Source organism: Ambystoma mexicanum, chromosome 7q (assembly GCF_040938575.1).
Source record: "Ambystoma mexicanum isolate Mex_15411 chromosome 7q, UKY_AmexF1_1, whole genome shotgun sequence".
Lineage (NCBI taxonomy): Eukaryota > Metazoa > Chordata > Amphibia > Caudata > Ambystomatidae > Ambystoma > Ambystoma mexicanum.
In genome coordinates, this window is record NC_090941.1 from 730,394,911 (window position 1) to 730,466,999 (window position 72,089).

Here is a 72,089-nt window from a genome sequence, read left to right on the forward strand (position 1 = left end):
GTCAGAGCCTTGATAGGAATTACTTCTTACTGTAGGCAGTGGATCCCAAACTTTTCACTAGTGATTAAACCAATGTTGCCGTTGACAAAGAAGGGCATTTCTTTGCCATTGCCGTGGAACTTGGAACACCAGAAAGCTTTTGATTTGCTCAAGACCGCACTGTGTTCAGCACCGGTTTTGGGCACACCAAATTACGAAAAGGCCTTCGAGTTATATGTGCATGAACGCGATGGATGTGCTTTGGCTGTGTTAACGCAGCAACATGGGGGGAAGAATAGGTCGTGCGGTTACTTTTCCTCCACCCTTGATTCTGTTGCATGCACTTTGCCGAGATGTCTGAGAGCTGTCGCTGCTGCTGCTGCGTCCATAAAACAGAGCGAGGGTATGGTCCTAGGCCATGCTTTAACCTTGTTGGTACCTCACTCTGTAGACGTTGTATTAAATAGAACACAAACACAACATCTCACTTCTGCACGATTAACCGGATATGAATTGGTCTTGTTTGCACTGCATATCAAAATTAAGAGATGTTGTGTACTGAATACGGCTGAATTATTACCTCTTCCGCAAGATATTGCTTGCAGTGACAAAATGTCACATGACTGCCTTTATACCACAGAATAAGAAACTAAAAGCAGGATTGATTTGAAAGATACACCTTTGAACGATAATCAAGGGGAGCTGTTTTGCATGGCTCCTTTTTCAAACTTCCGGATGGTACATCCACTGCTGCTTATGCCATCACTACACTAAGCACGATTGTGAAAACCAAAAGAATTTCGCATAAAAGTCCGCGCAGGCTGCAGAGATTATTGTATTGACTGGAGCTTGTGAACTTTCTGAAGGGCTTAAAGTAAACATATATACTGGTAGTCAGTATGCTTTTGGGGTAGTTCACAACTTCGGTAGACTTTGGGCAGAAAGAGGTTTCTTGATCTCACATGGAACGAAGATCCAATATGGCACCTTGATAGTTCAGCTACTCTCAGCGCTTGCACTTCCCACTCAGCTAGCAATTATGAAGTGCGCGGCACATCAGAAAATCATAGACGATGTAGGAATAGAGAACGCTTTTGCTGACCAGATAGCCAAACAGACTGCTACTGATCTCCATTCAGATATGCACACTACAAGGGAAGCCACACATGTCTGTACTATAGACGAAGGAATTGATTCCATAAAGACTATCCAAGCAGATGCCACTCTAGAGGAAACTAAGCAATGGGCTGAGGGCTTGGCGAGGTTGGATGATGATGGTTGCTGGGTGGATAACTGAGAGGGAAAATGGTTGTTGCCAGATGCGTACATCACTATGATGGTTTCAATGGCTCATGGTCCCTCTCACATATGCTCTAGGAAAATTTGCAAAATGTTACAATCTGTCTGGGTAAATGTCAACATCCCGAAAACCGCTGAGCGTTTTGTCCAGAGTTGTATGGTTTGTCTACAGCACAATGTGGGGAAGGGCACATTGACACTAAGGGGTAGTTTTGGTCCACCTTCTGTCCCTTTTGAGGTAATTCACTTTGACTTTATTGAAATGGAGTGTTGCAATAATCTCAAATATGTTCTGGTAGTTATTTGCGCTTTTAGTAAATGGGTCGAAGCCTTTCCTGTAAAAGATGCCACAGCAATGACGACAGCGAAAACCATGATTAAGGAATAATTTCCTAGGTTTGGTTTGCCGAGGGTCATCTGGTCGGACAATGGTCCACATTTTATCACTGCTGTTATTCTGCAAATATGGGCAGGATTACAGATCGATAAACCGTTCCATTCGGCCAGACATGCTCAGAGTGCTGGATTGGTAGAATGGCACAATGGAATCTTGAAGAACAAACTTGCTTAGACATGTGCCGGCACCAATTTCAAATGGCCGGACGCCTTACCGATAGTGTCACTCTCTATGCGCACGACCCCGCAGACTAGGATTTGGCTCTCCCTGTGCGAGGTGGTGATGGGGAGGCCAGCTAACATTTGGAATCTTCGTAAGCCTAGGGCCTTGAGGGATATAGAGCACATACTTCTTTCTGAATACTGTGAACGGTTAACTCAAACTCTGTATTTGATTCATCAATGGGTGCGAGAAGCCCTCCCAGCCAAATACGAGGGGCCAGGTCACAGCATCCGACCTGGTGACTGGGTGCTGACTAAATCATTTGAGAGAGCATCCTGTCTCGCACCGCGTTGGAGAGGGCCCCACCAAGTCCTATTGGCCACACAGACTGCCGTACGAGTAGAGGGGAAGCGCCACTGGATCCACACCTCACATGTCAAGAGGATACCTTTCCCTTTGCCACACGACGGAGAAGACAAGGAGAAACTTACTTGCTCTGTTCCCAGTGATCATTCAGCATTGAGCAGCACTGAGGGTGTTTCGGAGACACTCCCTGAGTCCGCGGGGCCTGGGGAAACTGCTGCTTTGTCTCCACACTCTTCTACAGATCCTTTTGCACCTTTGTCTGGTTCTGCTGCAAATTCATCACTTCCATCAGGAAGCAACGACACACTTTTCGCAGATCACACGGTACCAGGAGTCTCAAGGCACAATCTGCGTACACGGCACTAATCTCACTGCACAAATACGACTGTGCCCACAGGGGAACAACTGCAGAGCTTGTCCTCAGTCATTTTCTGCACTGAAGGAAAGTAGGTGGCTGGGGATTGGGAAAGACTAAGAAATCACGTGATCAGGAGATCACCAGCGAACGGACTACAGAGATTTTCGCAGGAATTTATCGGAGAAGAGCTTCAAGGAACAATGCCTGTTATCAACCCTACTCATGCGGCACAAACAATTGCGTGTGTGGTCAACAATGACAATGGACGATAAAATACAGGGTCTCTTAAGATGTGTTGGCTTCTTGTAATTGTGTTAACAGGTTTCATAGTATTAACTGCCTTAGGATTTTGGTATGCGGAAGAAGTACGCCCGCTTGAAACCTTCTTGCCTACTGAGAATTTTCCTACTGTATCTACACCTTTTGTGCACCTGCACACTCTATCTCCTAGGGACTCTCAACATCGACAAAATTATCATAATAATACATTACTGCTAATAATGAATGCAACTCATGCCATTTTGAACAGAACAAACTGCTGGATTTGCTCTCATTTACTGCAACATGGGGGAAAAGGGTTGGGCTGGTATATTCATCCTTTGCCTTTAACTACTGCATGTTATGCTTCTCTACGGGCACTATTTTTTGGCCGATGGAATGACAGCATCTCAGGGAACTTTGATGGAACGAATTTGAACGAATTTGAACACCGAGTCCTAACGCCTCTGGGATGCTCACTCTTTGCAAATAGGAGCAAGCTTAATGTCGCTTCTATTAGGTCTTCTGATAGACTGTACTGACCTTTTCAATCTCTAATTTCTTTTAAGATGGCTCCTATAGGTAATAGGGATGCCACGCCACCTTCCTACACTGTTAACCATAGCCCCAACTCAGTTTCTTTCTGCATACAAAGGAATGGTACTCAGTCAATGGGCGATTTCAAGGGTTGCACTAGTGTTGCAAACTTGACCAGTGAGGACAGACCTTTCTATGTAGGCGAACCTGTCTAATTTGTTTGCGGTAATGAAGCTTATCCATGGCTACCTAGGAATTGGCAGGGAACTTGCTATTTGGGAATTCTGCTACCAGGGGTATATGTAGCGAGTACCATTGAAATCTCTAGGGCTCGTCCTAGACGGGACGAGAATGGCGATACTCCGTCACAAGTTCTGGGCGACGTAGCAAAATCCATTGTACCTTTTTGGGGGCAGATCCTGAATTCGAGGATATCAGGAGACTAGCAAGAGTACTGGAGAAAACCATCAACCGGACCACTGACATACTCTATCACATGACCCTAGAGCAAAAGGCAATCAGATTAGTGGCACTACATAACCGGATGGTATAAGACGTCATCTTGGCTGAGCGTGGTGGAGTATGCAAATTAGTGGGGTCCGCTTGCTGTGTTTTTGTCCCAGATTCCTCCCTGACCATCTTTAAGGCAATACAAAATCTGCACGTCCTGAGTTTAGAAGTACATGTTCCCAAGGGAAATTGGGTTCTTAGTACTTGGTTCTGGGACTTCTTACGATCTTGGGGATGGAAGCTTCTCTCGGTCTTATTGATAATTCTGGGTATTCTGTTGTTCTGCTGTTGTTGTATACAATGTCTTCCTGCCATATGTTCAATGTTAGGGCGATGTTGTGCACAGACTATGGGAACATTAGGACCAAAACTACACGCACCGGGAAGAATGACCAACGAATTTGTGATGAAGGAAATTTCCGCCGCAGATCCTTTGGCGATCAATATATCTGATGAATGTGATTCAGGATGTATGGACATTGAAACGTGGAGTTACTCGTGAAGCGACTCATTTTTAGTTTAGCACTTGGCTTGGGCCAAAAGGAGGGTTTGTTAAACGGAAATCAGATAGTGCCTCCTTTTGATTTATATTGGCCTAAACCTAGTCGCTCTATGGGGAAAACTGTGTTGCAAAGTTCCGATTTTGGATCGACTTCGCTGCCATTTTAGAATCATCTGCCATTATTATTTCTGTTTGTATATTCTCAGTTCTAAAATGGTGGACTGTGTTTTCAGCTTTCAACCAAGCCTCCTGACCTTTGAGTTCTGTTAATGTTTAGGCTGTCCAAGAGCCGACTTTTTAGACTGGGTAAAGAGACCTTGCACTCCATATGAACTGTCATCTAAGTATTGTCTGCCCACGCAATACTCATCCTTGTATAAACATTGGGACAATGTAAAGCAAACCTTGAGCGTGGACACAGGCCGAATGTAATTGTGAGGAGACAACAAACAGTGCTTGCTGCAGGATTTGAGAACATACATTGTCATTGTGTCTTCATGGAAATGCAAACCTATGTAATCCTTTGCATATTATTGTATAAGCCGTATGTGAACTAGGCACGAACTCTAGTCCACAAATTATTAACATGTAGAGAGGCTGGACATTATTACTCAGAATTGTATAAAAGCACAAATGTTTCTAATGTCCAGCACTCTCTCTCCTCTCTCTGACGGACTGGTACTCATTGCAGGGTGTTGAGAGCCAGATAGCTGTCTGTGTTTCTTTGTAACTGTACAGAATAAAGATCTGTGAATCTTTCTAGCCTGTGATTGGTGTATTTCCTTTTTTAGTACTCAGCCTCGATATTTTCTTGTTTTTACAGGACCATCAAGAGAAAAGAGGGATGCACTTGTGTACCTCTATTGAGAGTGCAGTGCATTGCAAAGGTCTCTGATTTAGAGGTCAAGACAGAAGACATCCAAGGCCGAGGAGAGCTCTATGCCTGAACCATCCCCAGGGAACAGTGGCAGTGACTGCTACTGGACCATGTCCTCTCCCTACTAACTGCACAGAAGCCAGGCTCCTGTTAACTGCAGGTGAAGGACCCCCTGTAGGAGTCAACCGAGCATCCTGGAGTAGGAGTGCAACAGAAGGACTCATCTTGTCTTGGAGCCCCTGGATTGGGACTCCCGGCAACCCAGAAGTCTAAGGACAGCTGCAATCCTGTATCACTGCTTCATGCTACCTTCAAGCCTCTTCGCCCACATTTGACGCCCGACACTCTAAGCAAACTTCAAACTGTTTGCTGCATCTTGAGTCATCCTGATGCCAGCTCCACCCCTTTCCATTGACCATCTCAATCAACCTGACTGCAGGCTTGACCTTTGTGGAGGCAACCAACTTGACCTGCTGGAATGCATTGAACTTACCATCATTGATGCCGACTAGAAACAGAAAATGCCATCATATCACCAGTGAGTTGACCACTGCATTAGCCATTGTGAGGCATTTTCTGGCCAGCTCGAATGCACTATGGAACTGACTCAACACCAACTGCCAGTGGAATCCCATTGACTCACATTGGCTTAACATTGGCATGAGAACAGCTAAAGTCCCAAGAAGCCTGGCTCAATGCTGTGGAGTGTCCAAAGACAAGAATAAGGTACTGTGAAGTGGCCCTGTCCCCCTGGTCCACTTTTCAGACTATAGTGACTTTTAAAACCCCCTTCCTTGCATTGTTCTTTTAAGACATTCTTGAACATTGACATTGTGCCAATTAAGTGCCCGATCACTCCAACCCAAAGTTCCATTCTAAAACAATCTGAATGTCCTGTGTTTTTTTGGAGGGGTGGGTCTTTGCCAGTGTTTCTAGTTAGTTGATTACATTTTATTGTTTGATTAAAGTCTATATTTTTATAGAACCTTGACTGGACAGACTTGTTTCTGGAAGAATTGTACTTACATTGTATGGGTTGCTATTGTTATCAGCTCACATCCCTCCTGAAGATATAGCCTGCCCTTGACCTGTGCGACCACAGAAGGTGGAGAACCTTTTTGGGCTGTGCCTGTTTCACCTTTACGACTGAGATCACTGCTCGGTTTGTAGTAGTGTGGGGCTGAGTAGGCAGTTTAGCCACTGCTCATTCCTGTACTCCTGCAGAAGAGTAGTCAATTTGTCACACTGGTGGGCAGCAGGGGGATTTCACTCTGACTGCACCTATAGCTTAGTCATCTAAAGTAAAATAATGTGTTTTCAATGTTAGAAGCACTGACAGGCATGTTTAAACTGTCACACAATTGAGTTAGCAAAGCAAAATAGTTGATGGCGGCAAGGTTTAGAATTAATCTAAACCTCTGCCATTGCTCTGGGCAACCCTCCAGACAACTGTTCTTTGCCTGCCAAGCCATTACAAATGGGGAAAGACCATATGCAAATTAGGGTTGGTCCCACCCCAAAAAGGGCAGTCCTGCTCGAACTTCTTGGTCACATCCCTTCTGCACGCGACCACAATCATCCCCAGACATATTTCAGCCTCCTTGAGCCTCATCAGTGCGGAGTAGCTTGTGTTTCTAGGCCCAGCAGACACAGGACCCAAGTCTGGGCATACCCATCCCACTCAGAGTTAGACATTGGCTTCCTGGGGCTTTGGCTTCAAGAAGAAGCAGGAGGTCTGACGAAATTATACAAATGTATTGATTTTTGTACTTTTCAATTTACATTTAAATCCCATCTTTTTGCATCAGGCTGATCTAAGTTGTGCTTTATGGTCTCTGACATGACAGTGGGTCACTAGTGCAGCCGACCCCTTGAATAAGTATTAACAATCCAGTCCTGCACAGTTACCACAGCTTTCTATCAAGTCATCTGGACTTGACCCACTCCGCTTATCAAGCACTGGGGATGTTGAACAAGTTTAAATGGCGCTATTGGTGTACAAAACATTATTTAGGAAGTTGGTGGCAGACACTGAGTGATCAGGAACTGAGAAATGGGAGGTTCAATCTTCTTCCTTGAGAAGATTTGCAATAAACTCTCTGATTTTACCAGAAAGCATAAAAGAAGCAGAAACTATGCAGATAGGTTATGCGGGAATCTCCTTGTTGATTCGGAAAGACAGTGATGACTCTCACAAGGCCTGGGTATGTACTGCGGAGAAAGATGCCACCTAAGTGAAGTCTGGCCTATTGCCTCTCCTAAGCATTTGGAAACATCCTCTCAACCTTGAGAAGAGACCAACCAGTGGAAGGAGTATTCGATTATCCTCTGGTCTTGGGCCTTGTCACCATACAGACCATCCCTCTTGACATTATGCTAGCACAACATCTGGATTGTATTTATTTTGATTTAATCAAAGCATCCCCATTTCAGCTAATCTCAAGTTACAGAACCCATTTATTAACTGGGCAGCAGAGTCATTTTTCCTGTGCTCGAAATACTGTGTGTCACACTCCATGAGATCTACTATCCAGGTAGCCGCCAACCCAAGGAAATAAAAAACTGCCATTCTCAGACACCAGAAATTGGAGCAATAGCCAAATTAAATGTTGTACCTCAAAAATCTGCACAGTTCGTCAAGACCTTCTGAGATCCAGTAGAGAACAAACTGCACCCTCACAGACCCGAAGACTGCGCTATGGATCTACAACCAGGATCCTCTGTTCCGTTGGTCAGGGTGTTTAATTTTTCAGTTCCAGAAAAGGATGCCCTTAAGGAATATCTCTGAGTAAATTTGAAGAACGGTTTGATAACAGAGTCCAAGTGTCCAGCTTGGGCATCCTATTCTTCATACCCAAAAAGATCCCTATAGAACTCAAACCTTGTTTGAACTACAGAGTTCTTAAACAGGTGACTGTTTGTTTAGATATATATCCTATACCCTTGATTTTCAACATTCTTGATGCCACCAAAAGGGCCAGGATCTTCACAAAACTTGATGCACTACGAGCACAGATCATTATAACCTACTGCCCTTAGAATTAGTTGAATGCAGACAGAGCAGGCAAGCTTGGTGGGTGTATTTGTTGTGCCTTGCAACATCATGCTCATCTACTTACCTGGTAAAGACAATATGGTGGCTGATTTCCTGTCCCGCAAAGACACGAATACCATAAGACCATATTCTCCAGATAGGAAGTTACCAAATAAGTAGTTCATATCTGCTGTGTCTAAATATCTCCAGGATGTAAAGAAAGCTGGTCAAAAGTCCAATAAATGGGAACAACGTTATTCTCTGTGAGCTAGTAATTGCTTCTATTTCCGAGATCAGCCCCTGTATGTGTCCAGGAATGACTTGCTGTTAGGCATCCTCCTGTTTTATCACCATGGTCTCCTTGCAGGACATAGATGCAGCTCGCTATCTTGGATACAGTTAAGAGTTTCTGTGGGTGGCCAAACCTATCCATCGGTATCTGGGATTACGTAGACACTTGTGTAACTTACCTGCAGGCTAACGCGTCAGTCTTATGGAAAGCTGCTTTAACTTAGAATGCTTACACCCAGCAACTTTATTGTTGACTTACCTCCTTCTTAAGGATTTACTGCCATCGTGGGCACCATAGATTCCTTCACTAAGTTTGTGGATTTGCCACACCTGTGCCAAGCACTGCTGGCTCCTGAAATGGCTAATGTTTTCTTGTTGGATATGTTTAAACTATATAGGTACCATCAACCATTATTTTGGGCACACGGCCACAGTACATATGCCAGTTCTGGGGCCAGCTCTGTACATCACTGGATACTCAGAGAGCTCTAATTTCTGGGTTCCACGCTCAAACTAACAGTCAGACAGAAAGAGTGAACCAAACCGTTGAGCAAACCAGTTTTTCGTCTGCATCCCATGACAACTGGGATTAACTACTACCTACAGCACAATTTGCTTACGACAGCTACATTCACTTGGACACTAAATTCAGACATTTTTACTGTTTGTATGATTTTCACCCTCAGGTCTTTCCAACCTCCTCCCTTTCTGAATCTACTATGCCTTCTGTGGACCACTTGCTCCAGACTCTCAAGGAGAATCACAAGAGGAACTTGGAAAACTTAAAGACATCATGCCTGACCACTAATAAATATACACACCTCAAGCATCACAATGAACCTAGGATTGATTTGTGTGATTTGGTTATCTTCACGTCATCTGCCCATCCAACGGGTGCCTTTGAAGATGTCTCCAAAATATTTTACACCATTCTAGGTGGAACAACGGAATGATCCTTTCACATTTTGGCTTCGGTTACCACCCTTGTGGCTAAATGATCATAATAGAATCCGGCTCTACCGAGACGATATCACCAAGCAGGTTGGCCAACTTTGTCAATAATGGCTTGCCACTCGTTTTAAGCGCACTTAATGGGAGTGTCTGTGGTGCTGTTATCAACAGAGTCGGCCTGCCCATGTTATATCACCACTAGCACACACGATTAGAAGACACAAGTGCTGAAGCTTTTTTTGTAAAAGAAAATCAACGAAAAATAGAACTTCCCTTCGGCAACATCTTTGCAAAAGTCAATTTTAAATGTTAATTAAACTGACTTAAATAACACGGAAAACAGAGTTGCGAGGAAGAGGTGGCAAGGATGAGTAGGTGAGCTTTATTTTCATTATTTTTCAAAATTAAGTCTTTAGCAATCATGTCTTCAACCATGGGTGCTAATAGGGTAATCAGTGGATGCAGGCAGAGTATTGGGGCAAAGGTGTCCAATGCAGCGGTGCACCACTACTATGCTCCTGGGCCATGGATAATGTATTGGCTGATAAGACACTTGTTTGGAACAGCTGAGAACTCCATAAAAGCAATCTAATATGCTGATTGGGAATAATGAAACCTGAAACTGCTGCACTAACTGGCCATGATGGAATAGGATCTTCCTGTACTGACTGGATATAATGGAAGCTGACTCTGCTATGTTAACTGGCAACACATCTAGCAATGGTGTAAGTACCTGGGGATTCGATGGCAATGGCGTGAGCACCTGCAGTTCTGATGGCAATACCAGACACTGGTTTGTGGACCTTGGCTTTTGATGGTAAAGATTGAAAAAGAGGTGATGACCTTAGATTGAGAGCACAATACCTAGTATATGATACCAATGCCTCCAATAATATGCAAATATAATGCAAATTGTAGTTTCTGTGCACAAGATGCAAGTTCCTTCTGATAAACTGGTCACTTTATTATGCACCATTTTATTAATAAGAGCATCTGACATTAGGACTTTAGGCCTTAACGGCAGGCCATATTCCCCTAACAGTGTTTGCTTTCCCCAAAAAACAATGGGCCTCATTATGACCCCGGCGGTAGCCGTGCTGGTAAAAATGGCACAGCTGTCGCCAGAGTTATGTTTTTTTCCGGCGCCTGGCTTTTGAGAATTACTGGGGCATTACTGCTAATTGTACGACATAAAGTTCGGATTTTATTAAGGCATAGATGTGAGGATTATCCCACCAACTATACTTCTTTATTGGGAACCCCCCATGTACATTTCACTCATCATGAAATATGGAACACTGATTCACAGCAAGTGAAGGTACCTGACTGCCTCCCAACAGTTCTAAGAATTTATACATTACAAAAAATCGCACACCCAGTTAGAGCCACTAAATGTAATACCCTGTCACTGAACAATCTTAAATTGCAACTACCTTTTTGTCTCATGACAATCTTGGCAAGTGCGATGTTCTCTTGTGTGTCATAACCAGTTGCCAATCCCGTGTACAACAGAAGATACTTGCCTTCTGCCAAACAACATAAATTAGAAAGTTTATTTGCAACTAATATTTTGTCTCATCAAAAAAAGACGGGTGCACTCAGTTACAGCCACTGAATGCACTTTTCTTCATCTACACAATCCTAAGATTTTTCTTCACAATTGCTATTTTGTTTTTGTCACAAAAAGCCATCACACTCAGTGGCACACTAAATTTCAGACACTGATTGCCCTCTCCTTCTTGCAAGCAATTCTGCGATTTTGTTTTGTCGCAACTTCTACTTAAACTGTTAAACTAATCACAAAAGATGGCATCCTCAGTACAGCCATTGTATTTACTCTCCTGCCACTAAAGGATTATGAGATTCTCAACGACTGTTTTGCCTCATCACTAATCTTTGCATCTATCATTTTCTCTCATCGTCACAACAAGTTGGCGCACCCTGTACAACCAATGAATGTACTCACCTGCCCCCTAACACTTCTAAGATTTTTTTCTTTTCAGCTACTGTTTTTCCCACCGCAAATCATGGAACGTTCATCCAACTAATGCAACAAGTGAATTTTTCTTCACAATTATTATTTTGTGTTACCACAAAAGGTTGACACACTGAATTACAGCCACTGAACATAATCTCCTGCCTTTCTCCAAACAATTGTTGGGGTTTCTACTCATTCCATTGTGTCGATATTTCCAGGCTAAGAGGTAGGACTTGGTGGTCAGGGTGTGGGAGGGGACTGATAGTTTGAAGGCACTGCTGTATGATAGTCTGGAAGTCGCGGTTGGTTTGATAGTGCTGGTTTAGAGAGGTATGTAACTATGTGGAAAACATGTGCTTTCCTTAATGGTTTATTCAGGTTCCTGAGGGGCAACCTGGCGTTACTATGGAACAGCCCACGCTATAGTGGGCTAGGTCAGGAGCTGGCCATGTGTTCTTCCTGAAATGAAAAGTCTTTGTCAATCCTCAACCACCTTTTGAATGATTCTCTAGGCGGAGACAGAGGCACCTTCCTTCGCTCTTTCATTAGGCCCCTGGATCGCCCCATTAGAGGCCTGTCCCAATATTGGCGAGGCTCTGCTGAGCTTAATTTATTGTTTCTCTACATCTGTTTTAAATTGGGTCTTAGTCCAGACTTTTGGGGTTAATGCACATAACGGGAACACTTGCGTAAGAACTGTGCCCCAAATTAATCACTGACTCTGCTTTTAGAAAGTTCAAGTGGGTAACCACTCCCTACTACGAGCCGTCTCTGATTTAAGCATCAGTTCCTTTGCAGTAAAGCCTCACAAATACATTAGTCAAGAGTTCCTCCAGTCAATAAGAACGTTCGGTTCACCCATTGCCTTCATATTGTCTCAAAAGCCATGCAGAATGTGTAAATATGAAGAGATGAAACACAAAGTTAATGTTCAGTGACCACTTATGAGGTCAATTTTGAGGATTTTAGTTTAGGGCAGAAGTCTACTTTATCTGGCCAGACCATTGGATGTAGCAATTCAGAGTTTAATTAGAATCACAGTTAGTTTATTTTACATTGCCTAGGTTAGGTGGAGAGTTAGTAGCATGAGTCAAATGCCCTATTAAACTGGAGCACAGAGGTTTTGAATTTTTTTTAAAGTAAAATTATACTGTCAGGAGCTAGAAGTACACTCTTATTGAGGTTCCAGAGGTGTCTGGCATTTGATCTTGAAAGGAGATTTCATGAGAGTGAAGAGAGTTTCATATCCTCCAAGCTTTACATAGATACCTTCCAGCTAAAGCAGGGCTATGCAGTGGGAGACAGGGGTTCAAACTAGTAAGTGAAGGTAACAGTTTTCATTGTGCTTTGTCTTTCTTCCCATGTGCGCATAACTGAGCATGAAGGTATATCCGAAGCAGACTCTTTAATCTGTGCCATTATATCCCAGTCCTAGTTTCTCCCTCCAGGGTTGTTCACAATACACTAATGTTAAGACTCTGTTCTGAGCTGTAACTAGTGGCATCAGCAGCTCCAGTGGAACCATTAGGGCCTGGCATTAGTCCCTGACAAGATATGTCATGTTCATGTTAAGTATGGAAGGTGTTTATTGGGATTCTCTCTTCCTAAATACTAGTCAGTAATAGTCACACAAAGACTGTCTATCATATTTTATTTTTCTTCCTCAAGTAACTATTATGTTATACTAACAAAAGTACCCTTTCTCCGATCGGGTTCTGTAAAGTGAATGATCCTGTAGGTCGATGTTCCGCCTTACCCTACATGATGCAGTTTGTTGCGGTGTAAATATCTCAGAAATAGTGCATCCTAGGGCCTTGAAATGTGATATTTGAGATCTTACAGGGACCTCAAGTTTTGTTCCTCATTTCGGGACTGGTTGAGAAACAACATCTTTTCTTTCCCTTCCCGGTAAACATGGTTTAAAGCTTCATTGGCAGGCACCATCTTGCAAATATCCTCTGGAAAAGTAATTTCACCTGATGCAGCAAACATTTGGAAACTTCTGGAATGCTACCTGTTTTCACCTTTGCCTCTCAGGTCCATTCACTTCTCATAAATGTTTTGTTTACCTTCCCGGCGAAAGTGGTTTACGGCTTTGTCAGCAGACCACAAACCCACAAACAAATTGTAACATTTGCTGATAACAGGTATCTATGCAAAATTTGGTGCAGATTGGTGAAGCGGTGTGGAATGTTATGAGAAACAACGCTTCGCTAAGCCACAAACCCACAAACAAATTTGGGCTTTTGCTGAAATCCAAGGAAAGGGGTCTGGTCTCCAAATGTCATGTAGCCAGTAATGTCTGCAGGGTCCTAACAGATATAACTATGCAAAATGTAGTACAGATTGGTGAGCCGGTGTGGAATTGTATACAGAACAACGCTTCGTGCCAGAAACCCACAAACCCATGTACAACGTTTGACTTTTATATATATAGCTTATGTTATTGGGATTTATACCTTACATTGCTATCATTTGCTGTCATTTATATGTTCCCCGGGTTCTTACGCAGATCTAAAAGGGAAAATGGGGAGGGGAAAAGGAGCGGGATGCAAGGGAAAAGACAAGTGTTAAGCTTAACTGTTTTCGTATGTGTAGAACCAGGGGAAGCTTGGCTCTTTGTGGATGTGTTTTGCAGGTAGTTGGTGATTTGTGCACCAGAAGGATTTTGGTTCCAGATGGGAGACCTTAAGTGCCTGACTTGTCATGATGCTCGAATGGTGGGTGAGGTTTGCAAGTTGATGAAAGAGTTGTGACTGTTTTGCTGTGGGCACAGGGTGTTTTCTATCTTTTTGTGTTGGTGTGGTTTGTGAGGATGTGGTGATTGAGGGTTGTTGAGCATGAGGTTGTTAGTAAGTTGTATTCTTCTTGGCAGTTTGCAAAGTTTATTTTAACATGCTAGGGCTGTCTTCCCTTGTCTTGGCTAAGCAGAGGTTTTTGAATGAGGTTTCTCATCTTTATTCTGGTTTTGGGTAGCATTTCTAAAATATTGGCCAACGGCCTTGAGCAAATGCCATTTGAGTTTTCATACAGGTTTGTCCCTTGCTGTCCATTTGTTATTTGTTTCTTGGTATTCTTGGTGGGATTTTTGTGGATTTGGGGATTGTTTGGCTGTTGTTGTGCACGTGTTAGGTTGTTTAATGGTGAAGATGCAGTGGATGAAGCGGATGCAGTAGATGTAACGGATGAAGCGGAAAAAAGGGATGATCGGATAAAGTGGATGGATCTGATGAAGTGGATGGATCGGATGCAGTGGATGGAATGGACGAAGTGGATGGAACGATAAAGTGGATGGAACGGACAAAGTGGATGGAACGGATGAAGTGGATGGAACGGATGGAGTGCATGGAACGGATGGAGTGCATGCATGCAGTGCATGCATGGAGTGGATGGAGTGCATGGAACAATGGAATGGATCGAGTGGATGGAACGGATCAAGTGGATGGAATGAATGGAGTGGATGGAGTGAATGGAGCGGATGGAGTGGATGGAACGGATGGAACGGATGGAGTGGATGAAATGGATGGAGTGGATGGAACTGATGGAACGGCTCGAGCAGATGTAACTGATGAAGCGAGTAAAACACATGAAACAGTTCGAATGAATAAAAAGGATAGAACAGATGGAACACACTAAACAGATGGGAAGGATGAAATGGATCAACAGATTGGATTGAGTAGTCATTGTAGATGAACGATCGATTGATGGAATGGATGGAAAAACTAGTAAACTAAATGATGAACCAGACGAAATGTATGAACAGACGAAACCGAGTGAACGCACAAAGTGAATAAAATGGATAGAATAGATGGTACAGATGAGCACTCAATCTCAAGTGCCTTACTGAAAACCACCATATCACACCACCACGCTTACTCTTTCTTATACACCACCACTCAATTAGAACACAGCGATACTATGACACATTCGGTATAGCTGTTCTCATACTAACACCGGCTACATACTCCACATCACCCTAATTAAACACAGCTAGCACACACGGCTATCTTATGCGTCTCCTCAGGCCTAACGCAGCCAGAATTCAGTCTGGGTGTCCACCTCCAGAATTTAACACATACAACTGACCGCCCCACCACCTCACCTACCGCTATGAAGCAGCTATCATGCAACTCCCACACTGGCTGCACACATATCCCGTACATCCACGCACCTTATGACTCTCTCTCTCTATCTCTCTCTCTCTCTCTCTCTCTCTCTCTCTCTCTCTCTACTGACTTGAACTACGGTTCCCGAGGGCGTTCAACCTACCAGCGCCTTGAGATCATACCAATGAGCCATAAGGCGCTATATAAATGCAAAGTAACATAACATAACATAAGCTGTTCCTGTGTGGCATGTTACCCCGAGGTAATTAGAGTTACTGTGATATTGGTTATTTTTCTGGAGGGACGCTTGTTGGGTGGGTGCCACAGTGTCTGACGTTGACTCTTTTATGGTTGTGTGATGTTGTTTATTTTGACACTCGCTCCACTGTGATTTGTCCTCTACCCCACTTTTCAAAAAAAGTCCAGTTTGTAACATTGTTCTCAATGCAATGTGGTCTTCTGTTTTACCTGATTCCTTTGGGGAAGGAGTTCCACAATGTATCTATGAGTGTGGACAAAGCTGCACCTACGTATTTGTTTTTTTGTAGCACAGCATGCCATGTCTCTGCTAGATCTGAGGATCCTTCTGGGTAGGTAAGGAGCAATTTAAATTGAAGGTATTACGCTCCATAACCTTGTAGAGCTCTGCGTTTGATGGAGAGTACCGATAGCCAGTGAAGGCTTCTCAGTGCTGGAGGGATGTGTTCCCTCCGGTCTAGTCCTAGTGGAAGTCTTTCCACAGCATTTTGGATGCATTGCAATTTCTTGGTGAGCTGGTCTGACACGGCTAGGTACAAGCTGTTTGCATAGCCATTTCTTGAAGATTCTCCAAGTGAGCAGAGGACCTGTGAAGGGATGATGTAGGCTGATGCAATATTGAGATTAGGAAGAGTTTTAGCATGTGAGACAGTCAGGTGTGGTGCATTGAGAAGCGAGGGATTCACTGGCATGCCTCTACCATGTTGGCACCAATATGACAGCAATAGCTGGCAAAATGTGTGATAACGTTGCAATATTATTACAATATGTGCCAAATGATATGTGTACTTGGGTACATGATGGAAGTAGCTGCCAGTTGGTGTAACTGGGATGTTCTGTGATAGCCATACCTAACAAATGGTGTACTTGGCTAAAATTGCTAGAGAATGGTGTGGATACTGGGTGCTTGTTGCTAATCCCTGAACAAATGATTTGCAATTTGCAATAGCTAGCCAAAAGTGTAAAACCTTGGTGTACAAAAACAATATCCAGCATGTTGTTGTTATACCTAATATATGATGCGGGTACCTCAACATTTAATGGAAAAACATGGAACATGATGGCAGCAAATACGCATTGAGACTAATAGAGATACCCGTTAGCTCAGTGGGTAGAGCATGGTACTTTCAATGCGAAAGGCGGTACTTTCAAGGATGTCATCAGGTAAAACTACTCGTAAAGTAAAGTTGTTTCGACCGAATCACCCCATCCTACGCAAACTACATTGGCTTATTCTCTAAGTCAGAATACTGTTCAAGACTGCATGTATTACTTGCAAAGCAGTCATGAGTAGCACACCAGCATACCTGGTGGCTAAGCTCCACATATATGGTGGCACAGGCTCCTCGTGCAGCAAATCAACCAACCTGCTCAAATCAAAACTCATCTCCAAACAGCCCTTCTCTTGTCATGCATCCACCCTCTGGAACTCGATCCTGGTATCAGCTTGGAATGCCCCACCATTCTTCAATTGAATTGACATACAATTCAATCAACGTACAAACTCAACTCACAGTACTGTGCTACTCTTAAAAGACGGTAGCCCAAACGCCGGCTACCCACACCCTGTACAGAGCTCCACTGCTCTCGATCTAGGATTGCACTTTAAACTATTTTTTAAAAAGTTTGAAAATGGTGTCGGTACAACATGGCAACACAAAACATGTTTTCACTATTCAAATCTCAAAACCAGTTGCTTTGTCAATGCGTGTTTTAATGTATTTGTTAGCTAGCCTCACAGAGACGCATGACACCAGTGAAATAAATATACTTTGAAAAAAAGCTATGCAAGGTTATCAATAACGGAAGGTATTTCTATTTGAGATCTATATATTACTTCACAATGGAAATTGTTTCAAATATTGATTTGATTTCTCAATTAAACCCTTTTCCTGTCTTTCTGACTGGATACTAATTATAAAAGGGACTTTGCTCTGTGCTAACTGCGTCTACCTGGTAGTTTTTGAACGATTAATCTTTGTCATTGTTACAGTATTACAGGGAAAACAGCAGGCAGTTTCTTGCCATCGGGTCCGCTTGTGAGATTCCAAACAAAACTCATTGAATTCTTTTTGTTGGGGGGTTACCACCCCAAACCCTGCCATCCCCTTTAATTTTATTTATATTCCCGTACACCCACACCCAAATGATATATTTTTCAAACCCCTCAAAAAAATTAGATGAGAAAAAAAATCGTGGTAAAAAACCCCAGTAAAAAAACATCCCGTGATGAAAGGACGTCGTACTGTTCTGTGAAGCACAACAGCCCCTTCCAAGCAGTTTTCCGGTTGGTGGACAGGTTTAAGGAAGAACTCTCGAGTCTGAGGCCCTCATTACAAGTTTGGAGGCAGCCATGCCCTTAATAAGGCCCTTATTATAGCCCTCACCAAGTGAGCCCATTATCTGTGCCAGCTCTCTCCACTCCGCAGATGGCCTTCTCACCTCCCATGCTCTTTCCCTTTCACCCCACAACACACACTGTATCTGTGACACAGTTTGCCTTTTTTTATTTTTATTATTTAGTTTTTTATTTGTACTTGGTTTACATGAAACGTTTGCAAAAAGAGACATATACAAGAAAGAACATCATCTACATTTCCAGTAGGTTACGAATTAGTCACACTTAAATCCATCATAAAATTACATTATATACATTTCATTCATTTCTAAAAACATCACTTCCATGTACATTATTTAGCTATCATATTTGTCCAATTCTATTTCAATAGTTTTTAGTAAGCGGACAAGAGCAAAGATCAACGGCTTGTATCTCCCTGTCATCAGTCTATTCCAAAGATATTCAATGGCAGTATCATAATCAACATTTACAAATTTCATTAATGATAATGTTCTAACCACTTTAAAATGTGCACATTCTAACACCAAATGTTTTAAGGTGTCATAGGATTCAACGCATCCCGGAAAGTGACATTTTGAGGCCAATTCATGGAATTAATGTGCGCTGAAATTTTTGGCACAAGCGTGCGAAACCCACGCACAGTGATTCATGGAAGTCCGTGCGCGTGGAAATCCCAGGATGTGCGCCAAGATTCTGCGTGGCGCACGCTGGCGCACACGTCTCCAAACAGCGTGCGCTACGCACACAGCAAAATATGCACATAGCGCGGCGCACACAACAAAAGTAGGAGGAACAGGGGTCGTGACACGCGGAATGGGGAACAACTCGTGAAAATGTGGGCGTCACGGGGAAGTACAGGAGGCAATGCGCGGAACGCCCACACGCACGTTCAAAACACGTATTCATGGAATCGAACGGGGCTAACGCATGCGCCAAAAAAGACGCGCTAATCCGGAAACACGTACGCCAGCAGAAAGCAGGCGTATGTGGACCCGCGCAGCATAAAAGTGCACGCAAACAACAAACAAGCTCAGACGCCAGGATGAATATACCGTTCCTAGCAGCAGTGGTCGTGGGATACCGCAGAAGGAGGAGGAGGATAGTCAGGCCCAGAATTTTTACACCAAGAACCAGCCTTTTTGGGATGCCTGATGACCAGGTGTATGGGAGGTACAGGTTTCCTACTCACATAATACTCGACCTGGTGAGTGAGTGGGAGGATGACCTCACATCACCCACCTTGTGCTCCCAAGCACTCAGCCCCCTGGAGAAGGTCCTCAATGTACTGCACTTCTTGGCCACTGGATCATTTCAGCGGACAACTGCTATAGTGGGGGGGAGAGGGTGTCACAGGCCACGCAGTCACGCTGCTGCACCAGGTCTTGGCCATCATGACTGAACGCCCATCAGTCCGCAGGCACATATACCTGCCCAGAACACCTGCAGAAAGGCAAGCTGCCGTCCAGGATTTCTACGGGGTGGCACATTTCCCCAAAGTCCTAGGTGCCATTGATTGCACCCATGTGGCTCTACGACCCCCTAGGGCATCAGAGCACATCTATAGAAACCGCAAGCACTGGCATTCCATCAATGTCCAGGTAGTATGTGATGTCAAGGGAATCATCACCTCAGTATATGCCAACTATCCAGGGTCCACCCACGACAGTTTTATTTACAGAATGTCAACCCTAAACCGGGACCTAGAAGCTGGGCGGCATGGCGATACATGGCTGCTCGGTGAGTATAAATGCCACAGCGCATGCATGCATGTCAGATACTGAGTAATGTCACAACCCCATTAATGATACCCATCACCACCTCCCCAGGGGACAGTGCCCACATGATGACGCCAATTCGGAACCCCACCTTGCCACCCGAGGTAAGATACAACACAGCCCACATTGCAACCCGGGGCATAGTGGAGCGCACATTCGGAGTGCTCAAGTCACGCTTTCACTCCCTTCACCGTTCTGGCGGGCAGCTGTTATACGCTCCCCCAGTAGTGTGCAGGATCATAGTGGCAGCATGTGTCCTGCACAACGTTGCAACACACCGGGGCCTGCCCGTGGACATGGTGATGCCCCCACATCCCCAACCACATGCACGGCCGCTGCACATGGGAGGGGAAAGGGCACGGGGTGAGGCAGCCCGTACGCAGCTGGTGCCTAATTACTTCACCTAAAATCACACCCCTGTGGAGTGCACACAGCCCTGGCACATACCATCTGACAATCAATGATGATGACATAAGGGACAGTCAACTGTCACAACCATACCAGCCTGAGATTGGTCACCTGGAAGTGTTACATTGTGTGCATCCCTACCTACACAAACACCACCAATGATGTGTCATCAAAAGGGCACGGGGTGAGGCAGCCTGTACGCTAAATTCATTACCCCCTTGCAAAATACAACATGACAACAGTTGCATGTCACCCAACCCCTCCCCAGCACCGCCACCCAACACACCATGGCATATCATGCTATGTGAGAGCAAACAAAGCAATCCCCAAAACATGACACAAGTGTCACAAAGTACAGTGTCCCTAATGGAAACTGGCCACACTCAAAATGCTCCCAGTAATATAGAACTAACAACACGCATGACCAAATACTTACAAACAATACAGTGCAGCTACACAATCTCAAACATAGCATAAACATGACAGTACTAAGTTAAAGTAGTGGTAGTCTTACAACCTGATTATGCCAGCACATCGACCACTTCCAACTGTACAGTGTTGCTGCCACGCAAATGTGTAAGTGCACTGCTTACAACATGAACTCCATCTCCAGTAGACGGCCTTGTGAAGACATGAGGAATGAACCTGCAAATTAGGAGGAAGACATGGATGCACAAGCACATATCAATACACCATGCAGTGTACAATACAACAACAATATCCACTAGGAATGTATACACAGTATTGACTACAGACTGCCCACAAAGCTCATGGGAGTCCAACGTCACTGTGTAAGTCACTGTCACTTGGGCACACCCTTTGCAAGCCCATGGAAACGGGAAGCAGGAGGGGAATGTGTCTTATAAACCCAAGCATCTAACCCAAACTCAGGACAAGCCTGCATGTGCCCAGCCGGAATACAGTGGATGCCCACAGGAGCCACACAAGGCAACACACTGTAAAAATAAATCAAAAATCAAAAATGGCCATGTGGGGGCTGAGGGGGGGTGGGCACCCAGGAGGTTCAAGGGCAGGGTGCGCACCAAAAGCCACCTGTGTGGATGTTGGAAAAAAAAAACACCTCCATGGGCTCATGGCCTGCACGGCTATGCCAATGTGGGAGAACTGCTGCTGTCACTCTCATCACCCTCTGCTGCTGCCACAGGAGGTGGTGGTGCTATGGGAGGCAGCCCACGCAAAGGCCTGGTATGGTCCTCCATGGCAGCAAGCATGCGGGTGTGGAAGGTCTCTTTCTGGAGGATTATAGTGCGGAGATCCCCATGGACCACCTAACGTGATGCCCAGATCTCCTCCCGAGTTGCCTGCATCTCAGCTGAGAGCGAACGTGTGAGCCGCTATTGATATCGATTGGCGTAGAGTCTCCAGTGCCGCCCGTCTGTCCCTGTTGGATGCCAACATGTCCTCCCTGTGTGATTGGCAAATTGAGTCTGTTGCCTGCTGTAGTTGCTCCATCTGCCTTTCAGGGGGGACAATGGAAGTGGCCACCCTCTCCATTGCTTGAGCCATCATCTCAACTGATGCTACCTGTTGGGTTGCCATACCTTACATGGATTGTTCCCATGCGGTACTGCCTGAGGCTGCAGGACTGCATTCCCCCTCTGATCTGCTGGCCCAGGATCAGATGTTGTGGAGTGTGACCCTGCATCCGTAACCGCCAAAGGCGGACTTACCAACACTGACATCCCCATAGAGGGTTCTACCCCTGGTGCAGGTGGGTTGGACAGAACAGAATCCCTGCCAGAAACACTTACCTGCGACGCCACATAGGTCTCATCATCCGAATCAGCACCTGAATAGAGGTCTGGGGAGGTGCACCCAGAGGCACCCCTGGACAGAATGGTCTGCAGCAATATTGGGTTCTCACCCACCACCACACCACGTCCCCCACTGGTGCCCGGTCGTGCCTGAGATCCCTCCTGGGCCTGCACCATCTCCTCAACAGCATCAAGTGGGTCATCCCCTGCAAAAACATGAAAGACAAAAAATGGAAACATGCATTAGCACCATAGCACACAAATAGGCCTGACAAGCTACAGAACCAGTACATGATTTACACATGTCCCACATGACTATAACCCTCCCATGCATGCACTGTCACTGAGTTGGAAGGGGAGGCAAAAGGCAGACACTGATGACACCAAGATGGAAGAGCAACACATTTGCTGCATGCTGGGTAGCACTGCCATCACACATTGGCCTGTGAGTGGCATGTCCAATACACATACATGACACATGCCATCACACAGATGGCATGTACCATAGCCATGGTACATTCCACAAGTACATCCATATGTCAGTGAATTAATACTGTTAGCCATCCATGTGAGATGGACATGATGAGATGAAAAATGCTACATAGTGTGACAAAATAGGCATGTGCCACACACTGCAACACATCCAGTGTACAAAAATACAGTGATTGCAGGCTGATGTACACATCAATGGTTGTGCACTTCAACATGACCGGAAACAACTATCATGTTCCACATTCAAACAGGTCCCAAACATTTATGTGATCAGGCCAATACTCAATCAGCCTGAATGGTCAAATCATTCACCTAACAACAAGGTAACACATGTGGGCCAATGTGGGGTTCATCAATGACAGAAGCATGTCACAAATGTGACAATAGGGCTGAGGAATGTGTAGCAAAAGTAGGAGAATTGAAACAATCAGCCTGAACGATCACTGAAAAATACAAACAATGTTGTTGCAAGATGCCACTTCAAGGGCAACTGCTGTAATGTTGCGCTAAATTACTGCTGTGGGCAGAAGGGATACTGTGACACCCAAATCCAAGGCCGCTGAATGTTTTGGATGAAGCACATGGGTGACCCATACCACTCAGGCACACACACCCTCACCTGGCACTCAATCAGAACTTGTCACCCAAACAACATACACATGCATTACACACACATGGGCACTCACCGGACAATGCATAATAATCAGGTAGTCCTCCCACACCTTGGATCTGTTCCTCTGTGACGAAGGCCCCAGCAACAGACTCATGTTCAGTGAGTTCATTGTCCTCTTGTGGAGACCCACCCCCAGTCACCAGAGAAGCGGCATGATTTGAGGCTAGCTTGTTCTTTACTCTGCGTTTCAGGTCATTCCACCACTTGTAGCAATCATCAGCTGTGCGCCTCACAAATCCAAGGGCGCTTATGCGGTCGGCGATGATCAGCCAGTGTGCCTTACGTTGACCATTTGTGGTCTTGGACCCTGCAGTCACCAGCATTTCGTGGCTATGTGCCAACACATAGGCCACAAGTGCATCAAGTTCCGGATCATTAAAGCAAGGCTTCCTTGAGGTACCGGAGTGTGTAGCAATGTCTGGGGTCTCAGCCTGTCATGCCAGAGCACCTTTCTTCCTCTTTTTTAAAGGTGGAGCAGAGCAAGAGTGGCATATGCCGCTCTGGTCAGTAGGGGCAGAATCACCGGTGGACTGGGTAGTAGGAATGTGGGAATGCACAATGACCATAGATCTTAATGCAGGCGTTGGTTGCAGGGTAATGTTGGCAGGGGGAACGTCAGTTTGATGGACCTGTACTGACACTGTCGCGGCTGGGAGAGTCAGAGCTGGGGCGGATGGAGCTGCAGCTGCCCCTGCAGCCTCCCCACCCTGCATACTTGGGGCAGCAGATGACATAGCTGCCCCAGATCCACGTGGCTTGGTGACAACTTGCACCGCCACACGTGGCCTAGACTTGCTGACCTGGAAGTCAGCCAGGGAGTCATCCTGTGCCAGGTCAGGTGCCACAATGTGCTGGTCCAACAGGGGCTGAGCTGGGATGGTGTCAGCCACATTTCCCTCAACCATGTGGGGGGCATGGGTGTCCCTGATTGTTCTTCCACACATGGGGGTATAGGGGCACCCGGCAAATCCCAGCCATGTCCCCTACCGCACCCACCACGCCCTCCTTTTGAAGGTCGGCCACCTTTGCCTCCCTTACCGCTTGGTCACCTCCCAACCATGGCACTGATGTTGTTGTGCGTATGGGAGTTGCAGTAAACTATTGTCCTGGGCAATTGGGGGTCAAAGGGGTAGGATACCAGATGGAATTCGTACCCTAGTGCTCTAACACGGCTGTCTGTGACCCCTGGGGGAAGATGACGGGTCATGCAATGCACAGGCAGCCCAAAATCAAAAATGAACGTGCATGCAACCCCTCGTAGACCATGTGCGTGAATAAATGAACCCGCACTACGCTGTGGCACCCAGAAACACAAAACTAAGCGTACGCATAATACATGCAGCATACAATGACCTCTGAAGGGGAACGCGACACACGGGGCAAGCACAGTTGCTAAGTACGTGTGGAACTCACCGTCTGCCTGGAAAAAGAACATGAAAAATACGTGTGTGTGCGCGTTGGCAACACCCCCGCCAAAAGAAGAATTGTACGCTGTCTGAGGAGACAGGACAAAAGGAGAAGTGAACTCTGTTTGAGGAAACAGGCCCAACAAAAATTCAGAAAAGAGCTGTCAGAGGTAACAGGGAGTACGAACTAGAAACGCTGTGAAGTAATCGCGTGTGAACTGACAAGAAGTTCAGATTTCACCCACTCGCTCTCCACGAAAAGCACGTACAAGGAAATGGCGTCCTACACATAGCTTTTAAACCGGCCCACATGTACACATCAGATACGCGTGTACGCGGGCGCTTTCCTCCAATTACACGCGATGACACTTGGACGTGCAGTTTTTCCACGTGTGCTCTGTCATCAAGTGCTATGAGGGAAATGCCTGCGTGCATAATGTAACTTACGCGCTTACGCACTAAGGGCCTTTGGTCCAATGGAATCACGTGCATGTGCTGACGCACTTACGCGCTAAGGCCCTTTCCTCGAAATTACACGCTGACGTGCAATTTTTTCACGTGCCAAATCACTCCGTATCAAGCTGGCCACACAAAAACACACGGAAGACCACGGTCCTGCCCAGAAGGCCGAATTACTGCCCCCCAGACCCCTGAGCACGCTCCCACCTGCCATCTGCTGCTGCATGACTGCCTGCTGCCCACATGCCCTGCCATTTGCTGCCTGCACATCAGCCAGGGGTGTAGTTGCTGTGACCACCCTGTGGAAACAGAAAAATTGATATGAGGCCGGCAAGCCCAAAAGGAAACACACCAACACAGGTTACAAAGGACATACAAAGCGCTTTATTCAAAGATACAACAATTACCAAAAGTCAATTGACAAACGGATAGCTATTCGGCCCTCAGAGTAACAGAACGAACCATGAACGGTAGTTCGCCGCGTTAGTGTGAGAGACCGAACATTGGGATACTCAGGTTTTTATACTTTTTATCCGGCTCTGGCCAACCCCCTCGCAAGTTAACCATTCTTAGAACCAGACCTAGAGTTCGTTGCCAGGTCAATCCCATAATGTATGCATTTGATCAGTTCCGCTGATACAGTTGTTCACTTACACATAGGTCAGGGATAGGACAAGGGCCCTCATTACAACTCAGGCGGTAAGGGGTTTACGGCGCCGTAAACAGCGCCGACCCTTACCGCCTGAGTACGAGGTCCCTTAGCGCCATGGCGGACTTAACACCTGCTTTTAGCAGGTGTTAAAATCCATGGCGCTAAGGGACCATGGAGTTAATTACGCCACCGTAATTTACGGTGGCGTAATTAACGCCTTCCCCACTCCCATTATGCCCTATGGGGCAAAAATGGGAATGGGGAAGGGTAAATGGGGATTGGGGACTTACCGCCCCGCCAAGGTCGGAATGGGGTGGTAAGTCCGCCAACCACCATGGCGTAAATGTAGTTTACGCCATGGTGGTAAAGTCACGGCCCAGGCGGTAACTTACCGCCTGGGTCGTAATGAGGGCCAAGGTCTCAGTTCGCGACCCTAACAAGTGGCCTGCGGGCATATTATTTATTCATGTGTGCGGAGGTCACAACGGCCAGAATCCCACTTGAAATGTCATTCAGCCTCCATTTTGTTGTTCAGGGTGACTTCCACACTACAAGAGAACCTAAAATGGCGGCTAAATCCAAGATGGCGATTTACACAATACATTAAGGTCAAGTTCTTGCCGCGGAATCTATGTACACGATGTTTTTAGACAACTTGGCGTAGGCCAACATACATTCAAACAATGCGATAGGAGGTACAATATTATTTTGATTTCCACAGACCCTCCTTTTGGCCTATGCCAAGTGCTAAACATCATCCCTAATACTTTCGAAAATAACTCCATGTATTATCATCCATAGATTCCGCATCCTTATCTGTAATGTCTATAGCCATAAGGTCGTTCATAAGAACCTCTTGTAACATGAATTCTTTAGATGCTGTATCTGGGGTATATATTTTATGTCCTATTGCGCTCACTGCTTGAGCACAACACCCCCCCTATCATTCCACACATACTTGGGAGGCATTGAAAACAGCAACAAAGGAATAACAGGATCCCTAAAATAACCATAATAACGGAAAGCACCTTCCAACCCCAAGATCGCAAAGAATCCCAAAACCAAGTACTAAGGTTCCAGTCTCCTACAGGGATATGGACTTCAGAACTGAGAGTATGTAAGTTCTGAATTGCTTTAAAAATTGTTGGCGAGGAGTCTGGTACGAAAACACAACAAGCGGACCCCACTAATTTGCATACTCCACCTCGTTCTGCCAAAATGACATCTAATGCCATCCGATTTTGAAGTGCTACCAATCTTATTGCCTTTTGCTCTAAGGTCATATTGTAGAGTATGTCCGTGGTCCGGTTGATCGTTCTCTCCAGTACCCTTGCTAATCCCCTAATGTTCTCCGAGTTTGCTATTTGTCCCCAAAAGGGCACTACTGATTTCGCTATGTCCCCCAATACTTGCCCAGGGGTATCTCCGTTGTCGTCTCGCCGCGGGTGAGCCTTAGAAATCACTAATGTACTTGCTACAAATACCCCGGGTAACAATATTTCTAAATAACAGGTTCCCTGCCAATCCTTGGGCAACCAGGGAAATGCTAAACTACCACAAACAAAATAAACAGGCCCCCCTACATACAGAGGCCTGTTTTCCCCAGTCAAATTTACAATGTTTTTACAAGCTTCAAAATCTCACATTGGCCTAGTGCCGTTTCTCTGTACACAGAAGGGAACTGAGTCAGGACTATGATTTACAGAATAAGATGGAGGTACATTGTCCTTATTGCCTATCGGAGCCATTTTAAAGGAGATCAAAGTTTGAAAAGGAAGAGATAGTTTGTCAGACGGCCTAATAGAAGCGACGTTAGGTTTACTTCTATTTGCGAAAAGCGAGCATCCCAGGGGAGTCAATTCACGTTTCTGAAAATCATTTAAATTAGTTCCATCAAAGTTCCCTGAGATGCTATCATTCCATCGGCCAAAGAATAGTGCTCTAAGAGAGGCATAGCAAGCAGTTGTTAAAGGTAGAGGATGTATATACCATCCCAGTCCCTTGTTCCCATGTTGCGGTAAATGAGTACAAATCCAACAATTACTCTTATTAAAAATGGCATGAGTAGCATTCATTACTATCATCAGAGTGTTATTATGATACTTCTGTCTATGTTGGGAGTCTCTAGGGGACAGAGTGTGAAGGTGTACAGAGGGAGTCAAAACAGTTGGTACGATCTTGGTCGGTAATACAGGTTTCAAAGGATAGATTTCTTCAAAATACCAAAGTCCTACAGCAGCAGTTGCAAAAATAACAATAATCATTATCAAAATACAACAGTACGTTTTCGGGGCCCAGGCACATTGTTCATTGTTCGATTTGGTCACCCCCTTATCCAAAAGTCCAGTGCGGGGAGCAGCGGTGAAGGTGGAAGGCATCGTAGTTTCTCGATCGACGGCCCCAATGTTCGTTGCTGGCGACACTACGGTCGTGTGATTTCTTAGTCCTTCCCAACCCTAGCCAGCAGAATCCCTTTTTGTTCAACAAAACTTTCTTATAACAAGACAATTTTCCAATCACTTCCTTTTCCAGATGCATGACACTCGTGCCGTAGTTCTATTTCCTTGGTCGAAGGTTGTACCTGATGGTATCCAAAATTGTGTGGTCCGGAAGCAAAGTATCGTCACTTCCTGAGGGAAGCGACGTGTCGGTGGAGACGGAAGTCGCAGGGCTCGAAACAGTGTTTTCCGGAAGTGATTTTTCAAAAGAGTGCGGAGACGAAATGGACTGTTCCCCAAGCTCCTCAGGCTCAGAGAACTTCTCTGACGCACTCACAGCGCTGTTTGCTACTCCAGGATCAGAGACTGTAGCATCAGCGAGGGGTTCTGCTTCTTCTGTAGCGTGTGGAGTCGGGTGAGGAAGTTTCTTGACGTGCGTTGCGTGAATCCAGTTCTTCTTTCCAGCCATCGCACTGCTGTCCTGGTGACCAATAATACCTGGTGGGGTCCCCGCCAGCGAGGCGCGAGACAGGAAGACCTCTCATAGGCCTTCACGAGGACCCAACTTCCAGGCTGTATATCGTGTCCTGGGCCCGTGAACCGTACAGGTAAAGCAGCATGCACCTGGTGGTAGATGAAATACAGGTTTTTAGTTAACTGGTTACAGTAGTCTACAAGCAATACATTTTCCACCTCCCGCAGGGCTTTAGGTTTTGGGAGACCCCAAATGTTAGCAGGTCTCCCCATTACTACTTCAAATGGAGAAAGCCCAGTTCTAGTCTGAGGTGTGGTACGCATAGCTAATAACACAATAGGCAAAGCATCTGGCCATTTTAGTTTGGTATCAGCACATGTTTTTGCAGGTTTATTCTTTAAAATACCGTTGTGTCTTTCTACCAACCCAGCACTTTGAGGATGCCTAGCTGAATGAAATTGTTTCTCAATACATAGGGCTGCACATATTTGCAAAATTACTGCTGCGATAAAGTGAGGACCATTGTCCGACCAGATTATCCTCGGGAGCCCAAATCGAGGAAAGAATTCTTTTACCATAATCTTTGCAGTGGTCATGGCGGTAGCATCTTTGACGGGGAAAGCCTCGACCCATTTACTGAAGGCACAAATAATTACAAGAACATATTTTAGATTATTACATCGCTCCATTTCAATAAAATCAAAATGTATAACCTCAAAGGGAACAGAAGGGGGCCCAAAACTTCCCCTTTGAGTCACTGTCCCCTTACCCACATTGTGCTGTAGGCAGATCATACAGTTCTGGACATGCCTCTTTGCAGTGTCCAGAATCTTGTCATTCACCCAGACCTGTTCTAACATTCTCGTGATCTGCTGGGCACACACATGCGTAGGACCGTGTGCCATCGTAACCATTGCCAATACATAAGAATCAGGAACCATTTCCCTTCGGATGTATCCACCCAACACCCTTCGTCATCCAGTTTCCCCAATCCTTCAGCCCACTTTCTAGATTCTTCCATTGTGCATCAGTCTGAATATCTCGCACTGACCCAATACCTTCATCCATTATGCAAACATCTCTCATTTCCCTCGAGGCATACATGTCCGTGCTAAAGTCTGTGGTCGTTTGTCTGGCTATCAAATCCGCAAAAGCGTTCCCTTTGCCCACATCATCTATGACCTTGCGATGTGCTGCACATTTCATGATCGCTAACCGTTTAGGGAGTGAGAGTGCCGAAAGTAATTGCACTATCAAGGGGCCATGCTGAATCTTGGTCCCATGTGAGGTCAGGAACCCTCTTTCCGACCAAAGTTTTCCGAAGTTGTGAGCCACCCCAAATGCATACGGGCTGTCAGTATATATATTTACTCTTCGCCCTTGGGAAAGTTCAAAAGCTCGGGTCAACGCTATAATCTCTGCGGCCTGCACGGAGTTATGCGAAATTCTCTTAGTTTCGACAACTTTGCTCAATGTAGTAACTGCATAAGCAGCAGTAGATGTACCATTCGAAAGTTTGAAGCAGGAGCCATCGCAAAACAGCTCCCCTTCTGCATTATCCAAAGGAGTATCTATGAGATCTATCCTGCCCTTTCGTTTCTTGTTCGGTGGTATACAGGCAGTCATGTGATTCTTCGTCACCTCAAACAGTGTTTTGCGGGAAAGGTAAGAGTTCAGCCGGATTAAGAACACAACACCTCTTAATTTGAATATGAGGGGCAAACAGAATTAGTTCATACCTTGTTAACCGTGCAGAGTTGAGGTGTTGCGTTTGGGTTTTATTCAATAGAATATCAACAGAGTGAGGTACCATCAAAATCAAATCATGGCCTAGGACCATTCCCTCACTCTGTTTTACAGACGCGGCAGCAGCAGCGACAGCATGCAAACATCTTGGCAAAGCGCATGCGACAGGATCAAGGGCGGAGGAGTAGTAGCCGCATGGCCTATTCTTCCCTCCGTGTTCCTGTGTTAACACAGCCAAAGCACATCCATCACATTCATGCACAAACAACACAAAGGCCTTGCCATAATTTGGAGTACCCAGAACCGGTGCCGAACATAGCGCGGTTTTGAGAAGCTCAAATGATCGTTGATGTTCCGATTCCCATGGCAGTGGCAGAGAAATGCCCTTCTTCGTCAAAGCCAACATCGGTTTTACCACTAGTGCGAAATTCGGGATCCACAACCTCCAGTAGGAAGCCATACCTATCAGGGCTCTGACTTCCTTCTGCTATTTGGAACAGACATGCCAGAAATGTGTTTTATTCTTTCAGGTGTCAATCTTCTCCCCTCCTTTGACAGGAGGTAGCCTAGATAGGCAACCTCCTGACAACAATATTGAAATTTTTTAAGCGAAGCTTTGTGACCATTTTTAGCTAGATGAACAAGCAACAGTATAGTGCCTTCTTTACAGGCATTCTCAGAATCTGCAGCCAAAAGTAAATCGTCAACATATTGAAGCAGCGTGCACGTAGGTGGCAATTCAAGGGTGTCGAGCTGCTCTTTTAAAGCTCTACTATAAATACTGGGACTTTCAGTATACCCTTGAGGTGCCCTTGTAAATGTAAATGAGAGTCCCCCCAAGGTGAACGCAAACAGATATCTGCTTTCTTTATGTATAGGGATACTAAAGAAGGCGTTTTTCAGATCCACAACGCTAAAGTGCGTACCCGTAGCAGGGATCATTGTTAATATCGTCGTCACATCAGGCACAATTGGAAATTGCGGGGCGACCACTCGGTTAATAGCACGAAGATCAATTATAAACCGGTATGGAATTGCATTGTCGCCTTTCTTAAATACGGGTAAGATCGGACTGTTACACAAACTACCTGTAATCTCTTCGATCACCCCACGATGTACAAAATCGGAGACAATGCATTTCAAAGCACGTTCGCCTTCGACTGATATTTTATACTGCGGGATGCGTGGCAGTTTCACCCCATGTTTCAGGACTATTTTAACGGGCTCAATCTGTAACACTCCGACATCATTGTCGTCCACCGCCCACAAACATTCCGGGACAATGCTAAACTCGGGAGGTAAAGGTCAAATCAAGAACTGAGAATTAGGAAGTTGCTGTGGTGAAACCGTTAGCCGTACACCATCCGAAGAACAATGAATTACTGCATTCAATTTCTTTAACAAATTCAACCCCAGCAAATTCTCTCCACAGTTCGAAGTGAGAAGAAAGGGACAATGGTCCGTAAAGGGACCCAAAGAAACGGATACCGGCGCAGAAACCGGACAGACAGTTGGTACACCAGAAAACCCTATGGAAACATTTGTTTGCCCTGACAGTGGGATATTTGGAACCCGAGAATGATCAATGGAGCACTTCTGTGCTCCAGTGTCAATCAAAAACTGGTGTTTCCTATTCCCCACTAATAATAACGTAGGGGCCTTTTTGGGAATAGGCAAAGGTTCCAAACCCTGCTTCGGGCAATCCTAATAAAACGGAGCCTCGTCAGAAGGAAGCTCTTCAGAAAGGTAGGCAGCAGAAGGGTGATCAAATATGTTTCCCGCGTCCATACTCGAGGTCTGATTTTCCCGTGAAAAAGGTTGCTGAGTATCTTGTAAAAGCTGACCTCTGTCAGGGCCCCCTGCTCCAGGGCGGCCCCTAGGTCGTCTACCCATACCCCCCAAACGCACTGTTTGACCTCTGGCGAAGGACAGGGCACTGTGCTCGCCAATGACCTTCCTGGCGGCAATAAGCACATTGATTAATATTCACAGTACTCAGAGGAGCATTTCCTTTTGGAACGTAGTGACCTCTAGTCTGTGTCGTACCTCCTCTGGGGTTTCTAACAATTTGCTGCAATAATACTTTGGTTTTCAAATCTCCCTTTCTCTTTTCAATTTTCTCCTTTTCATTATTAACACGGTTCTCATAATACTAAGCCATGTGCAAAACCTCAGATTGAGATTTTGCCTGCCAAGCGCTCTCTGAGGACATAATTTGTGACTGGATGTCAGGTAACAATCCACGTACAAATTTGTCCACGAACAACCTTTTTCCCGACTCTGTACCTAAATCCTGTCCACTGAAGTCAGAAAATACCTGCTCGAATCTATTAAAAAATTCGGTGGGGCCTTCAGTTTTCCCTTGGACACAGGCCGTAAACTTGTCCCAAATAATCCTTTTCTCTGGAATTATAGTTTTTAGTTTAGCGACAATCCTATCAGGTAAAGTAAGTATTACCTGTGGCGGTTTCTCACCAGCTGGTCTTTCTCCATCAATTCTAATCATATTTGCCCACGTATCTCCCAACCCCGGCACATCATCTATTGTCCGAACCTGTTTCCATACATCTACGGGTAGGAGTACAGGAAATAACAAGTCAATGTCACTCAAGGTGAACACAGAGGACTGTAAGACGGACTCTATTTCTTTGTAAAACCCCGTCGGGTTTTTCCTAATATCGGGAACTGATTGTCTAATTGTGTTCACTTCCTGTCGTGAAAACGGGACATGAACAAATTGCGATATATAATGTGCAGGGATATCCACTGCGGGGGCACCAGTCGAAGCGTTGGCGGGGATCTCAACTTTTGGGACAAAGGTCGGAGGAACCTCTCTCATAGGCAACTGAGATATAGGCACCTCCGGCCGCTTACTAAGCAATAGAGCCAGGTCGAGCGCTAAGGCAGCTGTAGAAGTGTCGGGAGAAAAAGCCTATTTACAAATCCACAATAATTCTATGGGGCAACTAACCATCTTCCTTACACATTCTTCTTGCAGGTGCATCACCTGAATTACCTTTCTTTGCATTTCTACTGTATACTGACTATACGTGTCATACACTTCGTCTGGCGGTATCGATGAATCTGAGATCAAACCGCATCTTTGGTACAAATTCGTACTTCCTCAGGTGCCGCTCTTCGGCACGGAAGGAACCATTTCTGTACATATATTCTATCGTCCTCATCATCCTCATCTCGTGATTTTTCAAAGTCTTTCCTAAACTCAAACAATCTTTCAACATGTCCATATACTTTCTGCTCTGTGTCCCTCGAAAGTGCCAAAGCATTCAGATCTCCTAACCCTGTGGAAGATCCGAATTTTGTAATCTACCCCACATCACACACAAATGAGTCCCCAAACCTTCGATAAAAACATTTTTCTCGGGAAAACTATTCAAATTAGATAATGTAGAAAAAACATTAGCTTGATCACCTTTCTCCATGCAATGCTTAGCCCATGCAAACAATTCCTGTTTCCTATCTGCAGAAACAGTACTACGAGTCACAACCTTTGACCCTGCACTTGGATCAACTTCAATCAATACGGGGCCACTCGGGAGCGGAGGTATAGGTACATTTAACAAAGGTGCAACTATCGGTGCAGGGGGAAGGGGTGGTGCGATAGGCGGAGGAACAACAACCAAAGGACTAGGAACAATAGGCTGTACAGGGGGAACAGGAATAACAACAGGCACGACAACAGGAGTAGGCAGAGCACCCAAAATAGGAGCATACGGTGGTGCTGCTGAGGCATCGGGCCTGCATTCATTTAATAATTTCTCAATAAATTCCTCAGAAACATGGAAATCTTTAGAGGGGTAAATTATTTGAACTCCGAGTGAAAAGGCTCTATCCATATTTTTAACTAATTCTGACCGCTTTTCTTTATCATATAATAATGCTTTTTCAGCGTTTGTTTTATGACGACGTGCATGTTTATCCCTACTTTTAAGCTGCTGCGATGCTTCTTTCTTCCAATTTTGTAACACATCGAAGGCTGCTGGTCTAGCCTTTTTCTTTAACACACCAACACAGGGTACAAAGGACATACAAAGCGCTTTATTCAAAGATACAACAATTACCAAAAGTCAATTGAGAAACGGATAGCTATTCGGCCCTCAGAGTAACAGAACGAACCATCAACGGTAGTTCGCCGTGTTAGTGTGAGAGACCGAACATTGGCATACTCAGGTTTTTATACTTTTTATCCGGCTCTGGCCAACCCCCTCGCAAGTTAACCATTCTCAGAACCAGACCTAGGGTTCGTTGCCAGGTCAATCCCATAATGTATGGAGTTGATCAGTTACGCTGATACAGTTGTTCATTTACACATAGATCGGGGATAGGACAAAGGTTTCAGTTCGTGACCCTAATAAGAAGCGGTCTGCGGGCAAATTATTTATTCATGTGTGCGGAGGTCACAACGGCCAGAATCCCACTCGAAATGTCAATGTCAATCGGCCTCCATTTTGTTGTTCAGGGTGACTTCCACACTACAAGAGAACCTAAAATGGCGGCTAAATCCAAGATGGCGATTTACATAATACATTAAGGTCAAGACCTTGTCGCGGAATCTATGTACACAATGTTTTTAGACAACTTGGTGTAGGCCAACATACATTCAAACAATGCGATAGGAGGTACAATATTATTTCGATTTCCACAACCCCTGCTGGAACTGAAGACTCCCGGCTGGGATTCCATCGCTCCACAGCCCAGCCCCAGGACCCAGTTGCCCACCCACTCCTGCCTCTGGGGTTGCCATGACCATCTGGCAGCACTGACAACCCCCAGCCAGAGAGGCAGAGGTTCACCAGCTTCACTGCCACCGAAGTTGGTGTCCTGGTGGAGCAAGTCCGGGGCAGTATGATGCCCTTTTTGGAAGTTTGCGCGCCGACAATGAAGGACGGACCAGGATCTGGATGGACATCGTGACTGCCATCAACACGGAGGGGGTGGCAGTCCGCGACTTACATCATGTCAAGAAGCGCTGGGAGGACTTCAGGTCCAGGACCCTCAACAAGGCCCGGCACCTCGCTAAGGCAGCGAATGCCAAGTGGCGCCGGGGCCAGCTGTCGAGCCATCAAATGAGGGTCCTGGAACGCATATGCACAGCGCTCTACGTCCAGATCCTTGAGAGGCAGACCTGTCTGGAGTCGAGCGGTAAGTGTACATGCATGTTGATAGTAAGCTGTGCGTGTCGTGGTGTGCCAGTAGTGTGCAGGTTGCACATGTGTTTATGTAGGGCCATGTAGAGATGTGTATGAACATGGGCGTGAGGCTGCCACATGTGAGTCCTCTCAGTTGTGAGACACATTGATGGTGTATGTGTTGGTAAGCATGCTGGGCAAATGCAGGTGTGGGCGCACACATGTTTGAATTTCTGTGTATGTACATTGGCATGGTTGTGGCATGGATGGTGGTTCATAATGCATGTATCTGCACTGTGTACATGTGCATGTATGTGTATCTGACAAGTGTGCAACTGTGATGCAACATGGATGCACGTGACATTGATATGTAGAAGGATGAATGGCAGATGTGACATGTATGGCGATCTCATCACTGCAACAGTTGGAGGAGATGTAGACATGCATGTAAGTGTGGTGGCGTGTGTGCATGTCTAGTGCACTCCTTGTGTTTCATGTGATGTCAGGCTCACCTTTGGCTGTACATGCTGTTGTATGTGTATGGATGGTGCTGTGTGGTGCAATATTGCTGTTGAAATGTTCATGTGTGTGAGTTAAAATGACATGTGTGTCGTGGAGTGTGATGCCGTGTCTGTAGTTAAACAATGCCACTCATGTGCAACTTGCATGTGTGTATCAGTCCATTGTACAGTGCCCTGATGCCTGTGTTTTATCTCTCCCTGTCTGCAGCATCAACTGAAGAAGAGGGCGGAAAGGGTGCTGTGGAGCACAGCAGCAGGGATCATACCGCCAGCCGGAGACGCAAGGCCCGGCTCCCCACCCAGGTTGTCATCTTGTCGGGGAGTGAGGAGTCCGGTGCCGCGTCCCAGGCCGCAGCTGCCGAGGGAAGGTCCAAGAGGTGGAGGTCGGAGTTGGACTCCTCGGCAGCAGAAGGGGCAGCTGAGACCCCACAGGGTCCGACGGAGGAAGATGGCACAGAGTCATCCAGGTTGGTGGGGGGTTTGGTGGAGGAGGAGGCTGTGCAAGGGACAGACACGGGTCTGTAGGTGGGAATTCCACTGGTGCTAGTGGTGCAGTTTAGGGGCAGGGACAGGAGGCAGCACAGGCCACCGCGGAGGTGCCTGTGTGCAATCCTGTCCCCGATCCTGTGACTGTATCATCCCACACCAGCAGGGATGCCTACTTCCAGACCCGTTTTCAGGGAGGGGATCCGCTTACAACAACTGGCCTTCCTCTCCCTGCGGACGTAGCTATCCGGGACCGGGTTGAGCCTGTCCTGGGTGGTGTAGCGTTGCATCAACGGGCCATGCGAGGTGACCTGCAGTCTTTTCATGAGGAGACTGCACGTCTTCTCGAATGGCTCGTTGACTGCATTGACCTACTGGGACAGCTCACCAGGGCCGGATTCCTCAGTTTTCTGGACCTTGTTCCAACCCCCTCCTCAACTGAACCCCCTATGCCCCAGTCGTCCTCCATGCCATCTTCCCACCCATGTATCACCTGGGTACCCTGTGGAGCTGCCTCTGACCCTGCGGCCAGGCTGGTGGAGGACACATCCCTGACACAGTCGGGAGTCGGACGTCCAGCAGGGGTGGCTACCTCAACAACTGCACCCCAGCTGAAGGAGGATGTGCAGGCAGCAAGAGCCAGGGCACAGGCAGAGGCACAGCAGCAGCAGCAACAAGGTGGGAGCCATCATGGCTTGGGCCTTCGACATCAGAGGGGCAGGCATCGGCCAGAGGGCAGGAGGACCCAGGACTGGACGTGTCTTCCGTGTGGCAGTGGTTGGGCCATGCTATAGATGCTGAGCGGGCAGAAGAGGCACAGCTCACGATGGTCAAGGCGGAGAACTCCATGCGGAGGGCCCTGAGGCGGGCCGAGTGCCTCGAGTCAATTCGCAGGGAGTTGGAGGAGAACATGTCGTTGTCCCTACGAACCCTCGGGGCCATGGAAGAGGACCGCCTCCAGGACATTGAGCAGGAGTTCGATGATGCCCTGGCCCGGGACATCCAAAAGTCAGCCGCCGGACTAGCCCGCTGCCCTTGTAAATAGTTTTTAGAGTTAGGCTTCCTTTTCGTTTTCCTTTTATTTGTGGTCAATGGACAATGCCACCCAAATTTGTATATAGTTATATTTTTAGGTAGTTAGTTAGGTAGGTTTCATTTGTTTGTTTGGGATCATGGACCCTTTACATCCTTGGACAATGGATTGTATATAGTTTCATCATGTATTCATTTTTGTATTTTTTTGCATTATGGAAATGGAGCAATGGATTTATTTTTTCCGGACAATGGATTGTAAATAGTTGGACTATGGATTGATTTCTCTTTTTTTTTATTATGAACATGAAGCAATGGAGATTTTTTTTACATTTCCTTTGGATTTGCGTTGTTGGAGGGTGACTTTGGACTGTTTTTCTTTCTTGGTTTGTGTCATGAGATCAGCATTCCACTGCTGGGGGTGGGGGTGCATGGGGACATGAGTGGGACATGAGTGGGGGCCTGCTGCCAGGTGCCCTGCACTGCTGGGGGGTGGGGGTGCAGGGGACATGAGTGGGACATGAATGGGGCCTGCTGGCAGGTGCCCTGCACTGCTGGGGGGTGGGGGTGCAGGGGGACATGAGTGGGGGCCTGCTGGCAGGTGCTCTGCACTGCTGGGGGGTGGGGCTGCAGGGGGACATGAGTGGGGGCCTGCTGGCAGGTGCCCTGCACTGCTGGGGGGTGGGGATGTAGGGGGACATGAGTGGTACATGAGTGGGGGCCTGCTGGCAGGTGCCCTGCACTGCTGGGGGGTGGAGGTGCAGGGGGACATGAGTGGACATGAGTGGGGGCCTGCTGCCAGGTGCCCTACACTGCTGGGGGGTGGAGGTGCAGGGGACATGAGTGGGACATGAGTGGGGGCCTGCTGGCAGGTGCCCTGCACTGCTGGGGGGTGGGGGTGCAAGGGGACATGAGTGGGGGACTGCTGGCAGGTGCCCTGCACTGGAGGGGGGTGGGGGTGCAGACGGACATGAGTGGGACATGAGTGGGGGCCTGCTGCCAGGTGCCCAGCACTCCTGGGGGCTGGGGGTGCAGGGGGACATGAGTGGGGCATGAGTGGGGGCCTGCTGGCATGTTCCCTGCAATGCTGTGGGGTGGGGGTGCAGGGGGACATAAGTGGGACATGAGTGGGGGGCTGCTGCCAGGTGCCCTGCACTGCTGGTGTGTGGGGGTGCAAGGGGACATGAGTGGGGGACTGCTGGCAGGTGCCCTGCACTGCTGGGGGGTGGGGGTGCAGGGGGACATGAGTGGGACATGAGTGGGGGCCTGCTGCCAGGTGCCCAGCACTGCTGGGGGCTGGGGGTTCAGGGGGACATGAGTGGGGGTTTGCTGGCAGGTGCCCTGCACTGCAGGGGGACATGAGTGGGGGCCTGCTGGCAGGTGCCCTGCACTGCTGGGGGGTGGGGGTGCAGGGGGACATGAGTGGGACATGAGTGGGGGCCTGCTGCCAGGTGCCCTGCACTGCTGGGGGGTGGGGGTGCAAGGGGACATGAGTGGGACATGAGTGGGGGCCTGCTGCCAGGTGCCTTGCACTGCTGGGGGGTGGGGGTGCAGGGGACATGAGTGGGGGCCTGCTGGCACGTGCCCTGCACTGCTGGGGGGTGGGGGTGCAAGGGGACATGAGTGGGGGACTGCTGGCAGGTGCCCTGCACTGCTGAGGGGTGGGGGTGTAGGGGGACATGAGTGGGACATGAGTGGGGGCCTGCTGGCAGGTGCCCTGCACTGCTGGGGGGTGGAGGTGCAGGGGGACATGAGTGGACATGAGTGGGGGCCTGCTGCCAGGTGCCCTACACTGCTGGGGGGTGGAGGTGCAGGGGACATGAGTGGGACATGAGTGGGAGCCTGCTGGCAGGTGCCCAGCACTGCTGGGGGCTGGGGGTGCAGGGGGACATGAGTGGGGCATGAGTGGGGGCCTGCTGGCATGTTCCCTGCACTGCTGTGGGGTGGGGGTGCAGGGGGACATAAGTGGGACATGAGTGGGGGGCTGCTGTCAGGTGCCCTGCACTGCTGGTGTGTGGGGGTGCAAGGGGACATGAGTGGGGGACTGCTGGCAGGTGCCCTGCACTGCTGGGGGGTGGGGGTGTAGGGGGACATGAGTGGGACATGAGTGGGGGCCTGCTGCCAGGTGCCCAGCACTGCTGGGGGCTGGGGGTTCAGGGGGACATGAGTGGGGGCTTGCTGGCAGGTGCCCTGCACTGCTGGGGGGTGGGGGTGCAGGGGGACATGAGTGGGATATGAGTGGGGGCCTGCTGGCAGGTGCCCTGCACTGCTGGGGGGTGGAGGTGCATGGGGACATGAGTGGGACATGAGTGGGGGCCTGCTGCCAGGTGCCCTGCACTGCTGGGGGGTGGGGGTGCAAGGGGACATGAGTGGGGGACTGCTGGCAGGTGCCCTGCAATGCTGAGGGGTGGGGGTGCAGGGGGACATGAGTGGGACATGAGTGGGGGGAAATCCGCCGGTGGTATGAGCGCAAAATTTCCCCATTGAGCCCAATGGGGAATGGGGCATTCCCGAATGGGCTCAATGGGGAATGTGGATTTCCAAATTAGCCAAACCCGTGATCCGGCGCTAATAGCGCCGGTGGGTTTGGCGGTAGGGCAGATAGCACCAGCGCTATTAGCGCCGGCGTTACCGCCCAACTCGTGATGAGGCCCTATGTCAGCTATTGACCAATTCAAAGGAGTCAACTTCTGACAGCTAGGCGACTGATAGGTGCAGTTCACAAAGCGTATAGGAAGAAGAAATTTAAGTTTAATATGATCTTGCCATACTTCGGCAGGAATGATGTTTACTGAATGATCTATGTTACATAAGGAGGGTTGCCTTATAACTGCCCAAATTCATTGTGGATCATGTCTACATATTGCACTTATTAATGCTTGATTTTCTTTGATATAGGACTTAACCTTGTGTGTGTCATTTTGTTTTTATATTGCTGTAATATTTGTTTATGTCTTCGCAAATATTGGGAACCACTGAGATTATCATGTTTTAATTTTCTCAGGTTTTTATTCTTCTCACGTTTTAATAGCACAATCTCATAATTAAATGTATTGTTAATGAGTGTTTGAATGGGTTTCTGCCTTGCTATAAGATCAGCTAGGACTTCCTTAATGATGTTAGATACCCACGCTTCCTTTTCGTATGCCGAAAAGCCTGGTTCAACCAGTATGTACTCCTTTATCACTAATTTCTCATGTATACAAGTTACAAGTTTATGACAAATAACAGGGTTCCATCTAAGTGATAAGTTTGAACGATCCATTACAGGAAGTTCCAATAGTTTATCAACTGGATGATTAAATTAAAGAATACCAATGTTAATTTCAATGGGTGCATGGTCGCTAGGAGAGATCCTATGAGTAATCACTGGCTTAGTTATATTCGCCAGAGATTTTGAGTTACAGAAGAAATCAATCACGGAGGACAAAAATCCACGTGACCTTGTGGGTTTATATGGAATATCAATGCTGTCAACGAAACTCAACCCCCAATTTTCTACAAACTGCACCCATTTTTTTCCTCTTGTCTTGGCCAACTTGGAGGCTTCACAGTGTTTTGCCTCAGCTCCTGCAGTATTCGCTAAACAGTATGAATTAAAATCGCCCCTCCAAGATTATTTCAGAGAACAGGTCGAGAACCCCTACTTTTTCAAAACAGCAATCAATCTCACCAAACATGTCCTCAATGTCAATATTTAGGGGATGCCAACATATTGTAACACGTAATAGTACTCTATTATAACACGCCTTGAGTTTGATCACAACAGCAACAACATGTTCAGATATGTGAATTAACTTCGAGTCATAATTGAGAGAATTATTTATGGCAATAGCAAGCCTCCCACAGGGCAACCCTCTTTTTACTTGATTGCATGAGCACAATATGTACAATAGCCTTGTAAAAGCAAATCATCAATTTTCATAGTTTCTTGAATGAAAAGTATATTAGGAATTTGGTCAGGAAGAAACGTAGCCAACCATTCAAAAATGTTACGGAAGCCACAAGAATTTCATGAATAAATTACCAAGTCATGATTCTCTTTCTGCTAGTAATCATCGTTGTTTATTTTGTTATTAACATTTTTTTATTTGCTGCCAAAAAAGGCAGTTGTGAGATGCATGATTTTTCATTGGTCCTATCACTGTTTCTTTGATTGGTGGACTCTGCTGCTTCCTTATTACCAGGGAGCTGGAACTGAAAAAATTCACGTGCTACTACTTTATCATTGAATGTATGCAACCTTAAACCCTATTCAAGCAATTCAGATCTAAAAGACCAGATGAATTTCAGCACACTGGCTGAAGACACATTACAAGTCATTCTATGATTGTTTGACCTATCTAGGGAAATGTTGACGAAATTAGCTGTCGTTAACATCTTTAATGGAGGGATTCATGCCATAAGGTCCAACAGGAATTTCCTATTGATCCTTGCTTATCCTAAAATCTGTGCATTACCTTCCAGCCCAATTAAATTAGGATCCTCACCCAGGTTTGCAATGTTCTTTGAATGTTCCTTAATATGTTCTTGAACATTATTACTGCTAGTCTTTTGGACATCTGCTGGCCTTAGGGATACTGTTCTTGTCTCGTCATCAATAGTGGTAATCCCCAGTACGCTCCCTGTACCCGCCGTATTCTTCACAGGTTGCAGCAATACTTCATAAGAATCTGATTGCCTCACATCAGATAACGTACATTTATTTTGTAAGTTCAATTAGTTACTTAATATTTCTGGAGTAAAAAGTCCAAAGTTCAGTGCTTTTTTCAATGATTCTACTAAACTTGATTGAAACTTAATTTCATTATTATCCGTTCTTAATAGTGGCTGATTCTCATGCAATTCTGCTACAACTTGGGTACAGTTGTGATTGTACATTTGACTCAACATATCAGTGCACTTCCCCCCTATAGATAAAATGGGGGGCTCGACCATAACCCTTGAGCCAGAACCTTGGATCGGACTGGGCAAAGGCCCTCTAGTGCCCGTCCCTAGGCCACACTTCTGCGGAGACAGGACTGACATCTTCAATGGAGGTAGTGCACAAATTTTGCCCGAACCTGATACTATAATGAAATCCTTCTCACAATGAGGAGCGACACCTGTTAATTCTGTTTCGTCTCCAGAACATACTTTCGCATATGAGCAACGTTTGTTCTTTTCCACACTTGTTCCCCCCTGTTTCACAATGTTTTGTCCAAAGATACTTTCAGTAGGAACACCTACTACATATACACGAGTATCCTTAAATGTATGTTTCCTTTTCTCCTGACTAAAATAATTGTTGATGTTCGTCTGTTTCTTTTCTACTTCCGACAACATGGACGATTGAGGAATTTTATCCACTTTTTTTTTACAGCATTCCCTTTCCTTTAAACCTCACTCATATTACTGTCTACCCAAGCTACTTCAATACTTGTTTGCCCAATTATTTCAGGTCACAGTAATGCTTGACTTTCCTCACTTAATTGTTCGACATCAATGATGTCTTCTTCGTTATTAGGGATATGTTTAGTATTCTTACTAGTTTTGTTAACTTTTAGCTTGTCACTCAGTGACATTTTTTGGTTACTTATTGTCTCCTTTAACTTATCACTGGTTGGAGTATTTTTGTTACTGGCGGGCTGGGAATCATTAAAGATGGTAACAAATGTTCAATGCTGCACTTGATACCCCAAGGGGCATTCGTATTCCGATGATACGTCTGCTCATCCATGACATGTAGGCATGGGACAAGCGGAGTCAGCATTCCCATAGATAGCCTGACGCGCTTGTCCAATTCGGGCTATCATGTCAGGGCCGATTTTAGATATGTCATTAAATGACCTGTTAGTACATTGAGTTAGATTCATCAAGCTTATATCATGCAGATGCATGTGATCAATGTCAATAGTCACAGCGCCTTCAACGTGGCTAAACTGGGTAGTGACTTGCGGTAGCTCCATGCCACCACCCACCTTGTAAGAACACTGCGCAGAGTCATGCACCAAGACCTTGGTCGACTCACCGCACCCGCCACTAACATCCGCTTGCATCGTAGGCACGTCGCTTGTTCCATTTGCATCAAACTCCTCGGTGCCTTCCATTATCAGCTGCACTTCATTATAGTGCGAAGGCATAGATTCATTCATGGCCCAATATGTGCTCTTACCTGAGCAAACCATAAGGTCAACATTGATTTTATCGTTACGAGGAGGCTCGGTGTATCATTCACAGTGTAACTCGCTTGACATTTTTTTGGTTTTCTTTTTTTTTTCTGTCGGAACTTTCAAACACGCTTCCTCTAGATAGTGAGAACTTGCCTCAATCAAATCGCAAAAAAGTTTTCATTAGTTTTCAATATCCAAGGACACTCACCCCCTCCCCTCCTAACAGCCCAACAGCCGGTACACTTTCAAATGAACTTACGATGCACGTGCACCGTGTTCTTAACCGCTGAGTGCACACAAACGAGGCTGTGTCAGGGGGTGTGGCAAAGAGTAAATCAACAGGAAATTCTATGAATGAGAAAAAAAGAGAGATATAGAAAAAGGACGTGAGCAGCACAAGTGTAAAAGCAAGAGAAAATATTGAGGCTGAGTACCACAAAAGGAAATAAACCAAACACGGGCTTATAAAGATTCACAGATCTTTAATACTGCGCAGTTACAAAGAAACAAATTCAGATAGCTATCTGGCCCTCAGTACATCACTGTGAATACCAGCCCTTCAGTGTGAGGAGTGAGAGGTACTGGACATCTGGACATTCGCTTATTTATACAATTTCAGTAATAATGTCCAGCCCCTCTGCAAGTTAACAATCCATGGTCTAGAGTTTGTGCCGAGTTCACTTATGGCTCATCCAACAATATGCAGACGGATTACATTTGGTTACATTACAAACAAGTTACAATGGCAAAGTGTATTCCCATATTTAGCAGTAAGCCTTAGCACATATCCCTTCACAATGCAGTTAAGCCAGTGTCCACTCTCGATATTTGCTTTCTATTGTCTTTGATGTATGTTCGTGGATGAGGCTTGTGGGCGCAGACAATCCTCAGACCACAAGTCATATATGGGACAAGGTCTCTTTACCCAGTCTAAACATTCGGCCCCTGGACAGTCTAACCATTAACTTAGTGTAAAGTTCAGGAAGGCTCGGTTACAAGTTGGAAACACAGTCCACCATTTTAGAACACAGAATTACATATCAACAGAAATTAAAATGGCGGATGATCCTAAAATGGCGGCGAAGTCGATTCAAAATCGGAACTTTTGAAACGTGGTTTTCTTCGCAGAGCGACTGGGCTTAGGCCAATATATAACAGACAGAGGTGCGATATGATTTCCCATTTAACATAAGCACAATGAGTTTATTAGTGAGCACAAGCACAAACACAAAGGTGCAGCTACACGGTCCAAACAATTACTTGGTTAGTAAAAAGCAGAATATCACTCCGTGTTTCAAGGCTTTAAGCTTTCTCTTGGTGACTAGTCACTTGCTGCAGAGCGAAGCAGTAGCAGAAGGCAGACATACAGCAAAGCAGCACAGCAGCCCAACAGCCGATACATTTTCAAATGCACTTAAGATGCATACGCGATGTGCATGCACCGTGTTCTTAACGGGTGAATGCACACAAACAAGGCTGTGTCAGGGGGCATGGCAAAGAGTAAATCAACAGGAAATTTTGGGTAGTAAAACGCAAAATATCAGTCCGTGTTGCAAGGCTTTAAGCTTCCTCTTGAGGACTAGTGACTTGCCGCGGAGCAAAGCAGTAGCAGATGGCAGACATACAGAAAAGCAGCACAGCAGCCCAACAGCTGGTACACTTGCCATCTTTAGTGATTCCCTCTAAACACATTATTAATGAATGTCATCTGACAAAGGGAGAGGAATTATTCAATAAAGGCACTTATGACACAGTTTGCTTTGAGGTGTCAGATATTCGAGGTTATAGTTGAGGTTACAGAAATGCTTTGTGTTGCAAACTCAGTCCAAAGACCCCCTCAAACTCCCACATTTCACTTTGTGACCTCTAGCCACCCCCACCTCTAAACTAATGACATTTGCAATTATTTTGACCTGCAAATGGCTTTTTGCCTGCTTTTCTTCATTTTCGGATATCCTCAGCTATAGCCACAGCTGTCTTGCAAATTGAGAACAAAAAAGATGGTGGTCATTTAATTTCTAAAAATCCCCGGTTTTGGTAATTTACTCGAGATGTAGCTATCTATTTTTGAGAAGGGGGCACCCCCTACTCCATCAAATATTTAAAAAACTACTGCATGGAATAACCACAAACAACAAAATGGCCTTTTTTAATGCTTCGTGCCCAAGTTGTTTCAGATCCGGTCAAAATCCGTCCAGTGGTTTGAGCTGTGGCATCCGGCAAAAATTGATCTTGTATGTCTATGGGATAATGAATGGGAAGTCGCTGCAACTTTGGAATTTATTTATTTTTTGTCTTCTTAATAACCTTTTTTATTTTTGGACAAATCTTTACAAAACTTTGCATCCGTAACCAACTTCAAAATCCTAATCCATCACACAAATCAACCATTGTAAACATTATAATGTTTTGAGGTTCCCATGGGAGGCCCTGTAAAATATAAGCCCATTAATATTACAGGGCCTATGGCAGTGGCCCTGTAGTTACGCCTAAATTGCTCAACTCATAGAAAGAACACTTTTTGGGTGACTTATAACTTTGTCCCCTTCCCTGGACGAATCCTCATAAAACTTTGCCAAACAAGTATATGACACCCACGGAATGATTCTGCAAATGTTGGTGCGGTTTCATCCGGTGGGGCAAAGTTATAGGTGGAGTCCCAAAATTAGACGCAATGGAAAAGAACATTGCTCATGCCTACAGCCCAAACGGCTGGATAGATTTTCACCAAATTTATGGCAGGAGCGGTGGCTTGGTCCAAAACACGTGCTTTTGTAAATTTGGTGTAAATCCGTCCAGTCGTTCTTTTTGCTGTAAATTAATTTTTATTAGGTTTTCACAAAGTCTTACAGTGATTCAACAAAAACAATCTGAGGAAGAGGCCCTCTAACAATGAAATTGACAATGCGTCATGTTGTATCCTTGTTCTCCCCAAGCCCTCTCTCCATGTTGCGAGTGGGCACTCTTTTCAGGCATTTAGCAGGTCGCACCGTGGTCACATGTATAAGTCCTCTGCCGAGCAGACTGTAACAATAAACTCCTTTAGCCCCCAGGGGGGCTTGTAGTGCTCCTTACCTATAGTTTATCTGGTTGGGTCGGGCCAGCCCCACCCTGAGCCCTGTATGCTCCCCCTTACTTCCTTAAAACGTATTGCGGAATTGTAACCATTCAGTTTCCACCAAGGCTCTACCTCGTGGATGCCTGTAATATATTTTCCATGAGATATGTGTCTTTGGCTGTAGTGGAGCATTCTCGCACGGTGTCCAGTTAAAGTATCGAAAAAAAAGGATTGAATGACCTTTTATGCGAAAGTCAAAGAGTCGAAAAAAATAGAGTCAAATTTTTTATTTTTATTTATTTATATATTTTTTAGTTTGGTTTGGTAAAAAAAGTTTTTTTAATAAAGAAAACAGGGGTTGGGTGGGACCCCCCCATTAAAAAAAAAAAAAAATGCAACCCTTTTTTTCGACCCTTTGACTGTCGAAAAAAAGGCATTTGATCCTTTTGTTTTCGATAGTTTAACCTAGAACCTTCTCGCACTGTGGGGAGGTGCCCCCATTTCCAATGTCAGGCCCTACAAGCTTGTGCCGCTAATAGCGGGAAGTACACCCGCTGTGTTTAATGCTCCTCACCTGTCATCATACCTTTCCAAACCAAATAGCACTAACAGGGGGTCCAGAATGTATGTTCCCCCTGCCCTGCATCCCTGATCCATCCCAATACCTCAGCCCAATAGACCTGCACCCAGGGGCAACTCCACCACAAGTGCCAATAATCAGCCCTAGCTCCACAACCATGCCAGCAGTGGAGGTCCACCGTTGGAAACAATCTGGAAAGTCGTACTGGGTCATATTGCCATTGGTGGAGTAGTTTTATTGCATGTAAATTATACAGGCATGAGATAGAGTTCTTAAAGGCACGCCTAGACATCTGTTGCCACAAGCTATCTCCCATTTCTACCCCCAGATCCCTCTCCCAGCGTGATTGGAGCCCTTTGGTGATCCCTACCTTGGGTTCCAACAGGGCCCCGTAAAGGCGTGAGATGAGGCCTCTCAACTCTGCATACCCATCCAGGACCTTCTCAACTGGGGTGAGTTCCCTCTGAGTGTGCTCCTTCAATTTTTTGGACATTAAAATCCCCTTGAGCCTGAGATATAACAGCACTGACAAACTACCAATACCCAAGGCCTCCTCCAACTTTTGAATGGTGATGAATTCCCCATCTTGTACTAGTTGGCTCACCCTGGTGAGTCCCACCTTGAACCAGGACTGGTAGTGCTCAACCTCCGGTATTACATCTATGACTGGTGGTGCCCAGATCTTACTCATGGGGGATGGCCAGGTGGTGATTCCCTCTTCCTTGCCTCCCATGGCCAAGACTTCCCAAAGTACCCCCAGGATTGGGTGAATCCTAATTTGTCTCGGGAGTCTGTTCCTAGGGACCCAGAGCCACCCTCTCACTGTTGCTGGAAACAGGTGCTGGTTTTCCAGAAGCACCCACTGTTTGTCTGGTTCATCCCTCAGATGTGGGACCAACACCCTGAGTTGTGCTGCCTATAGTTTGTCATCAGGTCTGGCAGGCCACCCCCCCTCCCCTTCAGCAGGATGAGTGTCTCATAACTCACCCTGGGTTTCTGATCTTGCCATAGGAACCTTGTTATGCGTTGCTTGGCCTCTTTCAGGTGTGTATCTGGTGCGCCGATTGGGATCATCTGAAATAAATATAGTACCCTTGGTGGCAGGTTCATCTTTATCGCTTTTAATCTCTCCATCCAAGACAGGTATCCCTTTCCCCACACCTCCATTGCTGAAAATTACCTCTCAAAGATGGGAGGGTAGTTAGCCTGGTCCAGGTCCTGGCCCGGATGGACAATGTTGATCCCAAGATATTTCATTCCCTCCAGTTGGATATGCAGCCTCAGGGGCTCTAATTCCTCTGTTTCTAACTGAGTCTGAGGCAAAAGGGAAGACTACAGATTTGTCTATTTTCACCTTGAACTCTGGAAACCTCCCAAACTCTCAAATCACCTTCATGGCCACCGGGATGGACTGGGCAGGGCGTGTCAGGTGGAGCATGACATCATCTGCATACAGCCCCAGTTTGAACTCTCTGCCTCCCACTTTGATACCCTATGCCTGGGGGATTATCCTGAGATATTCAGCCAGTATTTCCATTCTTAGGGCAAAGAGTAGAGGTGACAGTGGGCACCCCTGCCTCGTCCCGCATTGTAGCGAAAATGTCCTAGCCAGATGTCCTAGCCAGATGCCCATTGACTGTGACCCTGGCCGATGGGCCTCCGTACAAGGCTTGGATACCCCGTTGAATCCCCTCTCTGAAGCCAAATTTCCTAAGCACCCCATCGAGAAAACCCCAGTCCACCTGGTCGAGGGCCTTTTTTGCATCTATGGCCACCAGTACCTGGTTCCCCTTCTCCCCCATTCCGGTTTTCATGAGATGGAGTGTCTTACGGAGGGTGTCTGCTCCTTGCCTACCTTGGATGAAATCCACTTGGTCTGAATGGATAAGTCTCAACATTAGTCCCTCCATCCTATTGGCCAATATTCTCATGTAAAGTTTAGCATCCACATATTGAGTAATGAGGTGGGTCTGTAGGATTTGCACTCCTCGGGGTCTTTATCTACCTTTGGAATTACCATAATTAGTGCCTTCCCAAAGGACAGGAGGCCCTCCCGGTGGCCATTCTATGGATGAATAGAGTGGCCAAGTGCCTTGCCAGAGACCTTGGGAAGGTCTTATAGAACCCTGCTGTGTAGCCATCTTCTCCTGGTGCTTTCCTCTACTGTAGTCCCGATATCGCTCTCAACACCTCCTCTTGTGTGATGGACTTATCTAGTTCAAGGCTCTCCCAGGGCTGGAGTTTCGGGAGTGGCACACCTGTGAGGTATTCCCCCAGCCTGTCTTCATCGGAGACTCCCTCTTTTCCATATAGGCTTTCATAAAAAGCAGGGAATTCCCATGCTACAGTCCCTCCCTCTGAGAACCTCTGACCCCCTTTTCCTCAAATCCCTGATACCCACCTCTCTGCTCTAAGGCTTCTGAGTTTTGCCACCAGTAGCGCGTCTGCCTTATCCCCTTCTCATAATATTTTTGTTTCAAACATTGCAGGCTGGCAAGCACTCTACCCATCTCTATATCCTTCAGCATCTGGTGCTTATCTCTTGCCACATTGAGGTCTTCCTTAATTTTTCCAACCTTCTTACCCTCTACCCTTTCCAGAAGGCGAATTTCTCCTCTGAGATTTCTTGACAAACAAGTTCTTATTCTTTTCTTGACAGCCCCGTCCCTAATGAGAAGACTTCTCCATGTTTCCTTCACAGCTTCCCATACCATGCCCCTCTCAACTTCCTCTGTGTCATTGTGTAGAAAGAATTCTTCAATGGCACCCCTTATTTCCTCCACAAAGACTGTGTCTCTGAGGAGTAGGTTGTTACAACGCCAAAGGGATTCCCTGGGTTTCAAGCCTGATAGGACTACTTCCATCTCCACCAAATAGTGATCTGCCCAACTGATCAGGTTATGCTCACAGGAACCTACCCGATTACCGTACTGTTGTTCAATGAAGAGATAGTCTATTCTTGTTCTGGAGCTGTGGACCAGTGAGTGGAAGGTGTATCCCCTTACTGTCGGGTTGGAGTCCCTCCAGACATCAATTAGCCCCTGGTCTCATGCGCCACCCAGTTACCACCTCATGTGGGGTTAAATGGGCATTGGCCCCTGGCTTATTGTGCAATGCAAATAGGAACAAAGGTAAACAATGCAACCAGCTTATTTATTTTAGCAATGCCTTCTTTGAGCAGTCCGTTGAGGCACTCACACATCTCATTTGCTTGCAGGTGATAGGCACAAGGAAATGTGCATTGTATCCCTAGCAAGGTTGTGATATGAAGAAACATCTCATTGGAGAAGTGAGGACCATTGTTAGACCATTGTTAGACTGCAGGACCTCACACACGCCCAATCGTGGACAGAGTTCCCAAACCAGGAATTTTGCTGATCTTATGGCATCAGGATGTGAACAGGGACCAGCTTCGATCCATCGAGGCAATGGGCACACAACTACTGTCATGTAGCGGTAGCACTGGCATACTACATAGTCGACAAGAAGGTGTTAGAAAGGATCCATTGGGCGAGGCATGGCTCTTCTCACTACCCTTAGTGTATGACCTGCTGTAAATTGCTTACAAACAAGGCAAATAGTCAGTTAGAATTCTGCCACATGTTCCACCAAATTAGGACATAACCAATCTTCTCCAATATGATCAGCAAGTACACCCATCCCCATATGGGTAGGATGGTGTAACTGTGTTTGTGCAGTGTTCAATAATGGCAATAGCATTACTACCTTCCCTTTGTTGTTTTGTCACTGTAGGGTGTCTGGCAGAAATACTGAGAATCCCCTTTTCACCCACAACTCCTTCTCCTCTTTTGGTGCCGCTCCCGGCAATTCCATAATCTCTGTCATGGCTAATGTGTTATATCCTTCTTTCAACACCATGGTGGTTACATGCTGGGGATGAAGTGTCCATTTCTAAAATTTCCCTAAAATAAGCAGCACATTTTGCGTCAGCTTCCTCTTCCTCGTTGCCCCTAGAGACAGGATCCTCACCCCTCATGTGGGCTTGGCACTTCGCCACTGCTATGCGCAGTGGGAGCTGGAGCGCCTCTACTAGTCTGCCCAATAGGAGTGTGTGCTGTACCGGTGACCCAACAGCATGTCAGAAGCCCCCCCCCAGCCAACCTGACAGCCCAGAATGCACTGTGGATGTCACGTAGGCTGAATCAGAATAAACTAATAAACTGTCATTTCCTTTTTTTGTAACTTTTTAGTGCCAATATTAGAGTTACTAACTCTGCAGCCTGCGCTGAAAAATTAGACAGTAACCCTGCGCTTACAACCTCCTCACTTTTCCCATCCTCTTTTAACCCCACTACTGCCGCCCCAGTCGGTTCTTTTCCTCTGGCCTGGTCTTTGTCGACGACTCGTCAACATAAACTACATCTCCCCCTTAAGTGCATTCTCCTGTACTTTCAGGATGTCGTCATGGTTTTCTATGTTCGTTGTGCAGCTGTGCACATAGTCATCATCCTCCATGGGTTTGGCGATGGATGTCGCTGGGGTGACAAGTTGGCATCTCACTTGAGGGCTGTGCTTGATAGTAACACCTCATACCCCAAAGCTCTCTGTGTTGTCAATGTACTGTTGGGCCTTTCCAGTATTGAGATGACAGCATGTTCCAAATAAAGAGTGGTGCTGCACCTCATGGTAATACTTGCTGACTTCTCCACTGCGAATGCGGCTGCAGCCAGTGCCTGCTCGCAAGTGTAGTGTCCTATCATCACTGGATCTAATTTCCAGCTGTAATATGCTAATGGTTTGTGCCCCATTGTTGTCTTTTGTGTCAGTACTACAGTCATCACTACTCCATTGGAGTGTGAGAATAAGAAGATTTGTCTTGATAGTCTAGGATCCCTAACACAGGAGCTGTGCATATTGCTATCTTCAGTTCTTCAAATGCCTCGTTTATTTCTTCCGCCCATTCTCAGCTTTCCTCCCCTCTTTGTGCTTCTTTCAGTACACTTAACAAGGGCCTAATGTAGCTGCTGCAATCAAATACCCATGCTCTACAGTAATGATATAATCCTAGAAAATGTTGCATTTGTCTTATGGTTGCCGGTTTTGGGGTCTTGCATATTGCATCTGCTTTTTCTGGTGTCACGTTTCGCCCATCTTGTAATATCAGCTGCCCAATATACAATTCTTCCTTCTGGCTATATTGTAATTTGGCTTTGTTTACCTTGTACCCCTTTTCTGCAAACACAGTCAACATGTGCACAGAGTCATTTCTTTACTGTGTTTCTGTTTTGATGCAAATCGAGATGTCGTCTACGTATTGTATAACAACACCTTCTAACTGTACATTGGAGGACCCTGTTGAATATGGAAGGGGACTTGCAGTACCTTTGGGGAAGTCTTGTGTGTTTCCACTTTTTATTTCTATATCGAAACAAAGTTAAGTTTTGTCAGTCTGCCTTCTTCTCTATACCACTTCATCCATTCTTCAAATCTATAACGTGAAGTAGGTAGCATTGTTAGGAATGCTACACAATATTGTCGCTGGATTCGGAACTAAAGAAAATTCTGCTTCAACAATATGGTTCAGAGGGTGCAAGTCCTGTATAAAATGCCACAAATCCCTGTTGCCTTTTTCACAGGGTACACCGCTGTGTTGCACACTGACTCAGATGGTATTAAGAGCCTTGCCTTACTAGGGCTGCTATCGTTTCGTAGATGCCCTCGTCTGCCTGCCTCTACAGGGGATATTGTTTGGCCCTTGGTAAAATCGCTCCTGGCTTAAGTTTTATTTTCACTGCTCCTATCCTTTTCAGAAGCCCCATGTCATAGGGACGTGTGGTCAATAAGACATTGGGGACCTTTGACAGGTCTTCCTCGAGAGATGGCAGCGGTGCCTATAGCATCATCGCCATTCTCTGTGGTACTTCCCTGTAGTATATCTTCACCCAGTATGTAATGCTAATGTCTAACACTACCTCCTGGTCTGAGCAGTTGTCTTTGAACAGTTCTTTGTCTGTTACAGTAGTTAACCGGTATCATTCTGCTACTGCGATCACAGATCTCCATGCTCATCCAGTGTCATCTGTCCCATGTACTGTTATTCTATCTTCTCCCACTATTACTGTCTCTAATTCTAATGGTTTTACCGTTCCCTCTTTCTCGTCTAGTGGTAACTCTGGTCTGAAAATGTATACATTTGGAATGTGCCACAGTTTTCTTTGAATTCCAGGAAGCCATGCTATTATTACTTCAGCTGCATACCAAAATAGTTCTTCATCTGTTGGCACCCCCCGCTGTACAGTGCGTCCGCCATAAGTTTTGATGATTTCCCTCATGTTTAGGAGGTGGATTCTAGGTGTGGAGCACACTATCCCTTTGTCAGTGAACGAGATGGTCATATTAAGTTTACTCATGATATCCCTCCCCATTATGTTTACTGGTGTCTCTGTCGGGAATACAAGAAGGGTAGAGCTGGGTCATGCCCCCCTATAGAAAGTGTAAGAGCATCTATAAAAGGAACCAATTCCATCACTCCAGAAAATCCTTGCTCCTTCATGGCATTGCCTGACATTCTATAACTCCCCTCCCGTATGCAGCAACTAGTTTGCCCTGTGTCTACATAAAGGAGAAAGTCTTGTCACCTATCGTCACCCCTCTATGTGGTTCCTCTGCCGGGTTGGGTGAAATCAATAGGATGGCACACATCAGGTCTGTCTGTCAGCTGTCCTATTGAGGATATAATGACATTCCATTCCCTGAGAATGGGTTGCCCCCACGACGGTAGGCCTCCCTAGTTTCCGAATGGGAGTCATTCCCATGGAGTCTCTGCTCATCTGTGTCCCATCGCCTTGTTGTGCGGAGTACAGTGGCTGAACAACATTCAGCATCTGTGGTACATGTGGTGCATGTGGGTATGGTTGTGCTGGCATCTGCATCAGTGGTGTCTGCTATGAGGAACTCATGTTCACAACAGGTAAGACAGACACAAGTGATCACAGTTCAAGGGTGTTTATTGAACAATGAATGCTCTCTGCAGATTTGAAAAAATGCCTAATCTAAACCTAAATCTAAGATGGGAGCAAGCGTCGACCATCAAATGAAAAAATAAAGCAGTCCTAGTTGCGTCATGTCAAAATTAAAATGCCCTATACTAAGAAACGAAAACCTATTGCCAAACCCTCACAATTAATATAAAAAAGGATGTGGAACAGTTCTCAAGAAAAGAAAGAAGTGATCTCCAATTGAGCCAGTTAAATAGCACAGCGAGTAGAGCGCTCACTTTGACATCCGTGCAGAACCCGATCTGACACTGGCGCAGGTTTGAATCCCGGCAGGGTCAAACTCAGCCTTTTGTTGAGCTATATAAATGCAAACTATCATTATTATTAAATAATATGTCAAGATGCGATAGCCTGGGTCTCCCTTACCCACTTTTTGGACACTGGGTAAGATGGGAGCTTGGAGCACAGTACAGTCTCAGGCTTCTCAAGCACAAAATGAGAGTTCTAAGGGCAGTTCTCAGGACAGTCGATGGCCAAGTCTCGTTTCGGTAAGAAAAATTCTTGCCTTCGGAATCTGATGAGTTCAAATAACAAAACCAAAACCAAAATTAACTTTCGTTCCCAATGTTCGCTGGGTGATGGGTTCACCCCTGGGTCCCCCTTTTCTGGGCATTGACCCCTCTTAATTGTTTATCACAGTTTCACGTAGGGTAATGTTTCATCACTGGGTCCCCCTCTTCTGGGTGCTGACTCCTCTTAACTTTATCTCTTGGGTGTGGCTTCACCCCTGGATTTCCCTCGTTCAGGCTTGGACTCCTCTTGACTTTAGCGGGATTCAATTCCCTTGGTTTCTCAATGTTTACTCTCATTGCAGGATTCACTTCCCTACGTCTTTCTGTTGTACAGGGATTTTGCCTGACCCTCTGTATGACCACTTTGACCTATTTCGCTGGCCCACCTATGGCCTTCTGGTATCTGCAGTTTCTCTCATATGGGGCTCGACCAGAGTCTCTTGAGTAAGCACCCACCTGGGGCCGGTTTCCCTCTACCGGTGCTCTCCCCTTAACACATTGTACAGTTCATTCAAAGTTCATCAGCTTTGGCTCAAAACTTGCCACTTTGTGATTCTTACTCAACACAGACAGGTTCATATTGGTTTTCCCCTTGACTAACTGGCTCTGATGAACCACTTGGCTGTTGCCTCTCTGGAGTCAAGGCTGGAACCACGGGTGTGGGAGCTTCCCTTGCTCTTGTTTATTGGCATATGTTTACCCTGTGTACCCTTGACATCTGCTGCAGGACACTTGTGCTATTGTTCGTGGTCTTAGGCTCTCTTTCACAAAGGCTCTATGGGTCTGGGATGAAAAGGGCACAGTCACTTCTCTCCTCGCCACCCTCTCGATTCCTGCCACATTTCTCCTTCTCTTGAACTGCCACTTGGTAGCCGTCTTGTCGCGCTGTCTGCCATGCTTGCCTTGCTTATACTGGTCTCTCTGGCTTCACCTTTTATCCCTGTGGGAAACGGAAAAGGCCGTCAGGTGTGTGTTATTCTGATCAATTGCCTGACTTTGCCTGACCCTTGTATTGGGACATGTCAGGTAGATGGCTCTGGTGTTAGTATGTTGTCCGTTGTGTTGTGCAAAATGTTAGAGCTTGAAAGGGAGGGGCAGTGGTTTGGAATGTCCTCTGCGAGAGGATGGGGAAAAGGTATAAAATGAAGGAGGATACTGTGTCTCACCTGTCGGTGTCCCACTGCCACTCCCTCAGGACCCCCTTCTAGGTGATCCTCCCTCACTGGTCCACCCCCAGGAACTGAATCCAATAGCGATGGCTGTGTCCTGGCCACCTGGATGACAGATCCCTGGGGACTAGCTAGGGAGACACCTTCAGGTTTCTCACACTGCGTCATGGGTTGTATGTCTGTGGGTATCCGTTCAGTGTCTACTGTTGTCGTTGTGTCTGGTCCTGGGCATGGTACTCACTCTGTTCCCCCTCATATGTTGTTTGAAATTACATTCCCCCATTTTGCTGCATCACCCTCTGCTCCTACATACCCTGGAGATGTGCCCTATATGGATGCATACCCATCACTGGGGTGGTTCCCTCATTTGCCTTAGATACCCCCCAGGGAAGCCTTCTGGGCCTTGTGCCTGAATCCCCGCCCCTAGACTGACCACATCTTCCTCTCAACCCATGAGGCGCATCACCCCGCCCCATGAACTCCCCCCGGGCTGCGGTTCATACTGCGCTTGTGGTGCACTTGGTCCTCCCGTGAGTGTCAACAGTGCCCCTTCCATGGCATATTTTGACAATTTCTTCTGTTCTAACTTTGCCATTCCTGCTTTCTTTCCTCACGCTTCTTTCTCGCGTTTTCTTGCATTAGCCTGCAATAGTGTACTATGGTGAGTTGAATTTCTGACCACGGTTTTGCTTCCATTCCCACTAACTTATTGAGTTGCTTTTGCACTTGCTCTGGCAACTCTTGAAATAATATATGATAGAAGAAACCCACTGTCTTGTCCCACGGTTGTCGCGTTTCAAGTCTCCATTTCTTTTGAATCACCTGAATATACTCTAAGGGGTCTTCGTCTTCTCCCATTTTGTGCGCCATGATAATGTCTGAGTTGTCTGGGTACTGCACCTGTATATCTTGCCATATAGCCACTCGGCTGTTGTTAAATGGCAAACCATTGTGCACCATGTTCAGAGCGTTTACTCCTGGGTAGCCCAGCCGTTTTCCATACGTCATCAGCAACCTCTCAGAGGATCGCAGACAGCAAACTCTTCATGTCCCCCACCGAAGATATCTGACCTGCTGTTAGTCTTTCCGTCTCGTATATCCATTTCCTCACTTCCGCAATCAATAAGGGTAGCTTACACCTCAAGTTGTCTTTGTCCATCTGTTGTCATGATATGTATTGAGGTCGCCCCTCTCCCTTCTCCATTAAGGGGAACTGTGATCTCCCCATCCAGTCTCTCTGTGTCTTTGGTAACAATGAACACCCTTGCTAATTCTCCCCTCCTGCACGCTGGAAGGTCTCTGAGCTTCTGTGTATATGGGGTAACGCTATTGACGCTGTGCGATGCAACCCTAGAACGATGTGCCCTCTCATCCTTGTCACCAACTAAGCCACCCATGTCTTGTTCTAACCCCCTTATCGTGTCTCAGTCTGTGCCCTTCCCTAAACTCCCTCGGGCTGGTCATCCTAGTCCCTTGTCCTCACTCTCTCCAAAGTCATCGTCCAACTCAGTGTCTCTGCCGTCACTGTCATTATTGTCTTGGAAGCTTAGCCTTCTCAACACTGTGCCTCCCTGCTGCCCTTCTTCTATATCAATCCTGCTTCCATAGTCCCCCCCCCATGGAGGATCTGGTATTGCTTTTGATCAGCAGCGTAGCTGCCCTGTCATATTTCTTGCTGTCTACTTGCTCTTCCCTCTCCATGTTATCATCAAAACAGGCTAAACCCAACTTTACTCTCACTTCTCCCACAGCGTGCTTTTCCTCTTCTTTGTGCCATTGCTCTCTTACGAGCCGCTCTATTTACAACTTCCTCTTCTCCATCTTTATCTGTGCTTGCGTTTCCCTTTCTTCTTCTTCCCTTTTCCTCACCATTTCCTCAAGCTCTCGCTTCCTACGTATCTCTAATTGTTTGCATTCTCATGTGTCTGCCTTCTGTCTCTCCCTTCGCCCCCTATCATGTTCCTCTTTCTCCTCCTTCTCTCATCGGTCTACCTCTTCCATTATCTATACCCATTGCCTCGCTTCACCCATGTCCTAACAGCCCATTGCTTTGTTGGTTGGTCCTCCCGCTTCTACCGCTGTCTTTCCATCTAATTTAAGCAATATTTGTCCTCCCACCCACTCGTTCAATGCTATATTTTAAAGTCCTTGCTGTCTCCCCCAGGACGTTCTCCTTTACAGCGGTTTTGATCTTGCTGCACTCTCTTTTAGCTTCATGCACTTTCTGTTCCTGTGGCTGTTTGTCTAGCCTGGCTTTGCCCTCCATTCTGTTGTATGCTGGAGGTTCAAATATTGGGATTGTGTACCCTGCTGCAGCTCTCATTTCCCTTGCTGGATATAATCCTTGTGCCTCTGCTGTTGCCCCTTCACTCCCATGTTCTGGAGGAGGAGGAGGAGTGGGGCGTGGGCTTTTCGCCTAGGGTCTCCTGTTGTTTCAGCATCCATTGATGCTGTGCCACATCCCCCTGTCATCCTGGAACATGTTCCACAATTCAAATATTGCCATTCATTTGCTCAATTTCTTTCCTTTGTAGACCTCTTGTATATGTGTACGTAATGGTTGATGCACATATTGCCGCCAAACTTGCGATTTTTTCCGGCAGCCACAAATGGGCAATTACCGTGTCATTACAGTCCGGCAGACCCGGTAATTGCCCATTCATGGGGCACCAGAAAAAAATGCTTCCCATTCCCATTTCAGATCCATAGGGCTCGATGGGAATGGGGAGGTCGGATGCACCTACACATTCGTGAATGGTGCTGGTGCATCCGACATGCTCTGCTCGCGAGTGCCCCCGCGAGCAGAACTTGTAGTTTGCCGTCTGGTAACAACGGTACTGGCAAGTTTACCGGTACCGTTATTACCGGACCGGCAAACTTATAATGAGGCCCACTGTCTAGTATGTGTGGGCAGTAGGACCCTAAAGAGTATGACGTTCATTCATCAACAGTGATTTTTGATGGTTTTTTGTTGAAATTATTTTTTTTAAAAAACTCATCAAAAATATAGGGGGATGTGGATATGGGTATTTAAAGGGTGGGCGGGTCTGGAATAGTGGACAATTAATAGGGGAGGGGGTTTGGTGGAGAACCTTATAAAAAATGTTGCAATTTTATTTTGGATGAGTTTTATGAAAAATAAAATCACCAAAAAACCCATTGAATAAAACACTGTCGAGAACTCCTTAAAGAGCCTCTCGGAACGGACAATTGGAATTGCAGTTGAGGCCCAAAAGCCTGACAGTGGTGAATCGCTCAACGCCTATGAGACAATACTGAATAATTTAGACATACATTTTGAAAACAAATCTAGCCCTTTCTTAGAGTGATATTATTTTGGCACGAGAGAGCAAGCAGAGGGTGAGAGTATTGAAGATGTTGTGACAGGTTTAATAGAGTTTACCAATAACTGCCACTTTGGTGATTCTTACCCAGAACATTTATGGGACGAGCTTATTTGAATGTTAGCGAGCACAAAACAAGGGAAGGTGTCTGCGGCCAAGGGGATCCATGTTTGGATCAGGTTAGATGACGTTCTGGGCATTGCCAGGAGGGTTAAATAAATCATTAAATGTGTGACGCAATTAGAATTTAAATGCTGAACAGCAAAAGATAGATAGAGGAAGAGGGTGTTATGAGTTGTTTGTGAGCCAGGTGGGGTCCAATGCAAGAAACAAAAGGGAAAGCCGCACACAGAGGTCAGAATCAATGGGAGGGACTCCAATGTTAATAGGTTCAGGATCTGATAACACCATCAATTTAAAGGCGCAGAGGTAAATCTTGACACGCCAGAGCCCGTGCAAATACATATGGGGGGCTATGGTATGCTGAAAAGGGGAAGGAAGGAGGAGGTTCAGGAAGGGGACCTAGTGTATATGGGTGTGGAACAAAAGCAAGCTGGCTGTCAGGGTGGGGAGTCAAGAAGCACGGCAGCTACAAAGGGAAGTGAATGTCTGACAAGAAAGAGGTGTATTGTATTGGGCCTCATTACGAGTCCGGCGGTAACCATGCCTGCAAAACCGGCAGGTAGCCGCTGGACCTGTAAACAGTTACCGGCGACTGACTTGCCAGTAACACTGGGGTATTACAACCCCGGAGGCCTGAAAGTGAGGCGCCGGTAAAATGTTGTTCCCCATTCCCATAGAGTACAATAGGGTTTTATGGGAATGGGGACCACGGAAAAAACGGCACCGGTAACAACTGTGCCGATGCTTCTGTGAAATTCTGCGGGTGGGTACCGCTCTGCCCGGCAGGTCAAACCTTCCGGGTGTGTGGGGAAACGCCCAGCAGAGTTGTACTTTGCCAGTCCGGAAACAACGCTGCCGGTAAGGATACCTCTGTTTCCGGACCGGCAAGGTTGTAATACAGGCAGGCTACCTCCAAACTTGCGAAAAAATGTGGCATCCGCGAATGGACAATTACCGGGTCATTCCGAGTTTGGCAGACCCGGTAATTGCCCATTTGCGGGTGCCGGTAATAAGGGACTCCACATCCCCATCCGTCCCCACAGGGCTGAATGGGAATGGGGTGGGTGGTAGCACTGGTACCGTTAATAATGGTAACGGTGCTACCATCATGTTCTGCTCGTGGGTGCTGGTACGGCCACCAGGTCAGATCTGGTGGCTGCAAGGGCACCCGCAAGCAGAACTTCTAGTTGCAAGCCAGCTGTATCTCACCACTAGAATGTTAACAGATGAAGATGTTCCGGAACATTATGTGGGTTCCAGGTGGGACAGTTGTAGAAGTAAAGGCTGAACGTGACGAGATTCTCCTGGGAGCCTGTACCCACCAGATTGCGGTAGCCTACTGGATTAAATACCTTTTCATCAGAACCTACCTGCTCCTGGTGAAGTCCTTCCCAAAGAAATGTGCCAGTAGTCATTGAAAACACCTTTCTTGCTGAAAGGTTTGACTCTTCAACCTATTGCCCTATTGCCCATCCCAACAAAACCATGCACACATCATGCTACCCACAAATACTCAGTGACACTCACACAAACATACACACACACATATATATATATATATATATATATATATATATATATATATATATATATATATATATATATATATATATATGTATATATATATATATATATGTATATATTACACGGTAATGGCCATGTAGTCATGGTTAAGTTGGTGTTTCCATAGGAAGAGCACTTTTTGGGCGGCTTATAACTTCGCTCTCCCCGGACGAATCCTCACCATACTTTGCAAAAAAAGTATTTGGGTCACTCTAAATTTGTTTGCAAAGTTTGGTGAGGATTGGTCCAGGGAGGGCAAAGTTATAGGGGGGGTCCCAAAACTTTTTTTTTTCCCATAGACATAATGGGAAAAAACTTTGCGCACGGCCCCAGGCCAAACCGCTGGATGGATTTACACCAAATTTGCAGCAGGATCGGGGACTTAGTCCCGAAAGCGTGCTTTTGCAAATTTGGTGTAAATCCGTCCAGTAGTTTTTTATAAAATTACCAAAACGTAAGGCAAAAAAATGTGTGATATCTGTGTTCGCTTTGCGGACGGACTTCCCTGTTCGCTCCGCGGACAGCACCCCGATTGGCCCATGGCCTTGCGTCATGTTCGCGGACATGTGACGTGTTCGCTGATTGGACGGCGAGGGGCATGGAGCGCGTCAGATTTTCTGTGGCGCCCGCCATCTTGTATTCGCCGTCGACCGCGTACAGCGCAGTGAAACGTGGATAAAAAATTGTATTTAGTGCCGTGTGTTGGTGTGCAAGAGTGTTTGGGGAGGGTGGGGGAGTATGAGATAGGTTCAATGTTTTGTTTTTTTATGTGCTAGATGTTTTTGTTGCGTTCGATTTGTCCGCGGAGAACACGGCTGTTCTCACAATTTGTAAATAAACTAAATGGTGGGGTGTTTAGAGGATGGATTATGTGTCATTTTTGTTCGCAAGGAAGGTAAAAATGAGCTATGAACACTCGCGGTGTACTTAATTGTTCGTAAATACACAAACTGGGGCTGTCCGTATTGTAATCTGTCTAGTTGAATGTGTTCTAAGAACACTCGCGGTGTCCCGAAATGGTTGCAATTACACAAAATGGGGGTGTTCTGAGAACATTGTTTGTATTGTTCGTTGTCAGGGTGAAAGTGTTTTAAGACCACTCCTTTTGTCCGCTAATAGTACAATTTCCTATGGGCGTCAACCGACTTTTTGTCCACTAAAGAAACGATAAATCCGGCTGGTGTGCGCCGACATTATGTGATAATTATGTGATAATCCTATGACTGGCGCTATTGACCTGGCTGACTTGCTTTTGCGACACTAAATCATATCTCCCGCCCCTAAGCCTGATATTATCAAAGCATTCATATTCCCCGCCTGTCTCCGTGACGTTACAGGGTGCGTCATCAAACGCGCCCAGTCCTCTGCAGTCCTAAGTGACTTTACACAGAACCCGGAAGACAACACATATTATGTCACAACACAGCGCGCCACAATTCGGAATATGAAACAGTGATTTAAAAGCAAACAGCAAGATTGTAAATTTTGTAAAGTACATTTATTTGACATCAAATGTTTTGAGAATATTCAGCAATTTGCATTTGTCTTTGTTGTCGATCCTCAAAAGTTCATGCGGTAGATAGGCTGTTGGTTTATGATAAAAGCAGTAAATGGTCGCTCTGATAATCGGAAGGTTGCTCCAACAACGAGCCATTAGACCACCGTATTGGTTGGTATGTTGTTTGTAGCTGCTAGTACAGCGCAAGGGCATATTGGTCCTTGGCGATTGTCCCATAAAATGGTGAGAGTCATGAAGTTGCATATTTGGACCTGCACCTGGCAGTTGAAGACCCCATCCGCTGGAGTCTGTAAATCTTGACATAGGCAAAATGGGGCCACATACCCGTTTTAAAAAACATAAATTAGTCTCACCAGCCGATCTTCATTAAAAATCATCATTTTATTTATTAGGGCGTGAAACTATTTGCTATCGAAGATAGTGCAACGGAGTATGTTAATAATAAAATAATAATATTTTCCCATTCATATAGCGCTAAGAACCGTGAGGTATCTAATCGGTGCTTATTATTAACCACGGTGTGTGGTGCTCATTTATCGACCACGGAAGGATGAAAGGCTGAGTTTGGCCTTGCCAGGATTCAAACTTGCGTTAGCAAGCTGTTCACGGATGTCAAAGCGAGCGTTGTACTCGCTGTGCCACTTGACAGGCTACAGTGAAGTGGCACAGCGAGTAGAGCGCTTGACTGCCTATAGACCGGTTAAATTATTTCTATTAACCCACCCTGTGTCGTCTGCCTTTTTCAGAGCCCTCTAAATGACAGGGGATCAATTTGGCAGTGATAGTGCGCGGTAGAAAACATTATGCCACTTTCAACGAACATGTTCAACTTGAGCGGTCTTTAATGCTACGCTATTGTAATTATATTTGGTATAAAATAATCTAAAGGGTTACTTACAGTACAATTGCAATTTCCATTGTCTACGAGTAGTGCAGTCCCAAAATACGACTCCGCGTGTGCGAACCATCTTTCGCATAGTGATATAATATATAAAAGTGGTTTCGTTTCAGAAATTTCATACTTATCTTCTCTTAAGTTTTAGCAATACTCCTTCAAGAGAAGTCTTTCATCACAATCTCTGTCTGTGAAGGTCAAAACACAATACAACCTTATAGTCCGCTTCGTGAGCCTCTCCGGGGCCCGAGAAAAAAATGGAAGCAGCTGACCTTCACTGTGAACGAGCATAAATTCTTACTTTGCAACATTCTATGTAAAGCCATCTGTGAGAAGTTGGTTTTTGCACGCCATATTTGTATATTGTTTGCGTGAAATTAAAAAAAGTTTGTTTAAGGGACGTTATGGTTCTAAGTACAGCCGAAAGACCCCTGAAAATCGCAAGTTATGGTAAGCTATGAAAAATAATTCTCGCCACCACCGTGCACTGCTAAGACTAACACCCAGGACATCAAAGATGACATCGCAAATGTCATTGATGAAATCACTGATGACATCACATGTGTATGTACTTTTCATGGAATTTGTGTGCTAGGGATTTTTATTATAATGTTGCGAAAAAAGTGTCAAGGATATTGCAATAAATATCATACCGTTATTAGTGCTTTGAACGATGCATTGATATAAATAGCATTGTATTATGGGATTCTATCTAGTATACTGAGCTACTAATGGAGAAACATAGCATTGTGTGCAGAGTACAAGATGAAAGTATAATATTTGTAATGTTAATATGTTGAATAATGAAATGATAATTGTCCTGAAATGTTCGAAAATTCACAAAATGGGGGTGTTCTGAGGACGTTATTCGTATTGTGTGATTGCTTAGCTGTATGCAATGAGGGAATGGCACAGAGAGTAAAGTGGACGCCGTCCGCGGACACCGCGGCTGTTCGTGGACAGGGCGTGCTACATCCGGGTTTTTCCAGGAAATCCAACATGGAAAGAAGACTGTATGTATCAGCCAATCAGATGTCGAGGTTGTGGATTTGTGTTGAAAGAGACTGTGTGTGGTGAAGATGGCAGAAGTAGAGAAAGTCAGGGTGTTGGTGCTTGGAGATATGTTTGTGTATGGTTTACAACAGTACGCTCAATGCAGGCATGTTGCAAAGAACTTTGATGTGAAAGGAGTGGAGGTGGTGTGGAGCACTGTGCCTGATTGCAATGTACAGGGAATTGTACAAGTTTGTGAGGATATGGCCACGATGAACAGTCCGCATGTGGTAGTTTTGCACTGTGGTGCTTTCCATTTGGGCAACGTCAGTGCCCCTACTTTGTTGGCTGATTTGGAACGCTTGGTTCAAGCCGTAATGAAGATTCTTCCAAATGCGAAAGTAATTTTTTCTGGATTACTACCTAAGGCAATATGGGACAATAGTTCAGTTTTTTGTCCTCAGCAAAACATTGCTAGGTGTGTCATCAACCGAGGCATGTGTGCCTTCATGCTTAGAGCTGGTATGTTCTTCTGTAATAATGAGAATATTGATGCCAGTAATGCTGTTAATTTTAAAGAAGATGGCATTTCTTTATCTTTTTTGGGAAATGCCTTTCTATTTTGGAATGTAAGGGTTGCTTTGGAGAAGGTTATGTGAAGATTTTAGGAGTAAAGTAAGAAAAAAAAACAAGAAAAAAAATACAAAATAACAGGTGTCTGTCAAGCATCTGTAAAAAAAACAAAAATAACGGCTCTATTCAGAGCCAACTTCAAAGGGGAAATGGGGCACACTATTTAAATTTACATTCACCACGCTCAGATTTTCGATATGTCCGTGGACATGGCGGTAGTCCGCGGACATGAAAATCACTACGAGGGGGTTAGTATGTTCTATGTTACATGTATATGAAGTCAGGGATATTATGGTTAAGTTGTGCTACTAAAAACCTATGAAATTCAGTAAAAAAACTTTGTTAAAGGGACGTTATGGTTAAATTGCGCTACTAAAAACCTATGAAATTTGACATTTGTGATGTCATCTTTGATGTCCTGGGTGTTAGTGTTAGCAGTACACGGTGGCGTGAGTTATGGTTGCTTATGTTACCATAACTGCCGAATTTCAGGGGTTTTTCGGTTTTACTTTGAACCATAACGTCCCTTTAACAACGTTTTTTCACTGAATTTCATAGGTTTTTAGTAGCGCAACTTAACCATAACGTCCCTTTAGCAAAGTTTTTTTACTGAATATATATATATATATATATATATATATTACATGGCCACGGTAGTGGCCATGTAGTTATGGTTAAGTTGGTGTTTCCATAGGAAGAGCACTTTTTGGGTGGCTTATAACTTCGCTCCCCTGGACGAATCCTCACCAAACTTTGCAAAAAAAGTACATGGCCCACTCTGAATTTTTTTGCAAAGTTTGGTGAGGATTCGTCCAGGGGGGGAAAAGTTATAGGGGGGTCCCAAAACTTTTGTTTTTTCCCATAGACATAATGGCAAAAACTTTGCTCACGCCTACAGCCCAAACCGCTGGACGGATTTACACCAAATTTGCGGCAGGAGCGGCGGCTTGGTCCCGAAAGCGTGCCTTGCTTTATTTGGTGTAAATTCGTCAAGTAGTTTTTAAAAAAATGACAAAAATGTAAGTGAAAAAAATTAGTGATATCTGTGTTCGCTTCGTGGACACACTTCCCTGTTCGCTCCGCGGACAGGACGGTGATTGGGCAAGCGCTTGCGTGATGTTCGCGGATGCTCTCTCATTGGACGCGGTGAAAGCGTGCAGTGCGTCTGGCTTCAGAGACGCCCGCCATCTTTGTTCCTCGCATGAGAGGCTTTGTCAGCAGGAGCGGGATCTGCCGCCTGCACAGTAAGTCCGCCCCCGCCCATGTCTGTCTCCTGTTCCTCCCACCCCCGCTCATGCCCCATGTGTCCTTCTTGTCCGCCCCACCCCCACTCATGCTCCGTGTCTCCCCTGTTCCTCCAGCCCCCCGCTCACGCCATCGGCACACGATGACCAGCAGAGGGCTGAGAAGCGGGATCTGCCGCCTGCACACGAACGCCGTGTGTCTCTTTCCTTCCCCCACCCCCGTTCATGCCCCGTGTGTCTCTCTCCTTCTCCCCGCTCATGCCCTGTGTGTCTCTCCCCCTCCCGCCCACCCCCTGCTCATGCCCCGTGTGTCTCTCCCCCTCCCCGCCACCCCCGCTTATGCCCCGTGTGTCTCTCCCCCTCCCTCCCACCCCCCGCTCATGCCCCATGTGTCTCTCTCCCTCCCCCAACCCCCGCTCATGCCCCGTGTGTCTCTCTCCCTTCCCCCCACGCCCCGCTCATGCCCCGTGTGTCTCTCTCCCTCCCCCCACCCGCCACTCATGCCCTGTGTGTATCTCTCCCTCCCCCCACCCCCGCTAATGCCCGTGTGTCTCTCTCCCTCCCTCCCACCCCCGCTCATGCCCCGTGTGTATCTCCCCCTTCCGCCCACCCCCGCTCATGCCCCGTGTGTCTCTCCCCCTCCTGCCCACCCCCCGCTCATGCCCCGTGTGTCTCTCCCCCTCCCGTCCACCCCCCGCTCATGCCCCGTGTGTCTCCTACCTCCTCCCAATCCCGCTCATGCTCATGCCCCCTGTGTCTCTCCCCCTTCCGCCCACCCCCTGCTCATGCCCTGTGTGTCTCTCCCCCCCGCCCAACCCCCGCTCATGCCCCATGTGTCTCTCCCACCCACCCCCTGCTCATACCCCATGTGTCTCTCTCCCTCCCCCCATCCCTGCTCATGCCCCGTGTGTCTCTCCCCCTCCCCCCACCCCCCGCTCATGCCCCTTGTGTCTCTTTCCCTCCACCCACATCCCGCTCATGCCCTGTGTGTCTTTCTCCCTCCCCCCACCCCCGCTCATGCCCCGTGTGTCTCTCCCCCTCCCCCTCAACCTCCGCTCATGCCCTGTGTGTCTCTCTCCCTCCCCCACCCCCCACTCATGCCCATTGTGTCTATCTCCCTCCCCCCACCCCCTGCTCATGCCCCGTGTGTCTATCCCTGCCCCCCACCCCCGCTCATGCCCCATGTGTCTATCCCTCCCCCCACCCCCCGCTCATGCCCGTGTGTCTGTCCCTCCCCTCCACCCCCCGCTCATGCCCCGTGTGTCTCTCCCTTCCCCCACCCCCCGCTCATGCCGCGTGTGTCTATCCCTTCCCCCACCCCCTGCTCATCCCTGTGTGTCTCTCCGTCCCCCCACCCTCCGCTCATGCCCCGTGTGTCTCTCCCTCCCCCCCACCCCCCACTCATGCCCCATGTCTCTCTCCCCTCCCCCCACACCCCACTCATGCCCCATGTGTCTCTCCCCTCCCCCCGCCACCCGCTCATGCCCTGTGTGTCTCTCTCCCTCCCCCCCACCCCCGCTCATGCCCCGTGTGTCTCTCCCCCCACCCCCCGCTCATGCCCCGTGTGTCTCTCCCCCTCCCGCCAACCCCCCGCTCAAACCCCGTGTGTCTCTCCCCCTCACCCCACCCCCCGCTCATGCCCCGTGTGTCTCTCCCCCTCCCCCCAACCCCCGCTCATGCCCCATGTCTCTCTCTCCCTCCCCCACCACCGCTCATGCCCCGTGTGTCTCTCCCCTCCCCCCACCCCCCGCTGATGCCCCGTGTCTGTCTCCTGTTGCCCCCCACTCATGCCCCGTGTCTTTCTTCTATTCCCCCGCTCATGCCCCGTGTCTGTCTCCTGTTCTCCCCACCCCCCGCTCATGCCCCGTGTCTGTCTCCTGTTCTCCCCACCCCCCGCTCATGCCCTGTGTCTGTCTCCTGTTGCCCCCCACCCCCTGCTCATGCCCCGTGTCTGTCTCCTGTTCCCCCCACCCGCTCATGCCCATGTCTGTCTCCTGTTCCCCCACCCGCTCATGCCCCGTGTCTCTCTCTTGTTGCCCCCCGCTCATGCCCCGTGTCTGTCTCCTGTTCCTCCCACCCCCACTCATGCCCCATGTCTGTCTCCTGTTGCCCCCACCCCCACTCATGCCCTGTGTCTGTCTCCTGTTCTCCCCACCCCCCGCTCATGCCCCGTGTCTGTTGCCCCCCACCCCCCGCTCATGCCCCGTGTCTGTCTCCTGTTCTCCCCACCCCCGTTCATGCCCCGTGTCTGTCTCCTGTTCCTCCCACCCCCCACTCATGCCCTGTGTCTGTCTCCTGTTGCTCCCCACCCCACCGCGCATGCCCCGTGTCTGTCTCCTGTTCTCCCCACCCCCGCTCATGCCCCGTGTCTGTTGTTCCCCCACCCCCGCTCATGCCCCATGTCTGTCTCCTGTTCCCCCACCCCCGCTCATGCCCCGTGTCGGTCTCCTGTTCCCCCCACCCCCCGCTCATGCCCTGTGTCTGTCTCCTGTTGCCCCCACCCCCGCTCATGCCCTATGTCTGTCTCCTGTTGCCCCCCACCCCCACTCATGCCCCGTCTCTGTCTCCAGTACCCCCCCACCCCCGCTCATGTCCGTGTCTGTCTCCTGTTCCCCCCACCCGCTCATGCCCCGTGTCTCTCTCTTGTTGCCCCCCGCTCATGCCCCGTGTCTGTCTCCTGTTCCTCCCACCCCCACTCATGCCCTGTGTCTGTCTCCTGTTGCCCCCACCCCCACTCATGCCCTGTGTCTGTCTCCTGTTCTCCCCACCCCCCGCTCATGCCCCGTGTCTGTTGTCCCCCCCCACCCCCCGGTCATGCCTGGTGTCTGTCTCCTGTTCTCCCCACCCCCACTCATGCCCCGTGTCTGTCTCCTGTTCTCCCCACCCCCCGCTCATGCCCCGTGTCTGTTGTCCCCCCACCCCCCGCTCATGCCCCGTGTCTGTCTCCTGTTCTCCCCACCCCCGCTCATGCTCCGTGTCTGTCTCCTGTTGCTCCCCACCCCCGCTCATGCCCTATGTCTGTCTCCTGTTGCCCCACAACCCCACTCATGCCCCGTCTCTGTCTCCAGTACCCCCCCACCCCCGCTCATGTCCGTGTCTGTCTCCTGTTCCCCCCACCCGCTCATGCCCCGTGTCTCTCTCCTGTTGCCCCCCTGCTAATGTCCCGTGTCTGTCTCCTGTTCCCCTCACCCGCTCATGCCCCGTGTCTCTCTCCTGTTGCCCCCCACCCCCTGCTCATGCCCCTGGTCTGTCTCCTGTACCCCCCCACCCCCGCTCATGCCCTGTGTCTCTTCTGTACCCCCCCACCCCCCGCTCATGCCCCGTGTCTGTCTCCTGTTCCCCCCACCCGCTCATGCCCCGTGTCTCTCTCCTGTTGCCCCACCGCTCATGCCCCGTGTCTCTCTCCAGTTGCCCCCACCCCTCCGCTCATGCCCCGTGTCTGTGTCTCCTATTCCCCCACCTGCTCATGCCCTGTGTCTCTCTCCCTCCCCCCACCCCCCGCTCATGCCCTGTGTGTCTCTCTCCCTCCCCCCCACCCCCGCTCATGCCCCGTGTCTCTCTCCTGTTGCCCCCCACTCATGCCCCGTGTCTGTCTTCTGTTCCCCCGCTCATGCCCCGTGTCTGTCTTCTGTTCCCCCCGCTCATGCCCCATGTCTGTCTCCTGTTCTCCCCACCCCCCGCTCATGCCCATATCTGTCTCCTCTTCCCCCCACCCCCGTTCATGCCCCGTGTCTGTCTCCTGTTCTCCCCACCCCCCGCTCATGCCCCGTGTCTGTCTCCTGTTCTCCCCACCACCCGCTCATGCCCTGTGTCTGTCTCCTGTTGCCGCCCACCCCCTGCTCATGCCCCGTGTCTGTCTCCTGTTCCCCCCACCTGCTCATGCCCATGTCTGTCTCCTGTTCCCCCACCCGCTCATGCCCCGTGTCTCTCTCTTGTTGCCCCCCGCTCATGCCCCGTGTCTGTCTCCTGTTCCTCCCACCCCCCACTCATGCCCCGTGTCTGTTGTCCCCCCCACCCCCCGCTCATGCCCCGTGTCTGTCTCCTGTTCTCCTCACCCGCTCATGCCCCGTGTCTGTCTCCTGTTCTCCCCACCCCCTGCTCATGCCCCGTGTCTGTTGTTCCCCCACCCCCTGCTCATGCCCCGTGTCTGTCTCCTGTTCTCCCCATCCCCGCTCATGCCCCGTGTCTGTCTCCTGTTCCTCCCACCCCCCACTCATGCCCCATGTCTGTCTCCTGTTGCCCCCCCACCCCCCGGTCATGCCTGGTGTCTGTCTCCTGTTCTCCCCACCCCCACTCATGCCCCGTGTCTGTCTCCTGTTCTCCCCACCCCCCGCTCATGCCCCGTGTCTGTTGTTCCCCCACCCCCCGCTCATGCCCCGTGTCTGTCGCCTGTTCTCCCCACCCCCGCTCATGCTCCGTGTCTGTCTCCTGTTGCTCCCCACCCCCGCTCATGCCCTATGTCTGTCTCCTGTTGCCCCACAACCCCACTCATGCCCCGTCTCTGTCTCCAGTACCCCCCCACCCCCGCTCATGTCCGTGTCTGTCTCCTGTTCCCCCCACCCGCTCATGCCCCGTGTCTCTCTCCTGTTGCCCCCCTGCTAATGTCCCGTGTCTGTCTCCTGTTCCCCTCACCCGCTCATGCCCCGTGTCTCTCTCCTGTTGCCCCCCACCCCCTGCTCATGCCCCTGGTCTGTCTCCTGTACCCCCCCACCCCCGCTCATGCCCTGTGTCTCTTCTGTACCCCCCCACCCCCCGCTCATGCCCCGTGTCTGTCTCCTGTTCCCCCCACCCGCTCATGCCCAGTGTCTCTCTCCTGTTGCCCCACCGCTCATGCCCCGTGTCTCTCTCCAGTTGCCCCCACCCCTCCGCTCATGCCCCGTGTCTGTGTCTCCTATTCCCCCACCCGCTCATGCCCTGTGTCTCTCTCCCTCCCCCCACCCCTAGCTCATGCCCTGTGTGTCTCTCTCCCTCCCCCCCACCCCCGCTCATGCCCCGTGTCTCTCTCCTGTTGCCCCCCACTCATGCCCCGTGTCTGTCTTCTGTTCCCCCGCTCATGCCCCGTGTCTGTCTTCTGTTCCCCCCGCTCATGCCCCATGTCTGTCTCCTGTTCTCCCCACCCCCCGCTCATGCCCATATCTGTCTCCTCTTCCCCCCACCCCCGTTCATGCCCTGTGTCTTTCTCCTGTTCTCCCCACCCCCCGCTCATGCCCCGTGTCTGTCTCCTGTTCTCCCCACCACCCGCTCATGCCCTGTGTCTGTCTTCTGTTGCCGCCCACCCCCTGCTCATGCCCCGTGTCTGTCTCCTGTTCCCCCCACCTGCTCATGCCCATGTCTGTCTCCTGTTCCCCCACCCGCTCATGCCCCGTGTCTCTCTCTTGTTGCCCCCCGCTCATGCCCCGTGTCTGTCTCCTGTTCCTCCCACCCCCACTCATGCCCCGTGTCTGTTGTCCCCCCCCACCCCCCGCTCATGCCCCGTGTCTGTCTCCTGTTCTCCCCACCCGCTCATGCCCCGTGTCTGTCTCCTGTTCTCCCCACCCCCTGCTCATGCCCCGTGTCTGTTGTTCCCCCACCCCCT